The following is a 72,089-nucleotide window of genomic DNA, read 5'->3' on the forward strand; positions in this document are numbered from 1 at the left end:
GGAAGATTAATTTTCAATTTGGAATTCCTAATAACTGAAACATGATCAGGGTTTTACAACTTCCTGAGGTAAATTTTCTGGATGACCAAGCCATCTTCATGTAAACCAAAGGAACAAATTAATATAGGTATCGGAATGATAGACACTGACAAATGTTGACAAGAGAAGCTTTAGAAAGCCAACACATGTAAAATACAATCTATTTGAAAAGTTTTAAGGAGAGGATTTATAATATTAGCAAATCAAGAAATAAACAATTAACTAAAATTTCCTTTAGTTTAAAAACTGGGATCCAAATAAAATCAAGCATGATTTCAAAAACCAGTTTTTATTTTAAAAGACTGATTTGTTAGGTATCTAATTTAATTGTGAATGCTGTTCAACATATGAGGGCTTTCTTGTGTCCTAGAATGCTAAGGCTTCTTTAATGATGATAACAGTTGGGTTTTTCTAAAATCAAGGTTTTTTTTCTTCTGTAGTTCTGATGCCTCCAATCAAAGAAGGGGTAAAGTTTGGTCAAACTTTAAATGAGAATTTGACTTAGCAATTGTCCTACAGACATTTTCACATGCAGTATTTGCATATTCTTCAGCAATAATTACCATAACCAAGTATAAAAAAATCCCCTAAATATCCATTTGTAGGGGACAAATTAGATCAGCCATGCTACAAATGAACAGTATAATACTGTACTCCCACATAATAACACAGATCTATATAAAATGTTGTGGAAAAATCTCCATGATACAGTCATAGTATAAAAAAGAACAAAGATCAGAACGGTATGAAGAGCTTACTAGCATTTATGTAAAAAAGATGTATAATATCCTCATCCTTTAGATATATAATTTTGGAAATAAAACCACTGATTCAAAATTTTAAAGTAAGGTACTGTCTTCGCTATTAATATTCTACATACAAGGAGAAGAGAAAGACTAAACAGTCCCCAGGAGAACCTCTCAACTCCTTCAGCTCCTGAGTGCCTTAAAATTACAAACATCTTTGTACACCCTTGTGTGGAAGTAGTTTAATAACTTGAGTAAGCAATCAGGGGCATTTTTATGAGATTTTATTTATTTGGAGTAAGGGCCTTCCTTTCTGAGTCCTGCTTTCTCTTTTTCCTTTTTAGTGAACAGTTTGGGGGAGTTGGGGGGTTGTGGGGCAGCATTCCCATTTACACTGAGAAGTTTTGGATGGAGGTACCCTAATGGAGCAGGCTTGTGGGCATTTTTGGAAGGAGAGTAGGAGGGACTGGGATTTTCATTATTTCCATCTTTGTGACAGGCACAGTCATATGCTTCCTAGATATTTTGTAGTTCTTAGTTTGATTCTCTAGTGTAGCTGATTCTCTAGTATATGAGTTTAGGAAAATGTTTTAAAATTCTTTTTGGAATGTTGGATGAAGATTGACAATGAATGGCAGAGGATAATAGGCATCTTCTCTAAGTTAAGAGACAGGTCACTTTCTGGGGTGGGAAATGGAGAGGAAGTATCTTCTCAGTAGACAGTTTCAACATAGTAAGAGTTTAAGAAATAATATTAATTAGCTCCATTCTTGGGCCCTAGACTGAGAAACTCCTGGAAGCCCCAGTCTTTTGTAGTGGCCTCAGCTGTTGTAGACCTTCTCTCTGAAAGCTACAAAACAGATTCCAGGTTCTCACCCTGAATATCCCAAATTTCCCCATTACTCTGGTGGGGCAAGGGAAGAGTAGCCACAGTAAAACACACTCAGGGCTTCTCTATTACAAAGACCTTCAGTTCAGGGGAGAGGATGTCACCAGATGTCCATACTGAGACCTTATTCTATCTGAGGAAAGGGAATTTCTTCCCATTCAGCTCCCTTCAGCTTTCCTGTTTCACCGAAGGGTGGTGTCAGAGGTAGAGTCAGAGGGAAAAGGACTTCAAGGAAACAGACTGGGGACACTGAAGCCAAAGAAGGTGTTGGTGGTGCTCTGTGTAGGAGACTCAGAAACACTTAGGAAGGCTACAGCCTGGAGGCATGGGTTTATTAAAAGCTGAAAATTAATTGGAAGATTAAGACTTCTCCCCATTCCCCAAGCCTACCACTATATCAATAAGACTGTAAATATAATAATAGTAATTATAGCTGAAAGACCTGCCAGATACAATCTCAGAGGCAAGCGCATAGGAAACTTGAAGTCAACAAGGGAGACAAAATAAGGACACACCAGGAATCTGAAGCATCTGATAGCTGTAGTTGCAAACATAAAACTCTGCTCCTAACCAGATTACCATAGTCTCTCACTAAAGATTTATTTGCTTGTTTGGTTTTCAAAAACAAACATACAAACAAGCAAACAAAGCAGAAAACTAGAAGGTATGCCAAAAACATGAACAAAACAAAACAAAACAAAACACACTCTGAAGAGACAAACATCCGAACCAGACTTAGGAATGATACAGATATTAAAATTATGAGACAAGAATTTAAAATAACTGTAATTAACATATTAAGAATAATAACTAAAATAGTAAACAACATGCAAGAATGCTTTTGATGGTCTCACCAGTAGACTGGACATAGCTGAGAAAATAATTAGTGAGTTTAAATATAGGCCAATAGATACTACTCAAGTTGAAATGCAAAGGGGAAAAAAACATAGAAGAGAACATTTAAAAACTCTGGGACAATTTCTAAAGATGTAAGTTATGAGCAATTTGAGTACCAGTAGAAGAGAAGCAGAATATTGAAGTAATAAGAACATTAATGAAAAAGAAAATTAATGAAAAAGAAAATTCCACAAATTTATAATGCTACAAACAGTGAAATTATCTGTCAAAAGTGAAAGAGAAATGCTCTTTCACATAAACAAAAATTGAGGAAATTCATTTTCAGAAGTCTGGCCCTACCAGAAATGTTAAAATAATTTTTCAGGTAGAAGAAAAATGACACAGCAGGTATCTACACAAAGAAAGAAGATCATTAGAAAAGGAAATGATGAATTAAAATAAAATATTTTTATTATCATTAGTTGATCTAAAGTGTAACTATTTGTTTAAAGTTTAAAGTGCCAATGTAATGGATGATTATAGCTTATGGTTACCTGAAATGCACTGCAGCAATGTGACAAGGTATGGGAGAGAGGAATTGGAAATACTTGGTTTTAAGGTACCTGCATTATATATGAAGTGTTATAGTGGTATTTGATGGTGGACTTAAGATTACATTTTAAGATTTATTTATTTATATATATTTATTTATTCATTTATCTGAGAGAGAAATCATGAGCAGGGGTGAGGGTCAGAAGGAGAGGTAGTTGTAGACTCTCACTGAATGGGGAGGCCAGGCAGGACTCCATCCTAGGATCCTGAGATCATGACCTGAGCTGAAGGCAGATGCTTAGCTGACTAAGACACCTGGGCTTCCCTGGACTTAGATTATTTTAAGATTAATATAATAAACACTGTGGTTACCAGTTAAAAAATTTTTAAAGAAGTATAAGTAATATGCTAAAAAAGGAAAAAAAGAATCAGATAAAATTTTCAATTAAAATCAGAGAAGGAAGAAAGAAAGGAAAAAAGAAACAAAGAACAACTATAATATATATAGTTGTTATATATTATATTATATTGTTATTGTTATAATGTATTATATTATATTGTTATTATATATTATATATAATATATAATATAATATATAAAACAAAATACAGTTATGAAGAATAGAGGGATTAATCCAGCTAAATCAACATTTACTTTAAACAGTAATAATCAAATATACCAAATAAATGACAAGGTTGTTACAGGGAATAATAAAAAATGACACAACTGTAGAGATCCAACTATAGAAATTCCTTATATTTAAAGAAAACTTTAAATATAAACACCCGAATTGGTTAAAAGTAAGGGATGGGGAAAAATACAACATGCTAATACCAAACCAAAGAAAAATGGGATAACTACATCAATTTCAGAAAAGCAGAGTTCAGAACAAGGAATAATTTTGGTCATAAAGAGGGGCATTACATAGTGATTAAAGTATTACTTTGCAAGAAGATACAACATTCCTAAACTTCTATGACATAATAACAGAACCTATTATATGAGAGGAAAAACTGATAAAAAAAAATAGGCAAAGCCATCACAATAGTTGGAGACTTTAATAGCCCCTTTGCTATAATTGATACATCAAGCAGACAAAAATCAGTAAGAATATACATGATCTTAACAGCACTATCAGTCTACTTGAACTAATTGATAATAAAGAATAATCTATCAAAGAATTATAGAATATGCATTCTTCTTAAGCTCATATGGAATATCCTTAAAGGCAGACTGAATTCTGTACCATAAAACAATAACAAATTAAAATACACACACACACACACACACACACACAGTATGTCTTCAGACCAATGGGAATAACTAGAAACAAAAAAATAGATAATTAGAACATCACCAAATATTTGAAAATTAAACATAATACTAAATACTATATGGATCAAAGATATCAATTCTTCCCAATTAGAGCTATAGATTCAATACAATCCTAACCAAAATTTCCGCCAGCTATTTTATAGATATTGAGAAAGCAATTCTAGAATTTTTATGGAAAGACAAAGGACGTGAAATTTCCAACTAGAGTAAAACAAAGTTAGAATATTTATAGTATACCAATTGAAGAGTTACTGTAAAGTTAAAATCCTCAAGACCAGTTGATAGTGGAGAAAAAAGAAACACATAGATAAATGGAACAAAATAATGATTTAAAGAATAGACAAAAATAGTCAACCGATTTTGACAAAGACATTTGAATGGAGAATGAATTGTCTTTCCAACAAATGGTGCTGGAGAAGTTAGATGTCCATGTGCAAAAAAATGACCTAGACACAGAACTTAACAACCCACACAAATATTAATTCAAAATAGAACGTAGAATGCTATGTAAAATGCAAAACTGTAAAACTCCTAGAAGATATAGGAAAAAATATACATGTTCTTCAGTCTGGTGAAGTTTTTAGATATAACACTAAAAATACAATCCATGAAAGAAAAAGAAAAAGAAATCGGACTATTCTAATTAAAAACTTTTTCTCTGCAAAAGAAAATGTTAAGAGAATGAAATATAAGTTATGAATTTGAAGAAAATATTTGCAAATCACATATCAAATGAAGAACTTGTGTCCACAGTGTAAAAAGAACACTTAAAACATAACGAGAAAAAACACAAATCTGTTAAAAATGTGCAAAAGGAAAAAATATGCAAAAGATCTGGACACTTCACTAAAGAAGATGGCAAATAAGAATATGAGAGTATTCTCAATATCATTTGTCTACTGACAACTTGTCTAATGCAAATGATATTGAGAATATTAGATAGATGAAACAGTTTGATACCACTACATTCCTATTAGATTGGTTAAAATGTTTTGTGATTTTTTAATCTTATTTTATTTAAATTCAATTAATTAAATTCAACTAATTAACATATTTTTAGTTTCAGATGTAGAGTTCAGTTATTCTTCAATTGTGTTTAACACCCAGTGCTTATTACATCACTTGCGCACCTTAATGCACCTACTGCCCTGCCAGCAACCCTTAGTTTGTTTCTTATTGTTGAGTCTGTTGTGGTTTGTCTCCATCTCTGATTTTGTCTTATTTTATTTTTCCCTCCCTTCCCCTATCATCCTCCATTCTGCTTTTTAAATTCCACATATGAATGAAACCATATGATAATTATCTTTCTCTGATTGACTTTTTTTGCTTAGCATAATACCCTCCAGTTCCATCCATGTCATTGCAAACTGTGAAGATTTCACCATTTTTATGGCTGTGTAATATTCCATTGTGTAAATATACCAGCTCTTCTTTATCCATTCATCTGTTGATGGACTCCTGGGCTTTTTCCATAGTTTGACTATTGTGGACATTGCTGCTATAAACATTGGAGTGCAGGTGCCCATTTGGATCCTTATATTTGTATCTTTAGGGTAAATACCCAGTAGTGCCATTGCTGGGTCATAGGTTAGCTCTATTTTCAACTTTTTGAGGAAACTCTGTATCATTTTCCAGAGTGGCTAAACGAGTTAACATTCCCAGCAACAATGTAAGAGGGTTCCTTTCTCTGCATCCTTGCCAACATTTGCTTTTCCCTGACTTGTTGATTCTAGTCATTCTGACTGGTGAGGTGGTATCACATTTTGGTTTTGATTTGTATTTCCTCTGATGCTGAATGATGTTGAGCCTTTTTTCATATGTCTCTTGGCCATTTGTATGTCTTCTTTGGAGAAATGTCTGTTTATGTCTTCTGCCTATTTCTTGACTGGGTTTTTTTTGGGGGGTGTTGAGTTTGATAAGTTCTTTATAGATATTGGATACTAGCCCTTTATCTGATAAGTCATTTGCAAATACCTTCTCCCATTCTATTTGTTGTCTTTTGGTTTTGTTGGTGATTTCCTTTTCTGTGCTAAATATTTTGATCTCTGTGAAGTCCCAGTAGTTCATTTTTACTTTTGTTTCCCTTCCCTTTGAAGATGTGTCTAGCAAGAAGTTACTACAGACAAGGTCAAAGATGTTCCTTCTTGTGTTCCCTCTAGGATTTTGTTGAATTCCTGTCTATCATTTAGGTCTTTCATCCATTTTGAGTCTATTCTTGTGTGTGGTATAAAAAAAAAAGGTCCAGTTTTATTCTTCTTTATGTGGATGCCCAATATTCCCAACACCATTTGTTGAAGAGACTTTTTTCCATTGGACATTCTTTCCTGGTTTGTCATAGATTAGTTGATCATAGCCTTGAAGGTCCATTTCAAGGTTCTCTCTTTTGTTCCATTGATCTATGTGTCTATTTTTGTGCCAGTACCATACAGTATTGATGATGACAGCTTTGTAATATAGCTTGAAGTCTGGCATTGTGATGCCGCCAGTTTTGGCTTTCCTTTTCAACATTCCTCTGGATATTCAGTGTCTTTTCTAGTTCCATACAAATTTTAGGCTTATTTATTGTGAAAAATATTGCTAGATTTTTTAAAAAAGGATTTTATTTATTTATTTGACAGAGATCATAAGTAGGCAGAGAGAGAGAGAGAGAGAGAGAGGAGGAAGCAGGCTTTCTGTTGAGCAGAGAGCCCGATGTGAAGCTCGATCCCAGGATCCTGGGATCATGACCTGAGCCAAAGGCAGAGACTTTAACCCACTGAGCCACCCAGGCACCCCTTGATAGCGTTTTGATAGTGAGTGCATTGAATATGTAGATTGCTCTGGATAGCATAGACATTTTCACAGTATTTGTTCTTCCAATCCATGAGCATGGAACATTTTTTCCACTTCCTTGTGTCTTCCTAAATTTCCTTCATAAATGTTCTATAGTTTTCCAAGTACAGATCCTTTACCTCTTTGTTTAATTTTATTCCTAGGAATCTTATGGTTTTTGATGCAATTGTAAATGGGATGGATTCCTTAATCTCTCTTTTTTCTGTCTCATTGTTAGTGTATAATAACACAACTGATTTCTGTGCATTCATTTTATATCCTGCCACTTGGCTGAATTCCTTTATGAAATCTAGTAATTTTGGGGTGGAGTCTTTTGGGTTTTCTACCCTGAGTATCCTGTCATCTGTGAAGACTGAGAATTTGACTTCTTTTTTTGCCAATTTGGGTGCCTTTTATTTCTTTTTGTTTTCCAATTATTGAGGCTAGGACTTCTAGTAGTATGTTGAACAACTACTAGAGAATTGTTCAACATACTACTGGTGAGAGTGGACATTCCTGTCATGTTCCTGACCTTAGGGTAAAAGTTCTCAGTTTTTCTCCACTGAGAATGATATTTTCCTTGGGCTTTTTGTATATGGCTTTTATGATATTGAAGTATGTTCCTGTATCCCTACACTGTGGAGAGTTTTAATCAAGAAAGGATGCTATGTTTTGTCAAGTGCTTTTTCTGCATCATAATATGATGAATATTATGGTAATAATGAAACATATGATCCCCATTGCAGGGATCATATGTTTCTTGTCCTCTCTTTTATTAATGTGATGTATCACATTGATTGATTTGTGGATATTGAACCACTCTTGCAGCCCAGGAATAAATCCCATTTGGTGGTGGAGAATACTACTTTTAATGTACTGTTGCATCCTATTGGCTAGTATCTTGGTGAAAATTTTGGCATCCATGTTCATAAGGGATATTGATCTGTAATTCTTCTTTTTTGGTGCAGTCTTTGGTTTTGAGATCAAGGTAATTCTAGCCAATAAAATAAGGAAGTTTTCCTTCCATTTCTATTTTTTGAAACAGTTTTGGAAGAATAGGTATTAATTCTACTTAAAATGGTTGAAAGAGTGGTACCTAGGTGGCTGAGTCAGTTAAACAACTGCCTTCAGTTCAGGCCATCAACCCAGGGTCCTGGGATGGAGCCCTTCATTGGGCTCCCTGCTCTGTGGAGTTCCTGTTTCTTTCCCTCCCTCTGCCTACCACTCTTCCTGCTTGTGCTCTCTCTTTCTCCCTCTCTCTCTCTGTGTCAAATAAATCTTAAAAACAAACAAACAAACAAACAAACAAATAAAAACAAACCTAAACCCTTCTCTTTGAAAAAAATAATAAATAAATATTTGATAGAATTTCCTGGGAAGCCATCTAGCCCTGAACTCTTGCTTTTGGGTGATTTTTGATTACTGCTTCATTTTCGTTGCTGGTTATGGGTCTGTTCAGGTTTTCTATTTCTTCTTGTTTCAGTTTTGGTAGTTTATTTTTCTAGGAATGCATCCATTTCTTTCAGATCGCCTAATTTGTTGGCATATAGTTGTTCATAATATGTTCTTATAATTGTTTGTATTTCTTTGGTGTTGGTTATGATCTCTCCTCTTTCACTCAAATTTTACTTATTTGGGTCCTTTATCTTTTCTTTTTGATAAGTCTGGATAGTGGTTTATAGATCTTATTAATTCTTTCAAAGAACCACCTCCTAGTTATGTTGATCTGTTCTACTATTCTTTTAGTTTCTATTTCATTGATTTCTGCTCTAATCTTTACCATTTCTCTTCTGCTGCATTTAGGCTTTATTTGCTGTTCCTTTTCCAACTCCTTTGGATGTAAAATTAACTTGTATATTTGAGACTTTTCTTATTTCTTAAAAAATTCTGGTATTGATATTTATGTCCCTTTTAGGGCCACCTTTGCTTCATCCCAAAGATCCTGAACTGTTGTGTTTTCATTTTCAATTGTATCCATAAATTTTTCAAATTCTTATTTAATTTCCTGGTTGATCTATTCATTCTTTAGTAGGATGCTCCTTAACCTCCATTTTTGTGTTCTTCCTAAATTTTCTCTTGGAATTAAGTTCAAGTTTTAAAGCATTGTTGTCTGAGAATATATGGGGAATGATCCCAATCTCTTGGTATCAGTTGATACCTGATTTGTGATCCAGTATGTGATCTATTCTGGAGAGTGTTCTGTGTACAGTCCCAAAAAATGTGTATTCTGTTGCTTTAGGTTAAAATGCTCTGAATGTATCTGTGAAGTCCATCTGGTCCAGTGTGTCATTCAAAGCTCTTGTTTCCTTGCTGATCTTCTGCTTATATGATCTGTCCATTGCTCTGAATGGTGTATTAAAGTCCCCTACTAATAACAGTTGCTGGTGAGGATATAGAACAATGGCAATTTTTATTCAAATAGTGTGGCTACTTTGTAAGATATATTTATAATTTCTTACAAAGCTAAAAATAATCTTACCATATGATCTAGAAATTGTGCTTTTTAGTTATTTACCCAATTGATCTGAAAATTTATGACCACACCAAATCTTCATGTTAATGTTTACAGCAGTTTTATTCATAATTGCCAAACACTGGAAGCAACCAAGATGTCTTTCAGTAAGAAAATGGATATACAAATTGTAGTAGATTGATACAATAGAATACATTTAGTAATAAAAAGGAATGAACTATCAATCACACAAGCACATGAATGATTCTTAAATACATATTGCTATATGAAATTGCATAGATGGAAGAAGCCAGCTACTTATTATATGATTCCATTAATATGATATTCTGGAAAATATGAAACTATAGAAATGGTGTCAGGTCAGTGATTGTGAGGGTTTGGGTTCTTGAATAGGTAAAGCAAAGGGGATTTTAAGGATGGTGAAATTTATTCTGTACAACATTATAATGGATAAATGTTGCCATGAGTTTGTTAAAACTTATAGAAATCTACAGTACGGTGAACCCCAATGTATGCAAATTCAACAAGTGTATTTAGACAATCAGATACTAGGATTGAATGGAGGCTGTGACAAAAGTATCTAACTATATGACCAGTGAATGAAATACCCTCACTGGAGATTGTAGGGAGAAAAATGTGTTGGCCTACGTAATTTTGAGAATGAGTGGAGACTAAGACTAAAGATGAAAGGAACTGTACATTAAAAATAAATAAATAAATAAATAAGACATTGAGTAAAAAACAAAGGAAATCTGAATAAAGTGTAAACTTTAGGGGTGCCTGGGTGATTCAGTCAGTTAAGAGTGAGTTAACTCTTGATTTTGGTTCAGTGTATGATCTCAGGGTCCTGGGATATAGGCCCTCTTCAGGCTTTAGGCTCAGCAGGGAGTTGCTTGAAGATTTGCTCTCTCTCTCTTTCTCTCTCTTTCTCTGCCCCTCCCACTCCCTTTCTTCTTTCTAAAATAAATAAATATTAAAGAAAATAAATAAATCCTTAAAAATAAGTGTAAATTTTAGTTAACAATAATGTATTAAAATAGTTTACTAGTTGTGACAAATATATCATACTAGTATAAGACGTCAACAATGGGGAAACTGGCTGTGGCATACATGGGAATTCTCTATAGTATCTTCACAGTGTTTCTGTAAATCTAAAGCTATACTAGAGGAAGTAATTTATGTAAAAAAAGCTTTTGATGTAGACTTAAAGAACTGTAAAGTTTATAATGCAATGAACAGAAATAAGGAACAAAGGGTGGTATGAAGGTCCGAAGAGAGAAGGATATCATGCATATTTGATATATTCATTTTCTCTCTAGTTTAAAATAATATATATATATATATATATATATATATATATATATATTTTTTTTTGAAAGAGAGAGAGTGAAAGAGGGGAGAGACAGAGGAAGAAAGAGAGAAAATCTCAAGCAGGCTTCACATTTAGGGGATAATCAAAGTTCGTGACCTAAGCTGAAATCAGCAGTCCAACACTTAACCAACTGATTCACCCAAACACCTCTCTTACTAGTCTTTAAAAAAAAATGGTACATGTAGATAAGACCCTGATTCTGAACCATGATTCACAATAATCTTAAAGAATGCTAAAAAAAATTAGTAAATAGAAATGATATATAGGGACGCCTGGGTGGCTTAGTTGGTTAAGCAGCTGCCTTCGGCTCAGGTCATGATCCCAGGGTCCTGGGATTGAGTCCCACATCGGGCTCCTTGCTCGGCAGGGAGCCTGCTTCTCCCTCTGCCTCTGCCTGCCTCTCTGTCTGCCTGTGCTCGCTCACTTTCTCTCCCTCTGTCTCTGACAAATAAATAAAAATCTTTAAAAAAAAAAAAGAAATGATATATAAAAATACTAATACATCACAATCACTTAGGCTTTAGTATAATGAGATAAAGATGTTTTAACATTAGAAAATCAACTGATTTAATTCACTACCTTAATAGAATAAAGGAGAAAATTATACAATCACCTAAATAGATCGAAGAAAAGAATTTGATAAAATTAAAACTTTTTAATAATAATAATATATAATATGATAACTTTTAACATACTAGAAACAGAGAACTGCTTTAAACTGAGTATATATATATACGTATATATAATGTATGTATATATAATATATGTATAATAATATATTCCAGGACCCTGTATATATACATATATTATATATACATATATTATATATATTATACGTATATATAATATATAATATATGTCTGTTGTACAGAAATTTATTCTGTACAACATTGTAATGGATAAATGTTGCCATGAGTGGCTCAGTTCAGTTAAATACTGCTTTCAACTCAGGTCATGATCCCGGGGTCCTGGAATCAAGTCCTTAATCAGATTCCTTGCTTTGCAGGGCATCTACTTCTCCCTATGCCCTCCCTCCACTCATTTTCTCTCTCTCTTCCCTCTCTCAAATAAATAAATAAATCTTAAATTATAAATAAGTATTCAGTAAAATAGATAAGATCAATAGGCGGTACTATATTAAAATTAAAAGAATTTCAGTTTATTAAATAGTACCAGTAAGTGAAAAGGTAAGCCCATGAGAAAAAATATTTATACAATGTAGTCCAAGAAAAGAGCTCCTAAAGAAATCCTACAAATCAGGGTGAAAAAACCCAAACAAACCATAATGCCAAATAAACCATATAAACCAAATAAAACCATATAAACCATATAAACCATAAAAGAGAGAAGAAGGCATCATCAAAGTGAATATCCAGTCAGTAAAACCACTATGTGATACCACTACTTGTATGCAATACCACTACTTGTATGCACTCAAGTTGCTAAAATGAAAACTATAGATAATACCAAATTTTGATGGGGATATGGAATAAAAGGAACACCTGTCTACTTCTAGAAGGGCATAAATTTTCTCAACTACCTTAGAAAACTGATACCATCTATAAAGTTGATCTCTGCATACCCTGTGATCCAGCAATTCCATTCACGTTGGCCAAGACACATACAAGAATGTATAGCACTGACCATTGAAAGGAAACTGCTTTCCTCCTATTAAATGTCTATGAGTAGAGTTGCACATTCATACATTAGAATATTATACCTAAATAAGAAGGAATCATACACTGCTACATGCAGTCACACAGATGAATCACACAAATATAATGTTGAATGAAAGAAGCAGACACAAAATAATACATATCATGTAATTCCATTTGTAAGAGTTCAAAAACATTTAAAAGTAACATACTGGTTGGATGTTGGATTTGCGGTTACATTTTAGGGAGTACTGGCTTGGAAGGGATGCAGGGAGACTTGTGATGTCACTTATATTCTACTTTTTCACCTCATCGTCTATTAATCTATTAATGAATGTCTTCTTGTGAATAATCATGAATGTGTACACTTAATATTTGCACACTTTTTTGTATGTAAGCTACATTTCAATAAAAGATTTATCCAAAAAGAATCTGTACTCAGAAAACTATAAAGTACTCATGAAAGAAATTGAAGAATACACAAAGAAATGGAAAAATGTTCCATGCTCCTGGATTGGAAGAACAAATATTGTGAAAATGTCTATGCTACCTAAAGCAATCTACATGTTTAATGCAATCCCTATCAAAATACCATCAATTTTTTTCAAAGAAATGGAACAAATAATCCTAAAATTTATATGGAACCAGAAAAGACCTCGAATAGCCAGAGGAATGTTGAAAAAGAAAGTCAAATTTGGTGGCATCACAATTCCAGATTTCAAGCTCTATTACAAAGCTGTCATCATCAAGACAGTATGGTACTGCCACAAAAACAGACACATAGATCATTGGAACAGAATAGAGATCCCAGAAATAGACTCTCAACTCTATGGTCAACTAATCTTCGACAAAGCAGGAAAGAATATCCAATGGAGAAAAGACAGCCTCTTCAACAAATTGTGTTGGGAAAACTGGACAGCCACATGCACAAAAATGAAATTGGACCATTTCCTCACACCACATATGAAAATAGACTCAAAATGGATAAAGGACCTCAATGTGAGAAAGGAATCTATCAAAATCCTTGAGAAGAACATAGGCAGCAATCTCTTCGACCTCAGCCACAGCAACTTTCTCCTAGGAACATCACCAAAGGCAAGGGAAGCAAGGGCAAAAATGAACTATTGGGACTTCATCAAGATCAAAAGCTTTTGCACAGCAAAGGAAACAGTCAACAAAACCAAAATATAACCGAAAGAATGGGAGAAGATATTTGTAAATGACATATTGGATAAAGGTCTAGTATCCAAAATCTATAAAGAGGTTAGCAAACTCAACCCCCAAAGAGCAAATAATCCAATCAAGAAATGGGCAGATAACATGAACAGACATTTCTGCAAAGAAGACATCCAGATGGCCAAGAGACACATGAAAAAGTGCTCCACATCACTGGGCACCAGAGAAATACAAATCAAAACCAAAATGGGATACCACCTCACACCAGTCAGAATGGCTAAAATTAACAAGTCAGGAAATGACAGATGCTGACAAGGATTCAGAAAAAGGGGAACCCTCCTACACTGTTGGTGGGAATGCAAGCTAGTGCAACTACTCTAGAAAACAGTATGGAGGCTCCTCAAAAAGTTGAAAATAGAGCCACCCTACAACCCCGCATTCGCACTACTGGTATTTACCTTAAAGATATGAATGTAGTGATCTGAAGGGGTATGTGTACCTGAATGTTTATAGCAGCAATGTCCAAACTATGGAAAGAACCTAGATGCCCATCAACAGATGAATGGATAAAGAAGAGGTGGTATATATACACAATGGAATAGTATGCAGCCATCAAAAGAAATGAAATCTTGCCTTTTGCAATGACATGGATGAAACTAGAGGGTATTATGCTGAGTGAAATAAGTCAGAGAAAGACAATTTTCATATGCTCTCCTTTATATGAAGAATTTGAGAGGCAACATGGGAGGTTTGGAGGGTAGGGAAGGAAAAAATGAAACAAGATGGGAGCAGGAGAGAGACAATCCATAAGAGACTCTTTATCTCACAAAACAAACTGAGGATTGTAGGGGGTTACAGAGAGGGTGGTTGGGTTATGAACACTGGGGAGGGTATGTGCTATGGTGAGTGCTGTGAAGTGTGGAAACCTGGCGATTCACAGACCTGTACCCCTGGGGCTAATAATACATTATATGTTAATAAAAAATAAAAAATAAATGAAAAAATTAGCCAATGTATTCAAAGGCATTAATTGAATATTAGGCAAGGTAGAAGTACTTTGCTAACATGTGGCTCCAATTTATTAAATGTATCCTTATTTACATGTTTGTAGGCTGTCCCCTGAACACATGCCTTGCAATTGCTGTTTTGGTTTCACCACCATTATTCATTTTGAATTTTTTTACCTTTACCAAGATATTTTTAGCTCTTTTTGACACTTGACTCAAATCTCCAAAATTAATTATTCTTATTTTAATTCTCAAGTCTATCACCATTATTAGGTCCTTATCTCTCCAAAACTAAACAGGATTTTCTGATCACCCTCTTTTCCGAATTATTCTAATTGGACACAGGATACAGATTGATTTTTCTAAATTACTCTCCTAATGATGTGGGAAACAAAGGATGAAGGATATGTAGATAAATTTAAATGTCCATATAGCCTCCATCCATTGACAAATATTTGAGGCACGTAGAATATCAGGTTTCTCCAGGAAGCTCCTGTCTTAATATTAATGCCTTGGTAGAGGTAAAAACAACCTTGGTTTGAAAATAGCAAAACCTCTGGTATCTTCTGTCTTCTTTAGCATATGAAGATCCTTTTGAAACTTTCTTTATCTTTACTTCCCCCAACCCCAAAGTATATAATCAGTTGCCCCTCATAATACCTGGGCATCAGCAGGCAGCAGCAGCTCTTTCTGCCTATGGCTCCTGTTCCCATGCTTTAATAAAACCACCATTTTGCACTGGAGATGTCTCAAGAATTCTTTCTTGGCCATCAGCTCTGGACCCCACCAAACCTCACCTTTACATTCCAAAAACTACAACATTTGGCACCCAATGTGGGGCCTTCGAGTCTTCATCTGTACTCTGAGCTCTGGTGCAAACTTGGTAAATACTCCCTTTACTCATTCCAGGAGCTCTTCAAGGAGTCTTCCAATAAGACCAATATGGTCTTATTGGGACACTTTCAAGCCAGTTGCTCAGGCTGCAATCCTCTGCCCATGGCTACACTATGACTAAAAGAAAGCCTGCCTTTTGACTGGAAACTGGTACCTGGCTGGATAAATAATAAGACTCAGAAACTTGATGAAACTCTTTATTCCTGTCCTAATGCAAAGTTGACTGTCCTTGGCACGGGACAGCCACATAAGTCACCAGGATGGCTGCCAATCTTGAGATTCCTGTGTGAGGTTTCCTCCTGACTGATCTAATGTGATCCCTTCCACATCCCTGGTCTAGCTGCTTCTGGCTGTGGGAACTCCACGGGGAACCAGATGAAACCAGTATCCAGTTGAATTAAAACCCAACTGGGGACCATTTCCTAGGGAAGGTCATCTGTAAAGACTACACATGCTGAAACATCACTTACATCATGGTGGATTTCTATCTCTACTGTTTCTTGTCAATGTCCTCTACTAACTACTTAAGTTACAACATTGGGTACTTTCCTCTTGTCAAACTTCTCTAGTATAGTTAAAAACAGTGGGTTTGATGTAGCTTTTGAGTCAAGCCAAGGTGTGTATGGCCTTCGTGGTGGGACCTTGAGAGCAGGGCAAGCCAAAGCTCATTGTGGCCTTCTCAACAGGGCCTTCAGCAGGGCAGGCCAAGACACAGTGTGACCTTCATGGCATGGCCTTCCAGACAATCCAAGGCATATGTGGCCTTCATGGCAAGGCATACTTGGTCCATATGATGGCATCCATCGTAGTATAGAATGTGATGGGGAAGTGGGAGAGTGCAGGCCCCATTCCTACAGGGCCATTATGACAGGGACTGATCATAACTATTTCTTTCAAGGGACGTCTCACGTCACTTTAACATCAGGAATCTCTAACATATCCTGAGAATGGGTCACTACCTGGGAGTCCAGGAGGATTTTCTTAATAATGGACCTTCTCTCTTCAGTCCCCAAGAACTCTCCCTTGGGATGCCTCCTTAACCCACTGGAAACAATTAGGATTGCAAAATTTAAGAAAGGTACTGCATGACTTCAGTCAGATGTCTTCTGCAAGAAACAGCAAATAGATGGAGGTATCCTAAGTCCATCCGAGGCTTTCAGGGCTCTAAATCAGGACCCACACCTAAGGTCCTCTTGCAGAGTTTGTTTTGGTTATAACCAGAACAGTGAACTCCCTCCTGTATTGGAATGTAATTATCTACATAAGTGTTCTCTGAATAAACCCAAGTTACTGGAGAAAACAGGATATTCGTAGCAAAGGGGACTCTGAGTCTCTCTCTCTCTTTCTCAATTGGTCCACCCATTAGACCCAGGTTACTCTAGTGGTACCTGAGGGCTTCTCCCTCATTCATTTCCTGGATTAATAGTTATAATTGGAACCAACTGTCCCTGGTTAGTATCCCTCAGGATGGGGACTTTAAGAAATATTCCCAAGCAGCTGCCAAAACTCCATTTGTTTGGGGGAAATTCTCAGTCTTCTCTGGCCTATCATGGACTGCCTATTCCTCCTTGTTGGCAGGAAAACACGGCATTTGCTCCTCTGTTGAAGCTGATGAGCTCTAGAACTGGGAACCCGTTCTCTGCCTTCTGGTAGCATTTCACCTCTTCTGCCTTCTTGTCCCCTTCCTCCTGTTTCTGCACCGCCTTGGATGCAGCCTGCTTAACTGGCTTTTGTACCATCCTCAGTGTCTCCATTAACAGTGGCTCCTCCTCCTACCCTCGCTATTAAGGAGTGAAGAAAACCCCACCCTGGACTTAACATCAGATTTCCCCACCAGTGTCCCAGGTAAAAATAACAATGGGGAACAAACTGACTTTTAAAAGTGGATCCACGTGAAACATACTTTGGTATTTAAACTAATTTAAGTTTGTTGGTTTAATTAATATTGACCTGTCTTTAGAGTTATCAGCATTATATATGGAACTTTTATTCTACCAAGATTTACTGAAGGTCAAATAAGTTTATATTATGTCTGTTGCAATTTGTTAGCAAAAAGATGACTTAAATGATGGTTAATTTTCCGTCTCAAAGTTTTCATGGATAAATGATATTGGTCATTTGGAAAGAAATGGCTGGGGACAAAAATCTGAATGCAAAGGAAACTTGTAGGTTTGTTGTAGGGAAACCTTTGGAAGCAATTTTAGTTATGGTCGGGATGGGCTAAGATTGAAATGATTGGATTTTAAAAGTATCAGTCACAGGGTTGAAAGTCTGCTTTCTCTTGGTTAAAAAGACATTGTTTTCTTGAATTATTGGTCTGCTCTTGATAAAATGCAAACCAAGATTTTTTTCTCTTTTGCCTATCCAGAAAAAAGAAATTTTTTTTGTCTTTATCAAGTCTTTGATTACTTGGTTAAAATTTCTCAATATTAAAGGAGCTAGGGGCACCTGGGTGGCTTAGAGGGTTAAGCCTCTGCCTTCGGCTCAGGTCATGATCTCAGAGTCCTGGGATCAGCTGGATCAGGCTCTCTCTCTCTCTCAGTGGGGAGCCTGTTTCCACCCTCTCTCTCTGCCTGCCTCTCTGCCTACTTGTGATCTCTCTCTCTGTGCCAAATAAATAAATAAAATCTTAAAAAAATAATAAAATAAAGGAGCTAAATTTTGCTAACAACTATATAACCCTACATATTTGCCTTTTGAATCTCTTGTCACCTTGATTAAATAAAAATAATTTTTGTAATGTACTTAAAAACGTTCTAAGGGGGGTGCCTGAGTGGCTCAGTGGGTTGGGCCTCTGCTTTCGGCTCGGGTCATGATCTCAGAGTCCTGGGATCGAGCCCCGCATCGGGCTCTCTGCTCCGTGGGGAGCCTGCTTCCCTCCCCCTGCCTGCCTCTCTGCCTACTTGTGATCTCTGTCTGTCAAATAAATAAATAAAAATTTTAAAAAACAAAACAACAACAAAAAAAGTTGTAAGGTTTTCACAAACTTCCCAAGATTTAAATTGTAAATAAAGTTTCTTTGATTCATTGGGCCTTTTTATTTGGTATGTTAAGCTACTCTGGAAGAATTGTTAAATAATAAGGCTAGGTTGTATTGTTTGGGTAAATGCTATAACAATTCTAGAATGATATGCAGTTCCTAAAACTTTAATATGTTCTGATATAAGACCATTACTTAAAATTCTGATTATTGAAGTGTTATGTGTCACAGAAATAACCAGGTTTCCTTGCAACTATGTTGTAACCTCTCAAAAGATCTTTAACTATGTCAATTTTTGAGTTATTCATTTATAGTTATTGTTCTTTTTTTCTTGAAGAACAGGTTTCATCTTCAAGAGGATTCATTAACAGGACTTTTGGGACAAATACAGTTATTTAGTACCTTTAAGATCAAAACTGAAATTAGTAAGAATTTCCAGAACTAACTAACCTGAGGATAATTATAGTTTATGACTCTTGTTTGAAATATTTTTTTTCTCTAATATTTGCTCTTCCTGACTAAGGAAATATTCTCTTAAGACATCAGTGATACACAGAAATAATAAAGTATTCCTCTATGAACAGATTAAAGCATTTAACTCTTCTATCTACTTGAACCCTCTGAAATTCAAAAGATCTCAGTAAGTATTCTTTCTTCCATGACAATTATAGTGTCATGACAAGTCACTTGTATAAGTTCAATTAGCATGTGTTTTCCTTGTAACAGGACACCATTGAAAACACTGGTTATTTTACCTAGACTTTGACTGGAATGTCTATTTGAGAGACTTGCATAGACTCATATATGACCATACAGCCTTAAGGAATGAAGGTTGACTTTATGAAACATGAAGATAATAAAGCCCCTTGGAAATGTTGACCTGGTACCTTGTTTAGAGTTCCCAGCAGCCTCACAAGGTGAGTAAAGAATATCACTTCCTGAGGTTGCAGGAACCTCGGGATACTTTGGGGATCTCAACAAGAGGGATCCATCCAAATCTATAGGTATTGCAAGCATGTCTGATGGTAAGCATGTCTGATGGTAAGCCCTTGGCTTGGCTTCTGGTTTGGAGAGGCTACTAAAAGTTCAACCTTATAAAATTTCCAGCAGAACAAATTCTAAAAGATCTATAATAAATCACTATTCTTGCTGAGATTATGTAAATCGTAAGTCCAAGTTTTTTAAAATTGGACTTGCTTTATAAATGAGTTAGTCCTGATTTGGCTATCTCTGATTAAAAATGAGGGTTATTATAGAGAGAAAATGTTTCAATAACACATTTTTGTAGATATTAGATTCTAAGCACTGAGACTTAAGAAAACTGGATTGTTGGATTACTCTTACTGGTATTACTCATTCTTTGAATGAGGATTGCCCAAAAACAATCAACAGTTATTGGTTATTATCTCTTTTGAGATACTATCTGGAAATTCTGTTCTTACTGGAGACCTACCAACTGATGGAGACTATAATGCTCTGTTAAATTATTCACTTGAGGCTGGTTAATTCATAAATCTTTAAAGGAATACGCAAACCATATCTTCCCTAAACCTAATCTGACAATCACTAACAATCCACCCCATAAAAACCCTGGGCATCGGGATTATTTAAAGGATTGGAAGTCTAATACAGCAGGGGAATTAACTCCAAAATGGAAGGGCTCCTACCGGGTCATAGTATGTACTCCCACAATAGTAAGAAGGGCACTCTTCATTTGCTCATATATCTAGCATAAAACCTTTAATGCCCTCACAGGAAACCAGTGAGCAAACTAACATGCCTTCTTATTCCTGCAAACCAGTGGAAGATCTCAAATTTCTCTTCAAACAACAATAAAAGCTTGGAGAAAATTTTAGTTAACTACCAAAGGTCTTTTTATTCAGGCTTCTCTTTCTTATTATAATAACCGTTTCTTGTCTTTTTCTGGTGTCTCCCTGCCTGGTGCCAAGACTCCTCCACTGCCATAACTTCCAGTTGAGAGATGATCCGTTCTACTCAAGGAGGTTTGTATATGTTGTCTACCTTGGATTGGCTGCCTCTGCCTTTGGTAACTCTTATATATAAATTCCCCAAATAACCAATGTTGACTCATAGGTAAGGACATCTCTACATCTCTATTCAGCAGGAAGAAGTTATAAAAGGTGAGACTTCTACCCTCAGCAATCTTAAAGGTTTAAGGGTCAAAATAATTCAGGGAGGTATGATATGGTAAACAAAGGCAAGAAGGAAATGTAGATAAAATTAAATGTCCATATAACCTGCATCCCATTGACAAATACTTGATGCAGGCAGAATATTGTGTTCCTCCAAGAATCTCCCAACTGTCTTAATGTTAATGCTTTGCTAGAGGGAAAAATAACCTTGTTTTCAAAATAGCAAGGCTTCTGGTATCCTGTGTCTTCTTCAGCACATGAAGATCCTTTTAAAAGTTCCCTTTTCTTTACTTCCCCCACCCCCAAAGTATATAATTAGTTGCCCCTCACAATCCCTGGCAGCAGCAGGCAGCAACCATTCTTTCTGCCCATGGGTTCTGTCCCTGTGCTTTAACAAAACCACCATTTTGCACTGAAGACATCTCAAGAATTCTTTTTTGGCCATCTGGGACACCTGAGTGGCTCAGTTGGTTAAGCAACACCTCTTCAGTTCAAGTCATGATTCTGGAATCCTGGGATCAAGTCCTGCATCAGAATACCTGCCCAGTGGGGAGTCTGCTTCTCCCTCTGACTTCTCCCCTGTCATGCTCTCTCTCTCTCCTATTCTCTTTCTCTCTCTTGAATTAAAAAAAAAAAAAAAATCAACAAATAATAAATAAGATCTTAAAAAAAAAAAAAAGAATTCTTTCTTGGCCATCAACTCTGGATTCCACCAAAACCTCACTTATATATTCCAAAAACTATATCACTAATTTCCTAACACTCTCTCCCAAATAAAAAACTGTATTTTTCAACTGCACTTTAAGTTTGAACTTTTTAGTCTTGCATTCAAGGATTTCTGTGATCCCACAGCATCCTATCTTTCCTGTTTTTAAGTGAACACACAGTGCAGGTAATCTAGATTACTATCCGTTTTCTAATAATAAATTGTGTCTTCTTTCTGTGGCATTGCAAATATCATCCTCCCTGCATGATATTCTGAACCACCAACTCCATTGGTAACTAAAGGTCACTCACATAAATATTTTGAGGACCTACAATGTTTGGACAAAACCAAGGGATGAAGAAAATTTAAAACCTCCCTTCAAAAAGTTATCATTTAAATGGGAAGCCCAGAGATAACTGGATTCGGAAAATCCTTAGTTTTTGAATCCTGCACAGGCAAGTTGTATTCTTCAGTGTCACTTCAGTGGGCTTTTGCTGTGCACTCCTGTCTTATTGGCTCCTCTTCATAGATATCCTTTAACAAGGCCTAATATAATGTTATTTTAGTCACTTTGATCATTAGTAGTTTTTGAAAGGAGAAATATTACAAGTGTTTTATAATTTGTATGTTAATTGTTTTCTTTCAATCCAAGTAGAAGACAACATCAGTTCAGAATTCTTATGTAGCATTTCTCCATCTAAATTATGGTTGAAAAATATATGTTTATTTATTTTTCATTTTGGGGTGGTACAGTATATTTTATTGATTGTACAAGACAAGGTAGGTCTTGCCAATCTTCTTCTCTTCTTCAGAGGGCTTGAAATAGGAACTGTGTAGAGGCCAAGAGATTCTCAGTGTATTGGGGGATGAGCTGGGGCAGGGACTCCTCAGCAGCTAATGGCCTCTCTCTTCTTGCTCTCTCTGAATCTTATGGTTCAAGGGGCTCTTACTCCTTGGAGGCCATCTGGGCTATAAGGTCCACCACTCAGTTGCTGTAGCCAAACTCATTGTCATGCTGGGTAATGAGCTTGACAAAGTAGTCATTGAGAGCAATGCAAACCCCAATATCAATTGTGGAAAAGTGGGTATTACTGTTAAAGTTGTAGATAACCCGATCCTCAGTATGGCCCAACATTCCCTGGAAGGAGCCTTTTGATGCCTGCTTCACCACCTTCTTGATGTCATTGTATTTTACAGCTTTCTTCAGGTGAGTAAAGAACAGGCAGGGCTACGTCAGGAGAGATAGATCATGGGCCATGGGATCAAGCTCAGAAAACTAAAAAAATGTGGAAGATGACAGGAAACCAGAGATAAGGGAAAAGCCCGACCATCCCTTCCCAGATGTCAAAGGAGTGGGTTCTTGTTAAATAACTACTTGTGACCAAGAAAATTACTGGACCCTGAAAAGGAAGTAAGACAGAGAAAGGTGTTATCACTAGTCCTTGCTATATGGTGATATCAATAGATATGTTAAAAGGATTTAAGTTCCCTGGTTATCTTTCTAGAAAAGACCATACCTGAAAGCCCTCAGTGGCAACGCTGTCAGGACCCCTCTTCTGAGAGCTTTTTCTGTATCCTCACTTAATAAACTTCACATTACTCACTCACCTTTGTGAGATTCATTCTTCAAATCTGTGAGATAAGAACCTCACTGTCCCACATCACACGTGGCAGATTAGAGCCACAACTGACACTTTGGGAATGGGGACATGGAAGGCCATGCTATTGAGCTTCCTTCCCATTCAGCTCAGAGATGACTTTGTCTTTAGCCTTGGCAGGGCCAGTAGAAGCAGGGATGGGCAGCCTTTGACCATCACACCACAGCTTCTCAGAGGGACCATCCAGGATCTTCTGGTGCCAGTGATGGCATGGACTATAATTCTGAGTCTCTCCAGGATGCCAAAGTTGTCATGGGTGACCTTGGCCAGAGGGGCCAAGCAGTTGGTGGTGCAAGGGACATTGCTGATAATCTTCAGGGAGTTGTCATACTTCTTGTGGTTTGTGCTCATCACAAACATGGGAACATCAGCAGAAGAAACAGAGATGATGTCCCTCTTGGCCCCACCCTTCAAGTGAGAGCCCTAGCCCTCTCTATGGTGGTAAAGACCTCAGTGGACTCCACAGCATATTCAGCACCAGCATCACCTCATTTGATGTTGACAGGATCTCACTCCTGGAAGATAAAGATGGGCTTTCCATTGATGACAAATTTCCTATTCTCAGCCTTGACTGTGCTGTTGAATTTGCCATAGGGGAATCATACTAGAACAGGTAGACCGTGTAGCTGACATTAATAAAAGGGTCACTGATGGTGACAGTATCCATTTTGCCAGAGTTGAAAATAACCCTGGTGACCAGAAGAACAATACAGCCAAATATGTTTACTCTGACCTTCATGTCATGTCTTGGGATGCAGCTGGCATTGTATCAGAAGATACAGCTGTCTGTCAAATGGGAAGGAGCAGAGAGCCAATATATGTTTTTTAAAATATATGGAAACCACTTGGGGCAAGGACCAGCAGTCAAATTAACATAGAAACTCAGTGTCTCCTGTGTTCCTGTTAGGCTTAGGAATGTTTATCTCATATGAGAATGTGTTTAGAATTAAGCATAATGAATGCATATTCTATATACAATGTCAGAATCCCCTAAAAATATCCTGGGCTTTGGGGCGCCTGGGTGGCTCAGTGGGTTAAGCTGCTGCCTTCGGCTCAGGTCATGATCTCAGGGTCCTGGGATCGAGTCCCGCATCAGGCTCTCTGCTCAGCAGGGAGCCTGCTTCCTCCTTTCTCTCTCTCTCTGCCTGCCTCTCTGCCTTCTTGTGATCTCTCTGTCAAATAAATAAATAAAATCTTTAAAAAAAATATCCTGGGCTTTGACAATAATGCAATTTATTTTATGTAAGAACCATTTTTAGTGGAGACAGCCATTATACCTAATCTTAAAGAACAGTGCTATAGTAGAAAATACAAGTGAATTTTTAAGTAAATGTGGAGATGAAAACAACTATGACTACCAGAAACAGATCTGACTTCACAGAGAAGATGGCATTTGATCAAAAGTTAACAGAATTCAAGTGGGAAGAAGAGAAGTAACAATTATAAGGTGAGGGGACACCATAAGAAGCAAAGATGTCTGAAAGTGATGAAGATAAGGAAGAGACAGGTAGATCTGAGAGTGTTGAGTCCAGAAGATGATTCAACACTGAGGAGGAGATTATGAGGATGAGTTCCCCCCAAATTTCTACAGTTAAGGGGTAAGCATAGAAGAGGAGGCAGGAAAGGGAACAAAGAAAGATTATTATCAGAGAAGCTGGAGCAAAATAGGTTATTTGGTATCACCTACATTGAAAGAAGAAAGCCTATGAGGACGGGCTAGTCAATAGAGTCAAGTGCTATAGAATGTAATAGCAGACTGAACAAAGAATTATCAGTTTGATTTGGCAGTTAGTACTATTATGAGATGTTTGCTGGAATGTTAGTCTGGTGGGGGAATGGTGACCGAATAAGAGAATGCAAGGAAGTAAAAATCCAGTTCAAAAATTTTTGTCTCTTTCATAAACTGAGAATGATTATTCTTCCTCATTGGACTTCCTTAATACTTAGTTTGTATCATTTATTGGTACATTTAAAAAAGATTTTATTTACTTATTTAAGAGAGAGAGAGAGAGAGCACAAGCAGGGGGAGTGGCAAGCAGAAGGAGAAAGAAAAGCAGGCTCCCTTCTGAGCAAGGAGCCCCATGCAGTGTTCGATCCCAGGACCCTACATCATGACTTGCGCTGAAGGTAGATGCTTAACCAACTGAGCCACCCAGGTGCCCCCTACTGATACTTTTAATGACATCATATGACTTGTGGATATTTGTTTACACATTTTATCTCCCTACTGTAATTTGGTACCTATTTTTATATACCTCATATCATAAAAAGAGTACCTACCTAATATACTCAATGTTTAACTTTTTAAAAAATTTTAGAAAGATTTTATTTATTTATTTGACAGAGAGAGAGATCACAAGTAGGCAGAGAGGCAGGCAGAGAAAAAGGGGGAAGCAGGCTCCCTGTTGAGCAGACACCCTGATGCGGGGCTCGATCCCAGGGCCCTGGGATCATGACCTGAGCTGAAGGCAGAGGCTTTAACCCACTGAGCCACCCAGGTGCCCCTCAATGTTTAACTTTTAAACAACACATCATTAGATAAGAGTCCATCCATTTCATAGTTAAGTAAGAAATTTATACTGACCTCTCTAATTTTCTCTTGCTATACTGAACTACAGTGTTGACTGTCTATAGTCACACCTCAGATGTATTTACACTGTCCTATAGTTTATTAAATGTACAATATCATCATGTCAAAAAAAATCTACATCCCTTAATTAAAATACTTTATTGATAAAAAGTGCTAACCATCACCTGAGCTTTCAGTGAATCCGAATCTTTTTTCTGGTGGAGGGTCTTGGCTAGATGTTGATGGCTGATGATTGAACAGGGTGGTGTTTGCTGAGGGTTAGGGCAGCTGTGGCAATTTCTTAAAATAAGCTGACAATAAAGTTTGCCACATTGATGGACTCTTCCTTTCATGAGTGATTTCTCTGTAGCATGTGAAGGTATTTGATAGCATTTTACCCACAGCAGAACCTTTTTCGTAATTGAAGTCAATCCTTTCAAACTTTGCCACTGCTTTATCAACTAAGTTTACATAATATTCTAAGTCCTTTGTTGTCATTTCAACCAATCTCATAGCATTTCCACCAGGGGTAGTTTCCATCTCAAGAAACCACTTTCTTTGTTCATCCATAAGAATCAACTCCTCATCCATTCAAGCTTGATCCTGAGACTGCCTCATTTCAGTCCCACCTTCAAGCTTCACATTTAGTTCGAGTTCTCTTACATTGCATGTGCAGTTACTTCATCCATTTCCTCCTCCTCTTAAACTCCTCACAGTCATCCATGAGAGTTGGAATCAACTTCTTCCAAACTCCTATTTCTGTTGATATTTTCGTCTTTCCCCCTGAATCACAAATGTTCTTACTAGCATCTAGAATGGCAAATTCTTTCTAGAGAGTTTTCAATTTATTTGTCCAGATCCATCAGAGGATTCACTATTTATGGCAGCTATAGCCTTATGAAATGTATTTTTTAAATCATAAGACTCAAAAGTCTTGATCCGTGAGTTGCAGAATGGTTGTTGCATTAGCAGGCATGAAAACAACATTAACCTCATGGTCCATCTCCATCAGAGCTCTTGGTTGACCAGGATCATCATCAATGAGCATAACACTTTGAGAGGAACATTTCTTTCTGAGCAGTGGTTCTCAACAATGAGCTTAAAACATTCAGTAAACCATGTTGGTAAACAGATGTGCTGTCATACAGGCTTCATTTTCCCATTTATAGAGCGCCAGCAGAATAGATTTAGCATAATTCCTAAGGATCTTAGGATTTTTGGAATGGAAAATCAGCAATGGCTTCAACTTAAAGTCACCTAGATGCATCAACTTCTAATGAAAGAATCGGCCTGTTCTCTGAAGTTTTGGAAGCCAGGAATTGATTTCTCCTCTCTAGCTATGGAAGTCTTAAATGGCATCTTTTTCCAAAAAGAGAGAAGGCTGTTTTATCTATATTGAAAATCTGTTGTTCAGTGTAACCAACTCCATTAATGATCTTAGCCAGATCCTCCAGATAACTTACTGCAGCTTCTACACCAGCATTTGCTGCTTCACCTTGCACTTGTATGTTATAGAAATGACTTCTTGTCTTCAAACTTATGAACCAACTTCTACTAGCTTCAAACCTTTCATCTGTAGTTTCCTCACCTCTCTCAGCCTTCATAGAATTGAAGAGAGCTGGGGCCTTGCTCCAGATTAGGCTTTGGCTTAAGAAAATATTGTAACTGGTATGATCTTCTCTCCAGACTACTGAAGCTTTGTCTACATCAATGATAAGGTTTTTTTTTTTTTTGCTTTCTTATCATGTGTATTTACTAGAGTAGTATCTTTAATTTCCTTCAAGAACTTTGCCTTTGCATTCACAGCTTGGCTAGTGATTTGCTGTGAAAGACCTAGCTTTCTGCCTAGCTCAGCTTTTGACATGCCTTCCTCATTGAACTTCATCATTTCTAGCTTTTGATTTGAGGTGAGAGATGTGTGACTTTTCCTTTCACTTGAACACTTAAAGTTACTAACTGACCTAACTTCAATATTACTGTGTCTCAGGGAATAGAGAGACCTGAGGAGTAGGAGAGAGACAGGGGGACAGCAGATTGGTGGAGCAGTCACAATACATGCCACATTTATCTATTAAGCTTGCCATCTTATATGGAGGTGGTTCCCTCAAACAATTATAATAGTAATATTAAAAATTACAGATCATAGATCACCATAACAAATAGAGTAATAATGAAAAAGTTTGAAATATTGCTGGAATTATCAAAATATGACACCAAAACATGAAGTGAGAAACGTTGTCAGGAAAATGGTGCCAATAGATTTGCTTAACACAGGGTTACTTAAACCTTCAGTTTGTAAAGAAAAACGAAAACAAAAACAGAAACAAAACAGTATCTGCAAAGTACAATAAGACAAGAAAAGCCTATATGTATCCATCATCCTTTTTAACGACTTCCATTTTTTTACTTTGAAGAGTCTTGAAGAAGGGTATGAATATTACTCCCCCATCTCCCCGATTCTGGTAGATCCTCAAGACATTGACTGTTCTACTCAGGTCAAGGCCCTCTTCCCAGCACCCTCAGCTTACCTCTCCAAAACGAATGATACCAACAAAACCAAACCAATCTAAGCCAAATCCAACCAAACCAAGTCGTATTATATGCAAATGAAATTGAACTAAACTCAAACATAACAAGTCTCAACATAACAAGTTCCTCTGCTTACATTGGTGAACTGTTTGTGGACATTATTCCTATTCCCCTATCTCTGGATGTATGAACTTTTGAATACCAATTTTAAAAGTTTCTTTGGGAATGGTTTTCTGTATTTTTGGAAACAGCCCTGGGTGTTTACCCAGAGCAACTCAAGGGAGGCTACTTAGAGTGGTTACCTAAAAAACTGGTGAATATATTAGTAGAGGTTTCTAGAGACTAACTGTAAACATCTATGTTAAACAGTCTTAGCAATTTAATGGTAGAGAAAATTCTGAAGGACCTTTTTTTTTTTTCCCTAGCAAAACTTCTGAGACATTTTTAGAATACTAGACAAATACCCCAATCCCTTATGAGGTTTTTTTATTTTTATTTTTTAATTTTTAAAAATTTTTTAAAAAGTGAAAATAAAAAAGGTGGAATAGATGGATTAGGTAAAAGTTGAAACTGAACATTTAGGGCATCTCAACTAGCACCAAATCAATTATATCACTTTTTTTTTATCCTTCACCTAAAAACCATCTGGGGTTGTCATGTAGACTCAGCCTTTAAGCACTGTCAAGAAGGAATTGTCCAGATTGTCAAGAACACATGCCTTATACCACTTATACAACACTTGTATAAAGAAGGCAACTTCTACAACAATGGGTAAAATTATATAGTGTTCAGGAAGTCCGTAAGTATGAACAGCTCTAGGATAATGTAAATGTTTATAAAGTACAGTCAGCAGTTAGAGATTTCACACCTTCTTCCACCAAACACCTAATTTATTTTTTTCTTAATTTTTTTTTATATTACATTTTCAATGTCAGAACATTTTCAGGGAAAATAATATATATTTTGTTCTTTTTCAGATTTCAATAATCTTACTTATGTATCTAGTTGCTTCTCTTTCATCCATCACAGATCTTTAGAAATGCAAAAATCATTAGAGATCTTTTCTTCCGTTATTACATAAGGAAGATGGAGGGATATGAAGGATTCATGATGATTTCAGACTATAGAAATTATATTTAAATTATTAGTAATTAGAGTCTTATAGCTCAATTTAATTCATGTATTTTGAGTGCCTCAGAGTTTCATTCATTTGATTAATCACTATACATGAGCTAACTAAGCATGAAGACTATCACTTCAGGCTTCATAAAATTTACCAGCTAATCTGACATGATAGATGATTGGGCCTCCATGCATTCTAATCTAAAGGAAAGTTCTCAAAAATGGAGAAGATTCTAGGGGAAAAATAGGACTTTAATTTCCAGGGTTTTTTTTCCCCCTGTCTTATGTGATTTAAATATGGACTCAAATGCTTGTACTCATTCATAAGGTCTGTAATCATCTAAAGACGTTCATAAATCTTTATGGTGTTAATTCTATGTCATCTTTTGTTCTCCAGCATATTATACCTCTACCTAAAAATTTTTCAAAATTCTCAGTCACTCTTGTCCACACTGCATTTCTGAGGCCTAATTATTTTCCTGACTCATTCTAGATTCTTTGAGGCAATGAGCAGAGGGATATCCTATATGTTAGGGCAATGTCTTTAAACAATTAATTATAAAATAGCCTGTTTTTAAGATGCCCTGAGTTATGTGTTAAGACAATTTTATTTTGTTCTCATCTTAACGCAATCTTACAAACCAAAATACTTCACTTGAGAGGAAGGCAATTGCAAAGGTGGATCTCTGACTTAGCTACTCATACATATGTGGTATTATTACTCGGGATTATATAGATGGTCATTTTAATGTGCATTTTCCAGTCATCAACACACTTTACAGAGGATAAGGCTTGGAAAGTTAGAGCAGATGATTTCCAAATGCCATTGCAGTTTTGCCACGTGATGACATATAATTGTCACTATGTAGGAAAGCACGTTTACAGACACACTGAACAGATAACTAAAGCCATCACAAGCACAAATCTGAGAACGAACCACCAACAATTTTGAGTTCCTTCACATTTAGAATTAGATGAATTATTCACCTCTTTTTATATATTATTTTAAACGTTATTTATTCACTCACAGAAAATGCCATAAACATCTGGTCCATGTTTTCCTTTTCGGTGATTTCCTTCAGTAATTCTGGAGAAGAGTTGGTATGAAATTAGAGTCCTTTGTTCTGTGGAAAATTATGTACTCAATGATTATGATGCTCCAAACTTGGATCGACAAACATGTAATCGTGGACTTTGGAGAGATGCTGCTATAAAAGCCAGCTCACTTCTTTTCTTCTTCTCATTGCAAAAGCTTGTTTGGAATTTGTTTGTTTGGAATGTCTTTTTGTTTTTCTTCAGTGTTCCATTAAAATAGTCAGCAACTTACTTTCTTTCTTTCTTTCTCTTTCTTTTTCTTTTTTCTGAAGCTGATTAATGTTGTGATCATTAAACCATTACAATGAAGGCAAGAATACTTAAAAATTTCTCCATTTAAAATGTTTGGTTATACATGAGTGGCAGAAGAGTATAAACATATCTTAAAAAGCAAGAATAAAATATTCAGCAATATTAACTTTCATCTTAAACTAGTGATAAACGGAACACTTGGCACCCTTCAGAAGTCCTGCAGGCTTTTTTGACCACAAGCAGTTTGGGCTTCTCAGCCTGGCTAAGAAACAGAGTCAGCCCGATGAAGATTGGAAAAAGAGCTTGAGGTCAGAGGTCGACACAGTGAGGGAGTTTGCTCTTTAAGAGGTTATCTGTGGATCTGCAAAGCCGAAGTATAATTGGGTTTTGTGATGTGATTTAGTGTGTAATTGTATATGATCTTAGATAGTTTCAAAGACAAGCTTGGAAGATTTTTCCAGCCTGTTTCTGATAGCAATTTTAGGGATCGTGCAATCTTGGATGGACAATTCAGAATGATCAAAAATAACCATCAGAAGTGATACAGCAAGTACTTGATTCATTTTAATTATAATCAGGACATTGATTGTGATGTAACGTTTTCTTTCTTTTTAGGACATTGGGTTGGCTATGAAAATGAAGATATTTAGTTTTTATGATGGGTAGCAGCATAGCCAATTTTATATCATTATCATAGTTCTCAGTGTTTCAGAGTTTGAACTTTACTGAGGATTACTGAATTATTACAAGGAAAGAAAAAAGTTAGAGTGCTGCACTTGAATATCTAGGATTTTTTTGCAACTAAAGTTGTCAAGTTTCTGATTCCTCAATATTCTAAACATGGGAAATAAACATTTCCTTATTGTTTTAGTTGTTTAGGGCTGCCTTGATTAAGCTGTCACTGCTGTCAGTTATGTTCTTATAAGCCTGGTTGGATCTATTTCATGTTAGGAAAAAGCTCAGATAAATCCGGGAAAGCTTAATGTTTATCCAATGTGAAAATAATTACTCAAAAGTGTTATTCTTAATCCAGATAATTAGAGTGAGGAAGGCAAGATCAGTGTCATTGTGAATTATGCCCCGGCAATTGACTCTTGGTCCTTGTAAGTTTCAGGTGAAGATGTGAATGGATAAAGGTTAGATTAAACATAATCCAAAGTAGCTGCAACCTTAATCTGTTATGATACAAGGATGATCACTTAAAAAGAGCTGGATTGTGGGATTGTTTCTGGTTGGATAAGATGCCGCTCGACTGGGACTAGTCTGAAAACATGCTTAGCACCATGTCACTGCAGCTGGGAGCACTTGTGCACGACTGCAGCCTGCCCCAACGGACAGGCGTTCCTGGGCTCAAACTGCACGTTGGCGAATCCTCCCTGCACAGTATCTGGGCTTCACATTAACATGCCTTCCAGTGATCAGCGTGGAACAAGTATTTCCTGTGACCTCTGTGGCATCTCTTCTTGGTTGTCATAAGCATGGACTGGAAAGCTCCTAACACGTCGCTATAAAGTATGCAGTCTTTTACTACCTTCTACAATTAGAGGGCGTATTTGTAATTGACCTTATTTTTGTTCTGTTTCAACTTAAAAAGTCTATTGGGAGTATGACTCTTTGAAGGTAATTCACAGTGTTTGTAGAACCAGTTATCTACGAAGTATTTTGAAAATAAAGTTAAGCCTTTCTAAATATTTCTAGGGAGTTAATATTTTTGTTTTTTTGTAAGTATTAGCAATGAGATCCAAAAGCCTTTCAAAGGCATGATGCAAAATTCAGCCATTTTTTAATTGAAAGGAAAAAAAGTATTTGGAGTTTCATCTGTTTTTCTCAATAAATCTCAGAAATTTAATATATTTAATTTATGAGTGGCTAAATTGGTTTGCTTTCATACAGAAAATGGAATAAAAAATATTATTATATGAAATCTTATTGCCTAAATTGAAATGCATTCTGTTTTATGACAAATGAATTTTAAATAGTGTTTGAACATTTAATGATTTATAATAGTTGTTTATTCCTCGCCCCAATGAAACTGTGGTGTGCCACATTTACTGTTGCGAAGTAGTTAAGAAAATAACTAATGCAATGTAAAAGGTAATAATGTGAATTTTGGGGGTGCCTGGGTGGCTCAATCAGTTAAACATCTGCCTTTGGCTCAAGTCATAATCTCAGGGTCCTCGTCTGGAGCCTCACATTGGGCTCCCTGCTCAGCAGAGAGTCTGCTTCTCCCTCTCTCTCCAGCCTTCCTCCCTGCTCCTGCTCGCTCTCTTTATGAAATAAATAAATAACATCTTAAAAAAAATAATGTGAATTTAAAAAATAATGTTTAGCTTGACCCAGAATAAAGTTCTAAATGATTAGTTTGAATATTTTAATAAAATATTAAGGTATTTTAATAAATATCACTCTGATCTATGAATATATTTTAACCTTCATTAAAATCCAAGTTTTTGGGAAGCCTGGGTGGCTCAGTGGGTTAAAGCCTCTGCCTTCGGCTCAGGTCATGATCCCAGGGTCCTGGGATCGAGTCCTGCATCGGGCTCTCTGCTCGTCGGGGAGCCTGCTTCCTCCTCTCTCTGCCTGCCTCTCTGCCTACTTGTGATCTCTCTCTGTCAAATAAATAAATAAAAATCTTTAAAAAAAAAAAAAAGAAAAAAATCCAAGTTTTCTTCATTGGCTACATGTTATCTTTTGATAAATATATAACATAATGTACTATAAATGTACCAGACATGTTTTCTAGCTATATTAATGACTTTCATATGTGTAAAATTTGCTTTTCAAGATTTTTTTCAAAGGCAATAAATATATATGTCGTGCATTTACCACCCACATTAAAGCACTTGTTGCATATTTTTACAAATTATATAATAGTTTCTGAAATTATTTCACAAAATATTAAATTTACGCAACTGATGTTTTACCAAGGGCCTCTTACGTGCCAAACACCGGTCAGGCATTGTGATTATAGCACTGGACAAAAAACAAAGTCCTGTTACAGACTTGTGAGCAAAGAAAGAAAGATGAAAAAGAAATACACAATATCAAAAAGAGTGGCAAATGCAACCAATCAAATGTACTTAGGGCAGAAACAGCCCTGACGCTTGTATTGGCATCATAGTCCATTTCCTTGTCCCTTGGGATGGGGTGAAAGAGTTTTCAGTCCATGGGAGTAAATTAAAATGCAATCTAGTGTTTTTTAATAATTCATTTAGCAATAGATTATTTGTTCTTGTGAAAGAGTTAAATCCTCCCTCACTTGTAGAACGAGAGAAGATTGTCATTGAACCTCATAAGTACAGGCATTTAGATAAAACAACCCCTAGGGTTGAACTTAAACACAGGAAGTTTGGCTTTAGTAGAAGTCATGTAACCTAGTAGGACCTTACCCAAAGACAAAGGGAAGATACCACATGATCACCTCAACTGATTCAATATGTGAACAAATAAAAATTATTAATACATTAGAAATAGAGAGCAAATCAACAGAATGAATATAAAAATATCATCAATTGTATTTTGTCAATTCTAAAGTGCATCTTACAATTGTTTGTATCTCAGGTATGATTAAGTAACTCATTTCACTTGAAGTTGATCTACTTTGCTCAGTCCTTTAAACTAAGAAACAAAGGATGAAAGTAGTCATTATTACTCTTAATCATTTAACTTCTGAAGTTTCTTGACAAGAAAATAACACAAGCACAGATATAAAACCTGTGACTATCAGGAAGAATAAAAATCCATCATTATTAACAGAGTGTATGTTTGTATTTCTAGAAAAATCCAAGAAGATCAGTTGATAAGCCATTAGAAGTAGTAAGGACATTCAGTAAGAGACAGGATATAGGGGAGGTGAACCATGAGAGAGTATGGACTCTGAAAAACAATCTGAGGGTTTTGAAGGGGCGGGGGATGGGAGGTTGGGGTACCAGGTGGCGGGTATTATAGAGGGCACGGATTGCATGGAGCACTGGGTGTGGTGCAAAAATAATGAATACTGTTATGCTGAAAATAAATAAAAAATAAATTAAAAACAAACAAAAAAACAATGAATACTGTTACACTGAAAATAAAATAAATAAATAAATAAATAAACAAAGCAAAAAACAAACAAACAAACAAACAAAAAGATAGTTTTGGCTATAGTTTTAAACCTTATTTATGTTAAAACACCCAAAACATAATAAAGGGACAAAAGATACCTTGAAAAATATTAGCAAACTACATGACAGACAGAAACAGAATTCTTAAATACAAAGAACTCTTACAAATCGAAGGTAATAGCGTCCATTGGAAAACGGCAAAAATATGAAGAGACAGATCACAAAAACATAGCGAACACTAATTTATGAAAAAGAGAAAGCCCTCTCTCACTGATATTAAAATTAAAATAGCTACAAAGTACAACTTCTCTTCTGTGTTATTTATCTATTCCAGTGCAATAAATTACCCACAAATTTAGTGACTGGAAAAACAAACATTTATTTTATTTTTTAAGATTTTATTTATTTATTTGTCAGAGAAGAAGGCAGGTAGTGGGAGAAGCAGGGTCCCCACTGAGCAAGGATCCCCATGCAGGACTCTACCAGGACCTTGAGATCATGACCCCAGCCAAAGGCAGACGTTTAACTGACTGATCCATTCAGGCACCCCAAAAACATCTATTACCTTACGTTTTCTGTGGGTGAAGAATCCAGATGTAGCAGTTCCTCTAGCTCAGAATCTCTTACAAGGTTGCAATGGAGGTGTCGGTCAGAGGAACAGGAGTCATCTCATGATTCAATTAGGAGAATATCTGATCTTGATATCACTCACACCGTTGTTGGCAGACCTCTCATTCTCGCTGGCTTTTGGCCAGAGATATTAGTTCCTTTGCCTTATACGTCTTTTCTTAGGACTACTCACAACTGGAAGCTTTTAGCAGAACAAGGAATCTGAGAGAAGGAGAGGAAGGGGGGTCAGAATGGGGAGGAGAAGGGAGTATGTGAGAGCCCAAAACAATGCTATCTTCCTTTTATAACCTAATTTGGAAGTGATATCCCATTGCTTCTTCAAGATTCTTTTGAATAGAACTAAATCAGGAATCCAGCCCAACTCAAGGGGAGAGAATCACACAAAGGTGTGAATACCCAAGGGCAGGGAACATTGAGGGCTCCTTTAGAGTCAGCATTCACACCTCCCATTAAACAGCAACAATGAAAAATACACACTTGAAAAAAAATCAACTGGTAAAAATCTGGTGCTGAAAAGGGTGAGGAGAAATATAGTCTGGTAGGAATAATACATTGACAAACATTTGGGATGATTTTTATCTAAAAAGCAATAAAATGTTCATACTCTTGGACCTATAATAACATTTGTAGAAATTTATCATAAAGACAAAAGAACAGACACACACAAAGACTTGTATGAAGGAAGGTGTATCAGAACCTCATTTATCACAACAAAAAGTAGTAAACTAACTTTTATAAATAAGAGAAAGATGAAATGATTTATAGTGAAATCTGGATGGTAGAATATTTTAGTCACTTGATTATGTTTCCAAAGTATATTTCACATTAGAAAAGCCTTAAAATGATTTTAAACAAAAACTGCAAGCTACTGTGTAGTATGATTTTGATGACTTTGAAATATTGATTTTAAATATATATATATGTACATGTATAGATACATATATATATATATATATATTTAGAGAGAGAGAGAGAAAGGGACAGAGAAAGAGATTCAGAAATATAAATAAAATTATTGCCATTATACATCTTTGGTAAGAAGATTAGAAGACTTAGGAGTGAAACTTATAAAGACAGTTTTGGTTTATAAAAATGTCTATGTGTACAAAAAGGAACTTTCCCAACATTTTCTTTTGCTCCTTACTTTTCTCCTGCCACTGCAAAGTAGAGGGTTATGATTTAATGTAAAGACATGATTAGCTGTGTTGGCAACAGTATGTCCAGTCATTTTAATTGGTGGTATGCCACATGATGGACAGAACCAAAACTATGGTGTACCACAGAACTGGGAGCAGTTTCCATACTTCAAGGCCCAGTATTAGTCTTGGCAAAAATACTATGTGATGATAACAAATGCTATACTTTAAAAGTAATTTCGTGTTGGCTTACATTTAACACCATTGGATGCTTTTTAGCTAAAGTTACTGTTTTAGTTATGCTTCTAATATCGAATCTAGTATAAATCTGCTTTCAAAAAATTAAATCTCACCACCATCCACAGTTAGTATTTTTCAAACCACCATAATGTGTTTGAAATTAGAGTAGGTAAGCATTGGAAACAAAGAGATCAATCAGGAGCATACTTATTTTTTACTTTCATGGTTTTAAATACCAACCTAGAGATTTCACCAAAATTGAATCCAGCCTATTACATCATCCTGTGGAAATAATTTCTTTAACATCAGCCTTTCCTGCTAGACTGTGAGAAACATGAGGGCAGGGATGTTATTTGTCGGACTCATCTATTCCAATATCTCCTATTGGAAGGCTGGAGCTTGGCAGGGACATAATATTCTTTATTAATTGATGAATGAATGAATGAATGAATGAATGAATGAATGAATAATAAAGCTCTGGGTACATGAGTTTGTTTGTGATAACATGTCCAGGACATTTTACCCTGTTTCTGTCTTGTTTCTGTCGTCTCCACGACAGGAAATGTCAGAATCCCTAATGATTGTCTTTGTTTCGATTAACATTCCTTTTCCCAAAGTCTCCATTTTTCTACCCCCCCGCCCCCCCGACAAAACCATAAAAGGAAGATAATTATCTAAATAGCAAACTAAAAAACACAAATTAGCTGGCATATCTTCCTTTTTCAGTAATTCTGTTAAATGGGTTGGTTTTTTGGTCATTATGTTCCTATGTACAGCAATCTCCCATGGAGTTCAATTTGAATATGTGTGTGTATCTGTGTGCATTTGAGTGTGGTAAGCAAAATAGTGACTCCTAAGCATGTACATACCCTAATTCCTTGAACTTGTGAATAGGTTACCTCATATAGCAAAGAAGACTTGCAGACATGATAAAAGATACAGACTTTGAGACAGGAAAATGTTCCTGGATATCTCGTAGGCCAATCTGATCACACAAATCCTTTAAAAGTGGAGAAGCTGTGGGTATAGAGAGGTGTGACAATGCAAGATAGGGCCAGGGAGATGTGTCTTTGCTGTCTTTGGAGATGAAAGAAGGAAGCTTTGAGCCAATGAATGCAAGAGGCCTCTGGAAATTAGAAAGAAAAACCAAGAAATCAGTTTTTCCCTAAAGCTTCTATAAAAATAAATAAATTAAATAAATAAATAAGTAAATAAATAAATTCTGTAATTTGTTTTACAAAGTATTTATTACAAAATAAAATTTTAGTAATTTGTTACAATAGACAACAAATGTGATGTTATTTTGGGTGAATTCATGTGAATCTATTTGCCTAGTTCTAAAACAGTTGCTTTAGTAAAGGTATTTACACAAATATTATATTATATCTTTATTATATCTTTAGCTTATTCTTTGGCCAAGTAAATTTAAGTACATAAGGATTTTTCAAATTGCCCTTTTGGTTAAAAGAAAACACAATCAGGTGGGCCAGTTGGAATTTAGTAAGTAGTGCTCTTTCCTGCTACTTTTTGGGGGATTTTATGGGAATGATTATGTATAGTTAAATTAGGCGTGTGTGTGGCTGTGGACATGTTTTCCTTTCCTATAGAGGTGGAGAATGGCAGAAGGGATGTGGGGGTTGGAAGGTGACTTGGTGATTGTGGTTAGGTTGGTGAAATATTTTGTGGGCTTGTTGATTTTATATATAACTCTTTCAGTCATAATCTCTTGGCAATGTGACAACAGTGCCCTTTATCTGGAGTTTTCCAATATTTGACTTGTTAATATTGACACGGGAATAAAGAGAAGAAAATAAGAAATTCAGCTGAACAGATTATACAAGATCATGGTTAAAATTGAATTAGAGGTTAAACTTTAGTTACTTTCATTTTAAATTTCTATTATTTAACTAAAAGGTAAAAAAGTTAAATAGTAATTTTTAGCAATTTCTTTATTTTTATAAAGTATTTCTATTTAAGAAGTTTTATAAGATTTAGACTTTGATGCAATGCAAGTATCTTTATGTCTTCTTTCATTTGGCATGTATGCTAGCTTCCTGTTACTGTTACAATAAATTACCACAAACTCTGAGGCTTAATGCAACACAGATTTATTTTCTTACGGTTCTGGAGGTCAAAAGTCCAAATTGAGTCTTAGGTGCTAAAGTCAAGGTATTTGCAGGGCTGGAGGCTCTGGGCGAGGACCTGTTGCATTGCCTCTTCTGGCTTGTAGACGGGGCTCAAACTCCTTCTCAGGCACAGCAGGCACATCACTCCAATCTCTTGCTTGTCATCACACGTCCTCTAATTTGGACTCTTCCGGCATCCCCATTATAAGGACCTTTGTGATTACATCCGACCCAGCCAGATACTCAGCATGATCTACTCTGTCAAAATCTTTAACTTCATTATATCTACAAAGTCCCTTTTCTGCACTGTAAATTGATATTCAAAGGTTCCCGGGATTAGGATATGATGTGTGTGTGTGCACGCGCACGTGTGTGTGGTGTAGGTGGATTATTCAGTCTGCAACAATATAAACTACAAATCACAAATGCACTGATATCTCTCAATATTGTCCTTATCTTGGAAGACTGGATTCATCCCTTACAAAGGAGGTTCCTTGCAAAAGCCCCTGGTGGTCATTCCAACTAAGACACTACATGTTATCCATAGAATAATAGCACTGAAGAGTTGTCAGAGGCTGGGAAATTACGTAGTCCATAACTTTTTGAAACAATGAAGAAATAGAGTGAAGTTTGCATAGTATATATCTGGAATTAAAATTCAGTGTCTTTATATCTTCAGAAAGACCAAAAGCATAGTGTTAAATGAAGCAAGAGAATGTCTTGACTTATGGGATAGACAGTAAAAATCATCAATAATTTATGTAAATAATTTACTGTCATTCATTGATATATGTAATAGAGACCATTTTTAAAAATTCAAAATAGAGACTATGGTTCCAAAATATTAAGAAAAAGAGTTCTAAATAAAGCCTTTTATTTAACCTATACTTCTTTGAAAAATTTTCCCAAATAATTTTTAAGTTAAAACATTTAAAACTTGCTTCTGTATTGGTAAATCTAACTCAATTCAATTGACAGAACAATAAAAGAAAGTATTAGAAGTATTTAGGCATTATACAGGATTGTGACCTAAGTACCAATGGTATACTGAGTACCACTATGCAATGATGCACACAGATACATATAGACAGACACCCCCCACATATATAGAAACACATATGGATATGTATAGATATATATTTGTAAATACATATATTTAGCTTTATACTTCTATTTTGATTATCTTATAACTTCACATTTAGCTTTTGTGTTTAACTACTTAACATAATAACCATGTAATGCTTTGTTATTTCTTTGACGATAAGGTATTCTCACAGTGTTAAAAAAACTTACCAAGTCTACCATGTTATATGTTATTCAAATCATGGCCCTAGAAAATGTCCACTTATTAATACATCTGAAACTTATCTTCTCAGGAATAACAAATGATACTGCCATATTTTGTAATATTTCTAGACAGGACATAACATTTTCTTTCAACATATTTCTGGCACTAAAAACTACCATCAGCTTTTAAAATACGTAATTTCAGGAAACTTCCATTTGTTATCTATTGGAACCCACAGAATGAGTTCCAACAACTTAATAAACTTAATAGGATCTTTACTAATAATCATATTTATAAAAAATGTATATTCTAATATTCTCATATAGTTCTTTAAGAAGAAATTATGTTCTTTTAGTTGTAATCTTTTAAAAGATTTTAAAAGATTTTAAGATACATTATCTGATATTTGTTTCAGCTTACAAATGAAATGTTCTGATCTCACTAAACACCTACAATACTACAAGAGGTTACATATCCTATGTGAAAGAATAATGTAATGCAATTTCTCTTAATAGTATTTAGAAGAAAACTGCATACCTTAACTTTGCATTTTTGAAAGATTTGTTTTGTTTTGTAATTCACGTGTTCTTTTAAAACAGATTATATTAAAAACTAATTTTCAAAAAAAAAAAAAAAAAGCCTGACCAAGATCTTTTAGTGTTCTACCCATTCCATTCATCCATTATATGTTGGGAAAACCATATTATTTATGTTTGTTTGTGCATGTTTGTGAGTGTATATGTGTATGGACACACAAATGTCTATGTATATCCACACACAGCCATTCAGTCCCATATATGTGATGCTAAATTTCATGTGTCAACTTGCCTGAGACCTGGAATGCCCAGATTAAACTTGATATCTTGGTGTATTTTTCAGGCTGTTTCTAGATGAGATTTGGATTTGAATTGGTAGTGAGAAAAGCAAATTTCTCTTCCTAATGCGGGTGAACATCATCTGATCCGTTGAGAGTCTGAATAGAATAAAAAGGCAGATAAAGGGGAAATTTGCTTTCTGTGCCTGACTGTTGAGTGGAGACATCAGTCTTTCCCTGACTTTTCAGGCTGAGACTCATACCATTGACCCTACTCTTCTTAGGACTACACCACCATCTTTCCTTCTTGCAGACAATACATCATGGGACTTCTCAGCCTCCATAATAACACAATCATATGATTTGTAATAAATCTCTTTATATATAGAAATAAAAATATATATGTAGTCTGTTCCTCTGGAACAATCTTTATGGAATTAAAGAATTCTTTTATGAAATATGGTGAGATATAAATCATCTGAATCAGGATTTATGTTCTGTATAGATACCATCCTTTTTTTCCTGTGGAATATATAATTTTTCTTTTTGTTTTTTGATTGTTTGTTTGTTTTTTAATTGTTTTTATTAACATATAATGTATTATTTGCCCCAGGAGTACAGGTCTGTGAATCATCAGGCTTACACACCTATAGCACTCACCATAGCACATACCCTCCCCAATGTCCATAACCCAACCACCTTCTTTATATCCCCCCACCCCCCAGCAATCCTCAGTTTGTTTTGTGAGATTGAGAGTCTCTTATGGTTTGTCTCCCTCTCAATCCCATCTTGTTTCATTTTTTCCTTCCCTACCCGCCGCAACCCCCCACATTGCCTCTCAAATTCCTCATATCAAAGAGAACATATGATAATTGTCTTTCTCTGATTGACTTATTTCACTCAGCATAATACCCTCTAGTTCCATCCACGTCATTGCAAATGGCAAGATTTCATTTCTTTTGATGGCTGCATAGTATTCCATTGTGTGTGTGTGTGTGTGTGTGTGTATCACATCATCTTTATCCATTCATTTGTTGATGGCCATCTAGGTTCTTTCCATAGTTTGGCTATTTTAGACATTGCTGCTATAAACATTTGGGTGCATGTGTCCTTTGGATAACTACATTTGTATCTTTAGGTTAAATACCCAGTAGTGCAATTGCTGGGTCATAGTGTAGCTCTATTTTCAACTTTTTGAGGAGCCTCCATGCTGTTTTCCAGAGTGGTTGCACCAGTTTGCATTTCCTCCAACAGTGTAGGAAGGTTCCCTTTTCTCCTCATCTTATTTTTTAGTGAGGTCTACTACCATATTTTTGATGATGCATTGCAGTATGAAGGAAAGGAGAACAATATGTTAGTTATAAGACAGAGAAAAGGGAAAGTTCAGGTGAAAATAGCAAGTGGAGCAAGTAGAGAATACAAAGGAAAAGACTATCTTTCTGTATAATAGAGAGGGAGCAAAATGATGAATTTGGTCTGGTCCTAAACTGGCTTCAGGGTTTGAAATTGTCTCAGTAAGCACTTATGGCTATGACTTGACATCCTGTGAACTAGGTCACATGTACTGAGATTATTTCTTAAATAATCATGGAAGAAGGAAACTAATGGTTTGGTTGTTAATCATTAGTAAATTTCAATAGTCCCTGTTATACATTGTTATCAAGTAATTGTATACTGGTTAGAAGTGCTTCGCCTTCCTACCCAGGAGCATTGAATTATTACAATAGTTGGGACTGCAAATAAGTATCCAATGTCTTTTAGTATTATCTTACAAAATGGAGTCAAAACTTCTTTTTGTCCTTGGGGTCTTACAAACATCTCTTCAAATATGGTGTCACTGGAGCTTTTTTCTTTTTTTTTTCCAAAGACTTTATTTTTATTTATTAGAGAGAGAGAACACAAGCCAGGGAGGAGGGGCAGAGAGAGAGGGAGACAGAGTCTCTGCTGAGCAGGGAATATGACACAAGACAACCCCCCGACCCCCAAGATCATGCCCTGAGTCAAAGTCAGAGGCTTAAATGTCTGAGCCATCCAGGTGCCTCTCTGGAGCGTTTTAAGTATATGTAAAATCTGTTTAAACTACCTATTTGGGATTAACCAGGACTCTCCCTCCCTTTTATAAGGAACAATGGCTGTACCCCTATGGTGTGAACTATAAATCCCCAAATGTGCTTTTGTTCACCAAATATCTTTTTTTTTAAAGATTTTATTTATTTATATGACACAGAGAGAGAGGTCACAAGTAGGCAGAGAGGCAGACAGAGAGGAAGCAGGCTCTCTGCTGAGCAGAGAGCCCGATGTGGGGTTCCATCCCAGGACCCTGAGACCATGACCTGAGCTGAAGGCAGATGCTTAACCCACTGAGCCATCCAGGCACCCCTGTTCACCAAATAACTTTATATTGTTATTCCAATACCATTATTTAATTAAGCATGAAATAAACCAAGAAAATTCGAATAAATACATTTGCTTCTATAAGTTAAGTTGAATGTTACCTGATAAATAAGAATAGTTGAACACATGTTTATCTATGCTATTACCTACAATCCCATGACAAGAAAGAACTAAAAGTTACAAGCCCATAATGAAAAAAGAGAACATGAAAGGAGATAATAAGAAATAAGAAATTACATAGATGGACATGTGGTGACTAGCTTACAAGGTCAAAGAAAGGTAAATTTCAAGCCATCATAAAAGGAAGCCAATAGGAAAGCAATTTGTAGCACAAAATTGTACAAAAGTTCAAAATTTTAGATACCAGAGGATTTTGGGAGCAAGGGTGAGGAGGTGGAGTTAAAAACGGAGGGACTGGTTGAACCTCTGTGCAAGGAAGTTTACAACTGTGGATCCTTATCTTCATCCATCGTACATCCTTCTTCCTGAGCAGAAGACTGGAGGTTTGCTATACAGAGATATCAAACCAGACCTGTTCTCACTCAGGAATGACAGACACTGCTGTGGGCCAGCTGAAGGGAGAATTACTCACATGATGGTGATACCCCAGTCCCCTTCCCACCACTGGGCTTACAGCATTTTTATACCCTTTAGAAAGGAGACTGAATGTATTTTCTATAGAAACTCTGTGTGTGTGTATGTGTGTGTGTACTTTATTCTTAACAAACTTAGGCAAAAATTAGTCACATATGAGATCTTTTGGATTAACTCTAATTTTCTACACCATTTTTTACAACTTTCTAACTCCCCCTTGGTCTTTCTGTTGCTGTTGTATTTTTCTGTAAGATTTCCTCAAATTTATTTATCTACCAGTAGTTCCTTTTACTTTTGAAATTCAAAAATTTGTATGGTACCCTGAAAGTTATTTTTTGTATTCTATTCAAGTTTTACAGATTTTATATCTTTTCATATCTCTCTGAATGTACAGATTACAAGGTAGTGTTGATTTTTATTGTCTTTATATCAGTAAAATAAACAAACAAGAAACAGAAATTGTGTCCCTGGAAACACACATAGCCACGTGCATACACACATATGTACCCCAAACAAGTCAGAAGTTGTGGATAGACAATATTAATATGAATCACATTTAAAAATTACTACAGAATTAGTACCTAGTCAAAGGTGTTTGCGGGGGTGGGGGGGGTGTGGGGGGGTGGTGGCTGGCGATTAAAAAGACCTAATTAGGTTTTACATTTGGGTTGCTTTGTAAGTGCATTTAAGTTTTACAAAACTTCAAAGAATCAAAACTAGAAACTGCAATGTACGCACCATGGGTATGATCGATGTTGGAAAAAGTATATAAAACTCTAATCAAGGGACTTAAAAAATGAAATACAGACTGAATATGTAACATAAAGCCTTATGTTAGAAGAACATGTTTAACATCTGTATATTTCTTTTTTATTTTGTGATTATTTTCTTCTGTTACAGCATTTTTGTGATTAATTGGCCAGCACCTGGCCTACAGGGAGCTGGATAAGAGGGTGTCTGCAGTAGTCATAAAGAGCTAGGAGGCTCTTTAGAGAGGAGCAAGATAACAGCCGTTCCCTTCTAAGTTTCGGAGGGCAATTTTCCTGTCTTCCACCCCACTTTTCACTGTAGATTAGAAAACCCCTACTTCCAACTGTAAGCCCCTTTGTATTTTAGTCTGGATAGGATAAAGCTGCTTTTCCTTCTCTTGGAGGAAGGGTCTTCCTCCGAACGAATCAGTCTGGCAAAGGCGTCTAGCAGTTTTCTAGCTCAGCTGCACTTGACGACAAGGATGCCGAATCCTTCCCGATGCCACTCCGTTCTATGTACAAAGGATGAGGACAGCTAAACACTCAGCCACTTTGTTCCCTACAGCAGCCTTTCCCACTTCTTGACGGAGATTTCTTACAGGGCATATTTGTTTCCCTGTCTAAATCCTAAATTCTTTAAAAGCAAGTACCATATGCTATACCTTATTCCTTATGCCCTGCTCCTACGCCCCCTCCCCCATTCCACCCCTCCCTTCCTCCTCCCCCTCCCTGCCCTCCTCCTCCTCCCCTTGCTCCTCCTCCCCCTGCCCCTCCTCCCCCTCCTCCTCCCCCTCCATCTCCCCCTTCTCTACCTTCTTCTTATCCTTCTCCTTCTTTGCTCTTTCTCTTTTTTGCTTCTCTCTTTTGGCAAAAGCAGTGCTACGAACTTACTAGCTCCTTAATACATTTGGGCAGAAGAAGAAGTTGCTAATAACTTTGCCTAGAAATCGGAAATAGGATTTTGTTCTTCCAATTACTTGGAACTCACTTTCTCTTTCTAAAATTTTGCTCTTGTTAGACTCAGTAAAATCTGTCCTCAAATTAAGGTTTTGGGTCATTCAGAGATATTTCAAGAACTGAAATGACATTTGAATAAAGAACAAAAAAGTAAAGCCCAGGACTGTTGCCCTTCATTGAGGTGCCGGGAATAATTGTTTTTTTCTTTTTCTTAAATTGTGGTGTCCTGCTCTTTATAGCCATCTATAGTGCATGGCTTTATAACAGAATGCTTCCAGTACTTCTCTCCTGCCCTGTTATGATGTTACTATAATTCATTTAACTTAAACATCTGCTGTACTCATCAAAGACATTGGTTTTGTTTTACTGCAAATTGTTCTTTTAAATCAATTAGTATAAAAAATTAAAGCGTTTCATTTTACCATCGTTTATTCCTTCCCTAATGCTTATGATCTACCTTATTGTTTTTATACCTGAGGAACTTCTTTAACATTTCTTGCAGGGCTGATCTAATGGCAGTGAAATCCCTAAATTTTTGTTTGTCTTAGAAATTATTTCTTTCTCACTTGTGAAGAGTAATTTCACTGGATACAGAATTATAGGTGGGTGGATTTTATCTTTCAATTTTTTAAACATTTTAATTCATTCTCCTCTTACTTGCATGGTTTCTTTTTTAAAATGTTTTAAATTTTAAATTTAATTTTAATTTAATTAAAATTAAAATTTAATTAAAATTTAAAATTTAAAATTAAATTTAAATTTTTAGCATATAATGTATTATTTGTTTCAGGGGTACAGGTCTGTGAATCATCAATCTTACACAATTCACAGCACACACCATAGCACATACCCTCCCCAATATCCATTACCTGGCCACCCTATCCATCCCCACCGACCCCAGCAAACCTCAGTTTGTTACCTGAGATTAAGAGTCTCTTACAGTTTGTCTCCCTCTCTGGTCCCATCTTGTTTCCTTTATCCCTCCATTCCCTCCACGACCGCCTGCCCTGTGTCTCAAATTCCCCACATCAGTGAGATCCTATAATTGTCTTTCTCTGCTTGACTTATTTCACTTAGCATAATACCCTCTAGTTCCATCCACATCGTTGCAAATGGGAAGATTTTGGGGGTTTTGATGGCTGCATAGTATTCTATTGTAGAAGTCCTTTGTGAACCCTATCTTTGTTCTTTCCTGTGTAGGGTAATTATTCCTTCCTCATAGCTTCTTTCAGAATGCACTTTTTGTCTTTAGTTTTCTGCACTTTCTTCTGACCTTTGATAGACTATGCCTCAGTGTAGATTTAAAAATTTTTTTTTGGTTTGGTTTTATTGGGCTTTCTAGGTCTATGATTTGGTGTCTACTATTCATTTTGGAAAAATTTTAGTAATTATTATTTGAAATATTTTTCCTTCTCTAGTCTTTCTTTATTCTCGTTCTAATATTTTAATTACATATATGCTGTATCTTTGAAATTGTCCCAAATGGATGTTCTGTTCTGTTTTTTTCCCCTATTTTCTTTTTTCTTTTCTTTCTTCCTTCTTTCTTTCTTTTTTCTTTTTTTTTTCCATCCTCGTTTTCAGTTTGCGAAGTAACTATTGGCCTATCTTGAAGCTCACCTAAGTTTTGTCCAGTCTCCAGATAAATGCATCACAGACATTCTTCGTTTCTGTTTAGTGCTTTTGATTTCTATCATTTCCTTCGCATGCAGGTAAGACTAAGAGATGATGACAAATGATTCTGTGCCAACACACTGGACAACCTGGAAGAGATGAATACATTTCTAGAAATACAATCTTCCAAGACTGAATCAGGAGGAAATAGAAAGTCTGAAATTCATATGGCATACAATGTATTTTCAAGTGGACAACCCAGTGGCATTTAGAATATTTACAATGCTGTGCAACCACCAGCTCTCTTTAGTTTCAACTGTTCTCATCACCCAGAAAAACACCCCATATCAATTAAACAATCACTCCCTTCTCCCCCTTGCCCCATTACCCTGATAGTCACTAATCTGCTTTCCTTCTATATGGATTTGCCTATTCTGGGTATATCAGATCAAAGGTACAATAGAATATATGGCTTTTGTGCCTGGCTTCTTTCACTTACCTTATTATTTTGGGCGTTCATCCAAGTTGTCACATGTATCAGTTCTTCTTCCTTTTTATGGCTGAATGAGACTACATTTTATTTGTATATCACAATTTGTCTATCCATTCATCTGTTGATGGGTATTTGGGGATTTCCACTTTTTGGTTATTATACATACTGCTGTTATAAACACTCATGTAGAAGTTTCTGTGTGGATATGTGTTTTCATATCTTTTTTTTTTTCCAGATTTTATTTATTTATTAGAGAGGGAAAGAGAGCACATGAGCAAGCACATGAGCGAGCATGAAGAGAGTCAGAGGGAGAAGCAGACACCCTGCGGAGCAGGAAGTCCGACACAGGGCTGCATCCCAGGACCCTGAGATCATGAAATGAGCCGAAGGCAGAGGCTCAAGTGACTGAGCCAACCAGGTGTCCTGTGTTTTCATTGCATGGTTTCTTTTTTATCTAGTAGTGAAAATTGCTAGGCCATATAATAATTCTATGCTTAACATTTGAAGGAACTGCTCAACTGTTTCTACAGTATCTATAACATTTTATATTCTTAACAGCAATGTGTGAAGGTTCCTATTCACATTCTTGCCAACATTTATTTTCCTCTTTTTGTTTGTTTGTCTTAGATTAAAGCCATCTTAATGGATAGGAATCTCGTGTTTTTCATTACGTACCTCATGGTGGTTTTAATTTGCATTTCCTTAATGACCAATGATGTTGAGCATCACTTTATGTGTTTGTTGGCCATTTGTATATCTTCTTTGGAAAAATGTCTGTTTGAGTCCTTTGACAATTTTTAAGTTAGATTGTTGCTTTTTTGGTTGTTGAGTTTATATATTCTGGATATTGAGTTCCTAATAGACATATGATTTGAAAATTTTTTTTTCCATTCTGTAGGCTATCTTTAGACATTGTTAATTAAATCCTTTGATGAACAAAATTCTCAATTTTAAGGAAGTTCAGTTTATCTATTTTTTTTTCTTTTATTGCTTGAGTTTTTGGTGTCAAATCCATGAAGCCATGCCAAATCCTGAGTCACAAAAGTTCTTTCTTATGGTTTCCATGTTTTCTACTTACATTACTCATCTGTCCTTGCATGTTGCCGAGTTTTAAAATCAGAGCCCTTAACATATTCGTTACAGTTATTTAAAATTCCCTGTCTGTTAAATCCATATTAATTTTATACCTAGGTCTGGCTCTGATGCTTGCTTGATCTCTTTTTTTAATTGCTTTTTGGCATGGTTTGTAGCTTTCAACTGAAAGCCAGATTTGTCTTATTGAGTAATAAGAACTAAGATCATAAGACATTAGTGTGAGGATTTATGTTGACTTGACTAGGAGTTTGGCTGTGTTCAATGTTTGCTATGTCTAGTATTCATGTGCTAGAAGTTTCAAATCCCTCTAATGTCCTTGTTGTTGTCTCCCCTCTTGTCTTTGAGTTTCCCTGAGAACTCCTCCTTAGTCAGAGTCTGAGCCTTGCACCTTTTTCAGTTATAATTCACTGATGTTACACTGGATTCCTATTGGTGGGAGTAAAGTGTGGTGGAAGGGAAGCATTCTATAATCTTATGATCTCATCTCAGTCTTTCAGTGAGCCTAAGTCTCTAAGTTATACTGTTCACAAGTATTTCTTTATTTCCCAGTCTGCACCTCTAGGTGGGAGCTGGAGCAAGGGGAAATGTCCTTCCCCAGATGGGATGAGATTCTTGGAAAGTCTTTAACCCCAGAGAGTAGCCTTCTTTGATAGAGAACAGATGAATTGATATGATCCTGAGATTTTTTTCTTTACTTTGTGGATGTGATAGATTATATTAATTTTCCAATGTTGAACTAGCCTTGCATACTGGCATAAATGCATTACTAGCATAGCAGAAAATTGATCAAAGCGTATAGTTCTTTGTATGCCCCATTAGAGTGGATTTGCTAATGTTTTGTTGAGGATTTTTGCATCCATGTTCAGGAGTTATATTGGTCTGTAGTTTTCTTTGTTTGTAATAGCTTTTTCCTGGGTTTCATATTTGGATAATACTTGCCAATGATTTAAGAAACATCCCCTCTGCTTTTGTCATCTGAAAGAGATTGTAGAGAATTGGCTTAAATTTTTCCTTGAATGTTTAGTAGAATCCACCAGGGAACTCAGCTGGTCTTGTGCTTTCTGCTTTGAAATGGTCTTTAGTTGTTATTCGAGTATTTTCCTTCTCTCAGGTCATTTAGGCTTTGATAACACTCCAGCAGGTTAGTCTCTATTTATCTAGTTTTTGCCTAAAGGTTAAGAAGAGAGTGCTCTGGCATATTTCGAGATGGTTCTTTATCCCCTTCCCTTGCCAAAAGCATGAGGGGATTTTTCTCCTGTATTTACTCTGAGAACCTGATTGGACTACCCTAGGTAAATCGCACAATATTGTGAAAGCCCCTCCAAAACTGGATGTCCCTCTACTTTTTAACTCTCATACTGGTTTATACTAAGCTTTCAACAATTTCTCAATTACAGTCAGGTTTTTCCTATCCTGGCGCTGGTACCTATGCCTGTTTCCACTCGCCAATCTCTGCTTCAGTAAGCCAAGACCCCTTGTGTTCACTGGTTGTTTCTCCAGTTTGGGAGGCCACATATTTCTGTGCTCTTTCCTTTCTTACAGATCTAAGAAGATGTTGGTGTTTTTTAGTCTGTTTAATATTTTTGCTTGTTAGAATGGAGTGGCAACTTCAAGTTCCTTACATGTGGATCTGGAAAAACAAGACCCAGCTGCCTTTTTTTTTTAATCTTCCTTTTTAATATAATAAATATAATAAGTTAATATAATAAGTTATAACATTTGGGGATTGTAATGCGTTTGATCTAATCAAGGTCACAGGTTGGACTTTTAGATATTTAGAGCAGAATTCTTGTAGCAACATAGTAACGCGAACTACAAGATAATACTTTAGACATTTTTTTAAACACTTTTTTAAAAAAGATTTTATTTATTTATTTGTCAGAGAGAGAGAGCAAGCACAGGCAGACAGAGTGGCAGGCAGAGACAGAGAGAGAAGCAGCCTCCCTGCTGAGCAAGGAGCCCCATGTGGGACTTGATCCCAGGACGCTGGGATCATGACCTGAGCCGAAGGCAGCCACTTGACCAACTGAGTCACCCAGGAGTCCCAATACGTTAGACATTTTGAGATAAAATAAGTCAATATAGCTAAATCATCACTTAAGAAAGAAAAAATAGGGCGCCTGGGTGGCTCAGTGGGTTAAGCCGCTGCCTTCGGCTCAGGTCATGATCTCAGGGTCCTGGGATCGAGTCCCGCATTGGGCTCTCTGCTCGGCAGGGAGCCTGCTTCCCTCTCTCTCTCTCTGCCTGCCTCTCCGTCTACTTGTGATTTCTCTCTGTCAAATAGATAAATAAAATCTTAAAAAAAAAAAAAGAAAGAAAAAATATAATTATCGACATATGGAAAATGGAAAGTTTGTCACCCATCCAACCATTCTAAAAAAATGTTTGAAGTATATTCTTCAATACACTTCAAAATATATTGGATATATATATCCAATATACTTTTTATATATATCCAATATACATATATTATATATATATATATATATATATATATATATATCTCCAACATACTTCAAAGTATAAAGGAAAAAGATTTCTAAAAGAAGTACTGAGATGCAAAAAGAAACAGCAAAGAAAGAAAGTAGCATACAGTGGACAACTTTGAAAAACATGGACTGCATAACAAAATAATAATGAGTAATATGGAGGAGGATAATGGATGACTGCATTCAAATAATGTAAAATAATATGTAAGAATAAAGAGTATAATTGGTTTTCTAATGTTTTAAGATCCTTATATTAGAAGTATGCATAATAAAAACTAAGGTAACCACTAGAGAACTAAAACAGTATATAATTTCTAAATGAATTTCAAATGGAATTTGAAAATTAATCCAAATGAATAAAAAAAGCAGGATATTTAGAAAGCACACACTAAAATAGTATAATTCCATAAATACAAATAGACTTAATTTAATTAATTGTCAGAGATTAAATTAAAAATCAAGTAGTAGGAGAATACTTATGAGACTATTTATATGAATGTCATAGATAGTTAAAGAAGGTACTGCTCCTTAAGGATTATATAGATCAAGTCAAAAAATAAAGACATTTCTGATAAATGTTTAGTTTAGGACAGTGATTATATTAGGGGTACACTCAATGGTTAATGCATGCTAAACATTAGTCAAATCATCATGCTTTTTTCATAGACCTAATATTTGCTAACATTTTTGGTGAAAACCCAGATAGGATTTTAAACCCACTTTTGGCGAAAACCTAGATTGATTTTAATAAAGACATTACTGCACTCAGTGCATGTAGTCATTTTAAGTCTCAGAAAACCATCTATGCATTTCAGTATTTCCAATTATATGTGTTTTGGATTCTTGGCCACCTGCTACTTTGATGCTTGATGTAGTATCTTCAGATTATGGCACTGAAAGATGACAGGAGCCAAGAAACCAGTTTTTACAAACAGCATTTTAGAAATTGAACCACATCTTAGATCCTGAAAGCTGAGGAATGGCCTCAGCTGTGGGAAAACTGGAATGTAGAGAAACAGTTAAGCCAGTATCCGGTTACAAGAATTTTCTGTCTTACTACTGCTCATTTTTAAAGAGTGGCCATTTTAGGGAGTGTGAAGAGCAGAAAGAATTCCCTTATTCTCTCCATTTCCAATACTACAATCTGCACCATCTGTACTGAATGACTCTATTTACCCAACGGAGCAATAGAGTTTGTTAGATTAGCCTTTGTGAGATAAATGACTTGTTAGAATTCTCCAGCTTAACTAACATGAAATTCCCACTATTCTGCCAATTCTTTGACTTCGTTTGAGTGTTGACAGAGCGTTCACTACAGTCACTGTAGAGTGACACGTGACACCTAATCAATGGTTCTCTTCTTCTCTCAGTTTTTCTTTCTTCTGTAACATAGTCTTTCATTTTTGGTCATTGTTGAATAAATGCCTTTTCTCTTTAGTTTTCGCAGTTATATTAAAAAAGTGATGGAATTATTTACAGAAGACTTTTTCATTGTGATTTCAGCCATGACATTTACTTCATTACTCACGCTGCAGTGAGAAGGGGATATGATTGCAAATATTAAGAAATTATTTGCTGCTGCAATATCATAATAAGACAAATTTTTAAAATTATGTTTTCCTATGAAAAATGAGTGTATGTGGCTTACAGTAAAATTAGAATATGTAGACTAAAACACAGACCTAACCTCACCATCCAAATAGAACCAATGTTAATTCCAATGATATTTCCTTCTGAAATTCTTTAATCTGCAAACATATCTAAAGACAAATAGATAAATGCCAAAAATAGACATATTTACAAATTTTATTTCTACCTATCTATGTATCTAATTCTATACATATTCACACTTGTTTTGTAATTGTCATTTTTTTAAAAATTATTTTTTTATTTGACAGAGAGAGAAAGCACAAGTAAGCAGAGCAGCAGGCCGGAGGGTGGGAGGGAGGGTGGGAAGCAGGCTCCCTGATGAGCAGGGAGCCTGATCTGGGGCTTGATCCCCAGATTCTGAGATCATGACCTGAGCCCACGGCAGACACTTAACCAACTGAGCCACCCAGGCGCCCTATAATTGTTGTTTTCTACTGAATATTTTGGACTCTGATAAAAATCTGTGGCTGATTTATTGCTTAAACAGTGTAAACTGGTTCTGCTGTTGGGTTTAAAATATGTAGGCATAAGCTGCTTCGAGATTGCACATAGAGTAAAATTTAAATTATGTGTAGAAAATAAGTGAAATGATACTCTGAACCTATTTCCCTGAATAGGTGCTTCTACAATGGATTGTCAAATTGAATCTAACCTCATTTTGAGAGTTATAGTTAATGCTCAAGTAAAAGCTTAGTGGGATTTGAAGAATTTTATGTTCAAGTTTCCAGCATTTCCTTTAACAAAATAAGGATCTTGATAAATCAACCATGGAACAAAGTAACCAAAGATGGACATAGAGTATGAATTCTTTTGGAGATGATTGAAAATAATTTTGATATTTTTCACCCTTAATTTCTTAAAAATCTTGGAGTAACAAAATTTTCTCTTTTTTAACTTTATAACTTTGAAGGTTATAATTCAAAAATATGCTATTTTCAAGTATATCAGGTAACATATTCTTTTTTTTTTTTTTTAAGATTTTATTTACTTGACAGAGCTAGATCACGTAGGCAGAGAGGCAGGCAGAGAGAGAGAGAGAGAGGGAAGCAGGCTCCCTGCTGAGCAGAGAGCCCAATGCGGGGCTCGATCCCAGGACCCTGAGATCATGACCTGAGCCGAAGGCAGCGGCTTAACCCCCTGATCCACCCAGGTGCCCCAGGTAACATATTCTTGCATAGTATTATCATTCGTGTAAAGTTAGGAATTAAGAAATTACAACTTTTGAAGAAGACAAAGTTTAAAGATGTTATTTGAGCAAGACACTTAAAAATTAGCTACTCCAGGGATGCCTGGGTGGCTCAGTTGGTTGGACGACTGCCTTCGGCTCAGGTCATGATCCCGGAGTCCTGGGATTGAGTCCGCATCGGGCTCCCAGCTCCGTGGGGAGTCTGCTTCTCTCTCTGAGCTTCTCCTTGCTCATGCTCTCTCTCACTGTCTGTCTCTCAAATAAATAAATAAAATCTTAAAAAAAAAATTAGCTACTCGGGCTACTCAAATTCCTATGGCTTTGTGAAAAATCTTTCTTTAAATTTGGAAGGGAGAAAGTACATAAGAAATAAATACTTTTTGGTGAAACACACTCAGTAATAGAATTGTGAAACACAATAACATGATACTATACTAAATGAAAACCACTAACCTAAACATATTCAATAGAGTTTATATATTTAGAAGTACAGCAACTTAACCATTTGGGCCACTAAATGACCCTGATATGATTATATTTCAAATATTCATTATACTATATGCCATTGGAAAGATGCTAATAAACTGAATAAAGTGCAGGGTTTTCTTGCCCATTTTCAGTAGTAACTTAAACTTTGCCTCGTGAGCCTGTCAGAGAATGCACAGGAAACATTTTCCACCGTGAAGCAGTGTCGCTAAAAGAGCGACATCGTGCACAGAACTGGTATGAGGGTACCTGATACCAGGAATATGAGGGGAGGCAGCAAAAGGGACGTGGTTACTGTTCTTCATGCTGTACAGAACAGAAAGCTCCACCCTGGGTGAATGTCCCTTTATCTTGCCAGGTGAGCTACTTTCAAAGAGGGAAGGAAATTCTTCTAACAAGTTTTGTTCTTTCTGAAACCACAAATATAATTACTCTGATTATTCTATCTTCCTATCTCATATAGGATTATTCTCTCATCCAGTCTTCCTTTGATGAGACTGTCCTAGTGGAGAATAGATGTGATTTAGAAGCAAGCACTCTTGAATTCGAATCACTGTTCTGATTAATTAGTCTATGATCTTGGGCAAAAAACTTGCGTCATCTTCAGCTTTCTCAACAACAATTTCATGCCTTTCTGTTGTAAAGATTAAAGTAGAATTTTTGAAAATACAATGGATAACCTTAACAGATATCTACTCAATAGATAAGCTTCCATAGGTATTTTATATCAAGACGGTATTACTCACATTACTCCTGAGTTTCTACTCATGCAGCTGAGGCAAAGTAAGAATTACTTGTTCTCATGGTTTTTTTGGATCAAATCAGACAAATGTTTTTGCCGAGTCTGGTGGGATTTTCCTTCAGTGATCTAGAATTCAATGTCCTATCTATGTTAAACATTTCTAAATAGATTGCATTGTTCTGAAACCAGTGTCTGGCTGACTGGTAGAGTTAATGGGTTACTCATCAAGATTCTAAACAAAACAAGCCGAGACTTTTTATCAGCAAGCTATTCACTTAATGTATGTTCCTATATAATATAGTTTTTATGCTTAAAGTATTTCTAGTAGAAATGTTTGCTTAATAGTCAAAATAAGTTTCCATGTTTATGCTGTTTTGAGTTACACAATTTGATTTGTAAGCTACTTATTTGGCATAATTACGGTACTGAATTATTATTATTATTATTATTATTATTATTATTATTTTAAGATTTTATTTATTTATTTGACAGACCGCGATCATAAGTAGGCAGAGAGGCAGGCAGAGAGAGAGGAAGGGAAACATGCTCTCCACTGAGCAGAGAGCCAGATGCTGGGCTCCATCCCAGGACCCTGAGATCATGACCTGAGCCGAAGGCAGAGGCTTTAACCCACTGAGCCACCCAGGTGCCCCTAGAGTACTGAATATTATTATCCCCATTTAATAAATAATACAACTAAGTCATAGGTTAACTAAAATGTTAGCACAAACTGTAATTGGTGGATTAGAATTCAAATGTAAACTTTTCTACTCCAAACTGTGCTTTTTCCATCATGCTTGACTTATTCATTATGTTGTCACTTCTTGAGTAATCAAACAACTGTTCATTGAGAACTGGCTATGTAATCAGTATTGTACCATGCTTGGAAACACAGAGGTGAACAAAGCAGATCAATCCCCACAGTCACAGAACTTAAGAGCCTTGTAACTTTAGGTAATAGAGGTATATCAGCTGCCTGAGAGACAAAGGTTCTTATATCAGGCCTCAAATCCTTAGCAATTCTTTAGGAAAAACAGAATTTCTAGAACCTCTAACTTTATATTTACAGTGATTTATGTTTAAGCATCCATATCTAATGCATTCTTGAGGCATGTTATGTTTTCCTTTCTAATGACATTGAGAAGGTCCACTTTCCCACTGTAATAGTTGTAGTATGATCCATATTTTCCACAAGAACTTCTGTAATAAGAGCTTTGAATCTTGTCTTTCTATCATGTCTATCTGCGGGCAATACATACTTTCCAACCATTTCTAAGAGTTTATGCTTTAGTCAAGAGCTGATGAATGTGATTTCACTTTTCACTGTGGTCATGCCCGATAGGTCCAAATGTCTTTACTGGTAACAACCTAGACACTCTGAACAAAATACAAAAAACAAATATATGACAAGGAGACATCGGAAAGTAAATAAAACCAGGCAGCTTCTGTAGCAGAGTTGAAGCTTGGTAGAAGGGATCAGTATGGGCTGAGTTTCCCATTTTTATGGTTTTTTTCCTTGAGGATAGGCTAAGATTGGTACCAGTTAGGGCAACTAACACGCCTAAAGAAATCTAATAGCTCTAGTGATGTAAAGAAGAAGAAGGATAGTGTTTGGGGTAAAAAGAAGTCACTGTAAAGTGAGAATGGAATGCCTCATGTTTCTGTGTATAAACTCTCCCTAAGCCTCTGGCTGACTCCAGAACTCGACCTGCACAAGCAGAATCCAAGGAGCCGAACTAAGATTTGAACTGAAATGGGGCTGGAGCTGCTGCCCTGAGGTGGAGTTTGCAGTTGGGGAATCCAACCAAATTAATTGCTTGATAAGACAAAAACATCAGTATTTTTTTGAGGACTATCATAAAATATGCAGATTCACAATATAACATTCACAATGTCTGAAAAACAACCTCAAATTACTCAATCTCTGGAGAAACAGAAAAATACCAAGGTAACCCAGTAGCAAAACAAGTAAAACCTCAGCAATGACTGATGTTTAATAATAGAGTCGAGGTAGGGAGCAGATGAGTGTTTCCCTTCATTCACCTTTGCTATATATTTATAAATTTTCAGATAAAAATATAGAAGAAACAAGTCAGTGATGATTAGACCTTCCATTCCTCCACCATTCTTTAATCTCCATTTCTTCACAATGAAAAGCTTCAATTTAAAAAGATTCTACTTTAAATCTCTTACTGGTGGTCACACTTTTTAATCTTAATGTTTCATATAGTGCTTAGCATATGGTAGGCATTCAGAAAATATACTACAGTTAAGAAAGAGTAATAAATTTAAGATCCTTTGTGTTTTCCTACAGAACACCAATTAGTTATTTTGGTTAGTATCTTGTGAGTAAATGTGATTCAGTGATTTTTTTTTTTTTTTTTTAACCTTCATGAGGATTTGCAAACATGACCAGTGGCATCAGCACCCCAGTTTTGACCAGAACCTATTTGTAGATGACTCATTCCTCTCTGGATAAAACACCACCTCAATGGACTTTGCTTAGAAGCAAAGACCTAACTGACATACTTGAGTTCATTTTACTCTCTCTATATACCATTACACAAACTGAAAGGGTAAATGTGGTATACTTTTAATTATGTGTCATTAGATGCATATTTCCTTGTAAGCATAAGCTCTATGATGGTTGATTTTTTTTTTTTTTTAGTATTTTATTTATTTGACAGAGAGAAATCACAACTAGGCAGAGAGAGAGGAGGAAGCAGGCTCCCTGAGCAGAGAGCCCGATGAGGGGCTCGATCCCAAGACCCTGGGATCATGACCTGACCTGAAGGCAGAGGCCTTAACCCACTGAGCCACCCAGGCGCATCTGTGATGGTTGATTTTATGTAGCAATTTGACTGGGCAAAAGTGAATGCCCTGGTATTTACTCAACACTATCCTGTGTGTGACTGTAAAGGTGTTTCCGGTTGAAATTAGCATTTGAATTAGCAGATCCAGTAACCTGGGTTGTCCTTCCCCCTGAGGGTGGGCCTCATGTAATCTGTTAAAGTCCTGAACAAAAAGGATAAGTAAAAGAGAATTCACCTCTCAGGCCAATCTTTGAGCTAGGACTTCAGTCCTCTGTCTTCAAACTTGGTCTTGGGTTGGCTCTTCTGGTTCTCAAGCTTTTAGACTTGGGCAGGAACTTTACTATTTTCTCTATTGGGTCTCCAACTTGGAGACCCAAGGATCTGGGTATTTCTCAGATGGTGATTTCTCAGGTGTCTTTATCATAAATGCTTAATTATGTGTGTGTACTTATATATGGATATCTATCTACATCTGTATCTATATAACTATATCATTACCTAATCTCTTTCTGTCCTCTCTCTCTCCCCCTCTTTCCTATTGGTTCTGTTTCTCTGGTGAATCCAGACCACTGCAGGTTTGATCTTGTGTCAAGAGAAATGTAACATGAATTAATATAGTTGATAAGGGGTCACTTCAGAAATTTGTTTTCCATAATATAATTAGTTTCATCTTACTGGAGATTTGAAAGTATTTATCTAAATATTACAAATGATTATTCTCTCATGCTTGTAAACCTAGTTTGTTCATATGCCATCAAGATTGCATGGAGCCTAGTTTTCCAATTCCATCATAATTTTCTTTGCAAAGGAGATACGTGGTAAATAAATTTTTGGCAAACAACATGTCTGATGAGTCTGAAAGAGAGGTGGCAATATTCCTTATGTTTATATCCTTGTGACAAAATAAGAGAAAAATAAGATAAAATATTTTACCCAAGATAAAAACTATTCTCTCAACTTTTTAACTCTCATATTAATAATTTACTGTGACTTCTTAAAATTTATAATATGAATTTTCTAAAGTCATCTCGGCATTTTCAGGCTCCTTAATAGTCAACCTCAGAACAATTTTCCCAGATAGTGATTAATTTCTTATTTAGGCAGCTATATATGCCCTCTTTCTCTTTGTCTGTACAGAAGTTTGTTTTTTTTGTATGCAAAAGGGGGAAAAAAAGATAGCATTCAATAACAAAAGCATCTTACCATGTGTTCAAGAATCCTTACTAAAACACCACTTCTCTGATAAAAATTCAACTCACTCTTAAGATGAAAAACAGAAAACATTTGAGGTTGCCCAGGAGCTACCATCTCTTCTTCTCTGTGAAGTAACAATGTGAAACATTTTGTATTTCAGTTTGTTAGAGAAGTGAAGATAATTCTAGAATGGTGGTAATACATCAAAAGTATATTTTCTTCGTATCCTTAAAACTTAGTGCTAGAAATCTTTGTATCTAAAATTTTTTTTAAATGTATTTTTATATTAAGAATATATAAGAATATATATATTCTTTATATATTCATGTCTTTGTGTCTTAAACCATGCCATGAAATTAATTTTTAAATACCCTATGCCCTTCCTAGAAGAGCTACATCACCAGTAGTAATTTTTGCTTTTGTAAGTTTTGAAATGGTATCAGTAGGGATTTCAATAAAATCCTTTTGTGTCTCATAAATGCACTTTATATATTCTCAGGTATGTAAGAAAAAACCTGCACCTTTTCTCCAAAATAATAACAGTATTTATTAGGCACAGTACTTAGTTTTAAAAAAGACTTTCTTGTGTTATCTGAATTGATCCTCACAACAATTCAATTAGATAGATAACACAGATATAGTTATGAGGATTTTGATCCTCAGAGAAATGATAAATAATAATAAATGACTTTTATAAAGTTGAGTCTGGAATCAGAACATAAAAATATTCTTGTTCCAAAATTTGGTTTGTCCTTATCCAAAAACATTTTTGAAGAGGGGGGAAGAGCTTTTGAAAATTAGGGGAAAACACACACACACACACACACACACACACACACACACACACACACAATGTATTTGCACACTGAGACTAACAATAAAAATTGAATCAATTTTGTAATATTCTTAATTAACTAATTAAATGACTAATACTCCCAATGATATTAGATAGGTGTGATTTTTGTCATCAAACTTTCAAAAGAGCAAATTCATTAGTAATTAAACCATGCCATGAAATTAATTTTTAAATACCCTATGCCCTTCCTAGAAGAGCTACATCACCAGTAGTAATTTTTGCTTTTGTAAGTTTTGAAATGGTATCAGTAGGGATTTCAATAAAATCCTTTTGTGTCTCATAAATGCACTTTTGCAATGGACAGTTTTCTTTATTGGTAATTAAATGACCCACTAGAACACCATTTCCATCCAATAGGAGATTTGTTGTTATGTGTCCCAAATATTGTTTGGGTCTAGTTTATGAATTAGTCTTTGCAGCCTCCATTTGGAGAACACGTTAGTCAATGATCTACCCAGAAAAGATGTCCTTAAATTTTACAGAATCATATTTAAGTTTCACTTATTCATGTTATTCAGATCACTGATCTGAAGGACAAGATAGAGTGTTATTTGAGAGTTTGTACCATAGTTCCATCAGAACTATAGCTGACATAGACCTTCAGGGAATCACTTAACCTCTCTGCCTCTATCTTCTTTGTAAAATGACAATAACTACCCCATTAGCTTATCATAAGGATTAAATTGTTCTCTTCTAAGGAAAACACTTAGACCAAAACCTGCTCACAGTCCATGCTAAGTAAGTATTACTGTACATTGTTTTTGTTACATTCATAGCCTGGAATTTAGCTTCTGATTCTTCTGTTTACCCACCACCTGCAAAACAGCAACACCTTAGTTAACTTACAGAGTAGTAAAGGCCCATACAAATAAACTAAAACTTTCAGTAAATAATGCATGAACTTCTTTTTCTCCTCCATTGCAATTATAGTGGAATGTAGCCTTTTCTATAAAGACTTAAACACCTAAAAATAACTTAGGAGGTATCCAGCAAATTTTTCTAAGTTAACTTTTCCCCCCAACCCTTCATGTATGTTTAAAGTAATTTATTTATAAATATTTTTTAAAAATATTTCAAATATTTATCCTAATTAACATATAAAATGAGAGACATAAGATAGAGAAATATTTCTGAAAAGCAGTGGAAAATAGGAAAGGGTTTGAATGGTCATTTTCAGAGAAGAATTGCTAAAACTATACATGCAAGTTTCTGTATCTCCTAAAAGACAGAATAAACCTAGCGGGAGGTTCAGTGTTGTTTTCTTAGATGATATCTACAATTTCTATACAGAATGAAATGTAGAAAACCAATGTTTTTGGAAATGAAAAACGTTTTAGTTGAAAGACTAGAAACTTATTTTTTTAATTTTTTATTTAAATTTAATTAATTAATATATAATGTATTATTAGTTTCAGAGGTAGAGGTCAGTGATTTATCAATCTTATATAATACCCATTGCTCTTTACATCACATGCCCTCCTTAATGTCCATTACCCAGTTGCCCAATCCCCCAAACCCCCTGCCCTCCAGCAACCCTGTTTGTTTCCTATGAGTCTCTTATGGTTTGTATCCTCTGAATTCATCTTGTTTTATTTTTTCCCTTTCTTCCCCTATGATCCTCTGTTATATTTCTTAAATTCTACATACAAATGAGATCATATAATAATTGTCTTTCTCTGATTGCCTTATTTCCTTTAGCATAATACCCTGTAGTTCTATCCACAGTGTTGCAAATGGCAAGATTTCATTTTTTTTGGTGATGGCTGCATAATATTCCAATGTGTATATATATATATGACATCTTTTTTATCCATTCTTCTGTCAATGGACATCTGGGCTTTTTCCACAGTTTGGCTATTGTGAACATTGCTGCTATAAACACTGGACAGCAGAGGTCCCTTTGAATCACTACATTTGTCTCTTTGGGGTAAATACCCCATGCAATAGCTGGGTCATAGGGTAGCTATTTGAAAGTTTTTGAGGAACCTCCATGCTGTTTTCCAGAGTGGCCGCACCAGCTTGCATTCCCACCAACAGTATAGGAGGGTTCCCCTTTCTCTGCATCCTCACCAGCATCTGTCATTTCCTGACTTGTTAATTTTAGTCATTCTGACTGGTGTGAGGTGGTATCTCATCATTGTTTTGATTTGTATTTCCCTGATGCTGAATGATGTTAAGAATTTTTTCATGCATCTGTTGGCCATTTGTATGTCTTCTTTGGAGAAATGTCTTCACCTCTTCTTGACTTGACACTTTAATTCAACAAACTCTTTTAGGACCTTTCAGACAGTATTTGTTTTCCATAGTGTAGTTATAGCACCTGTGTTCACTGTGGTGTTGAATCCTGAGAGATATGAGGGCCAGCTTCCCTAAGCTATATTTTCTTTGCTCCTTGTTTTCCACATCACCCTAAGACTAAGTGTTATTTTACATACAGGTTAACCTAATTTACAGGATGACTTAAGTTCTAGTCTAATTCAGGTAACTTTCTAGTTTCAGTAAGCCTGTCATCATTTTCCAGTCACAATTTTTTTATTGGTGAAACGGGAATAAATGACTCATCACTCTCAGGATTGTGGTACGAATAAAATTATGTGATATGTGTGAATGTACTTGGTAAGCGGTGCTGTTATTTCAACTGTCTTGACAACTATAGGATATAACCAAAACATACAGAATCACTAATATGGATAAATTGGTATTTCTAAGCACTAAGGTAACATGGATTATTGAATAAATGATTTTAGATTCCTTAGCTAACTACATAGTTAGAAAACTAATGGTGCCTCATACCATATCCTAAAATAAATTGCAGGTAGATAGAGGACTAAAATATAAAGGAATAAATAAGAGAACTAGAAGAAAAATAGAGATGACTTTTTTTAAATTAATTTATTTATTTTCAGAAAAACAGTATTCATTATTTTTTCATCACACTCAGTGCTCCATGCAATCCGTGCCCTCTATAATACTCACCACCTGGTACCCCAACCTCCCACCCCCCTGCCACTTCAAACCCCTTAGATTGTTTTTCAGATCGAGATGACTTTTATCTGATCATGGTGTTAGAAGGACTTTCTCAGCATAAATGTGAAAAAAGAAACCCCAATTCTTAAAATTAATGGTTTGAAACATGAAAATTAAAAACACCTTTCATGATAATGTGCCCAGTGGTGAAGGCCACTGACTTTGAGATAGCCACAACCAGATTTAAAAAACAGCTTTGCCACTTATTAGCTATGACCTTGGGCAAAATATTTAACTTCTATAGGCCTCAATTTTCTGATCAGTAAAATAGTCACAATAGTAATAATATTAATAAGAACAACAACATTTACTTACACAATAACTAGCACATATAATGGTTTTTACAAGCAATAAATAAAATAATATCCATAAAGCACATAGCCTAAGCAATGAAAGCAAAAAAAGGGGAGATATTTAGAATATATATGGCAAATGAAGATTAACATCATTAATTTTAAAAGATTTCTTATACATTTACGTGAAAATGATGAATCAAGAAAAGACCACGAACATGTAATTTACACAATATACAATAGATAACAGTATCAGAGCTAGAGATGGACTTTACCTCTGATTGTTAGGAATAGGAGTGATTCTTTTTAGTCTGTTTATTTTTCATTTTCCAAATCATCTACAATTTAAAAAAGTACTTTTTTGTGTTTCAGGAAAAAAAAAAAAAAGAACTAGGAAATTATTTTATTTATTTAATTTACAGAAAGATAAATGTCTCAAATGAGTATGTTGACAAGTTTTCCAGGGTCTACTCTTCCTTTACTATCTAAATTAAAAGGTTGATCCCCTGTCTCGCATGCCTTCAGGAAATCAAATACTTCACAGTATTTCTGAAGATTCCTAGAATGTTCGTTCCTACATGTCTTGGTTTTTGTTTATTGTCTTTCATCCTGAGACACTTTTCTGAAATATCTCTCTCCACCTTGTAAGTGCTTGTCCTTGTCCTGCTTCAATCAATCCTAGAAGACTAAGAGATACAGAGGGGAGAGGGGAAGAAGATTGAAATAACTAATTGCTGAGTCTTTGACAACGATATCGGCATACTATTCTCATTAGCATACTAAAAACAGTCCCTCATGAAGTACACATATATATAATGATTGAAAAATGTCATTTCTTAAATTCCATATTAAGGTGTTGTCATCTATGCAGTTTACCTTTCTAAATCTGAGGTGGAGTTTAGGGACATATTTTAAAGGAAAACATGATGATAGTAGTCTGCAGTTATCCAGACTACTATTTCAAATAGATTGCTATCTCTTATTTGTCCGTGCTTCTGCCTTTTCTTCTTCTTCTTCTTCTGCTTTTTTTTTTTTTTTATTGCTGTCATCCCATGACCTTTAGCTGGGAGACATATATAAAGATTGCATGCTAATGTTTCAACTGATCCCTTTCATTGTTGTTGGTAAGTTTTATACATACGGTTCTTATTGTCCTTGTAGAAGGGAGAGGTAAAATCAATTTCCTCTTCAACATATTGATAAACAACTCCAGATATAAGAGGTAGGGAGGAGAAACTAGATTTACCTCTGTGTGACCTACATAGGAATGCTGGAAAAAATTAATTCCAGAATATTATGTCAACATTCCTTGAAGTTGTGGATATGATTTACATAGTAGGTCTTCTCCATCTACCCAGCTACTTTCATCTTGATACTGTAAATTGCTTTCATTTTCCCCCTCCGATCTGTGTGCTTGAGGTATTGTTGTGATAAATTATGGAGGTACAGAACTGAAAATGGTGTGTAGATTGTCTAAGAAATTGAGTGCAGTCAGCCTTAAAAGTGGTGGATGATGTGCGAAAGCAGCTACCTCACCCTGGCCATGTCCCATATGTCGTCAATGAACAGCTGCTTTTAACTTTGCCTTTTGCCCAGAGCATGAGAGCTGCTGGATTTATTGAATTAATAACCACTCCATTATGTGTGTTTTGTTTTCCTGTGACCATGAAATCTGGCTATAATGTTAGGAAAGTGTAAGACAGGTCTCCTTAACAAACAAGGCGGTATCTTTTTTTTGGTCATTATTTAATACTTAATCTTTTCGGTAGAAAATAATAGGGAAATCCTTTCAAATCTGGAATAGAATGTTCCTAGCAATATTGAGTTAAAAAGGCATTTTATGGGTTACACAGATAGATAGAAACTGGCTTTCACTATGATTTGTAGTCTGGAGCATAGCTACTGACTGCAATGTGTTTGTGATTGAGTAGGGTTTTTTTTCTTTTTTTAACCTGTATTCTCTTTCTTTCTTTCTTTCTTTCTTTCTTTCTTTCTTTCTTTCTTTCTTTCAAGACAGAATATTACACATATACTTTTTTCCTAGATGAACATCTGAATAGTTTCTGCAGGAAATGAGGGCAAAATAGAACACTATCTTCCTTTTACAACCTAGGTCATTTCCTGAGGAGTTTTGAATTCAGCACGAAGGGCAGGATTTTAGCAGGGGAGGAATGCAGCACATGTGGAAAAGGTTGTCCTGGCGACCTTTGATTCTTTTGACCAAGAAGGTGCGAGATAAGTCTTCTATCAAGAAGTTTCAGTCCGGGCCATTTTGATTAATGGCATTTTTTTTTTTTTTCTTTCCTCCTTTCTTCTTCTTTTTCTTTTTGCGTGTGTGGGTGATTTTTTTTTTTTTTTTTTTTTTTTTAAGATCAGGCCAACCCACTATTGTTCATGTTCTCTCTCTTCCACCACAATTTTATAGAAAAATACAGAATGTAAATGGACATTCTTTTTATCAGCTGTGTTTCAGCTCCTGGTTACTTCCGTGTTCTCACTAGCAAGTGTCAGAAATAGTAGCCTTTTGAAGGCCTACAGAATAATAGCTTTGGAATTTTTTTTTCTTAAAGGGAAAAGTAATAAAGGTAGTCAAGTTTATTGTGAAAGACAGCCTAAAAGATGACTTATTTGAAGCACTTCATTTGAATATGGGGAAACTGAGGCTCAGAAAAGAATTTTTAATTTGCTTAAAACTATATAAATGATTATAACACCTTTGCACTGATTCCCAATCAGTGTTTTATCTACTGCAAGACTAAGGAGAAGGGCCAGTGATCTTCTTAAGAAATTAAATCTTCTTTTTATTTGTTTATAATACAATTATCTCAAACTACTAAACAATAAAGTCAGATTTCTCTTATATACTCTTCAAATTATATATATATTTTAAAGCTGGGACACAAAACTCTGGTGTATTAAAGTGGTTATAGCAATGCTTCGCAAAAAACTATGACTCTGAAATGCCTTCTGAATCAGTGGAGTAAAGTTAAATTTTGTTCACCATACTATATTTTACTCTATTATCTTTGTAACCTGGGTAATGTGAAATAATTTCCTATGCCTACTGTGAGCAGGCACTGTGCTGAGTGCTGCCAGCCTTCTGAACAACTCTCAGTAACAGGTACTACAGTATCCATTTTACAAACTAGAAAAATGAGAATTATATTTTAGCAATTCCAAGTCCTAAAAGTCAGTGATTGCACTGGGATTCGTATTCTGTTCTATAGTGATTGAAGTTCAAGCTGTTTCCATTATATCAGCTTACCGCCTTTTATGTAAAACATGTATTAAATAAATTAGTACTCATATTCAGAATGAACAATAAAACAGTGAATCTGTTGCATTTGCCTTTAAAATATTATTCATAGAAAAACTAAATCTCCTTTTCTGGGACCCACCCTCCACCAAACACAAACTCATAGACATTCAGATACACAGAGTCACTCAGTCACTCAAGTTACTCTGTAAAATCAACTGCTAAGGGACTGAAAATTGTCTGTATTATTGGTTAAAATTCAGGAATGGGTAGTGCTTTTTTTTCATAATCTTATTGTAATTTCTGGGGCTACTTAAACGATGAAAATATTGCTGAGAGAGATTTTTAAATCTACTTATGTATATGATAAATTACAAAAAGTAGATTTAACTTCACCAGAATTCCTGGCTTCCAGAATCAAAATATTTATTGGTAATTACCCATACAAAATATGAGAAAACACAGATTTGGAAATTTGTTCTGTTAATATGAAGAATGGCATTTTGGGTCATTGTTTCTAAGTTTAAAGATTTTTTTTTTTTAATTTATTTGACAGACAGAGATCACAAGTAGGCAGAGAGGCAGGCAGAGAGAGAGGAAGGGAAGCAGGCTCCCCACTTAGCAGAAAGCCCGTTGCGGGGCTCAATCCCAGGACCCTGGGATCATGACCTGAGCTGAAAGCAGAGGCTTTAACCTACTGAGCCACCCAGACACCCCATTGTTTCTAAGTTTAACATGAAAATGAAATAAACTATTTACAGTAGGAGGGAGGTTTATATGGGGGAGTCTAGAAGTTATTTGTAATAGGCTGATGGTGTGTTTGCCTATGGCAGTGTTAGTTAAACTTGTTCAGGAACTCAACAGTTCTCTTCTCACTCTCAGTGGTCCTGGTCTGGCTGCTGTCTTGTGGTCACCTGGGAAGAAAGTCCCATGGCTCCGCACGCTTGAGGAAAGGTGAACAGAATAAGTTATAAGATGTTTTCACATCTTTCCGAGGAAATGTTGAAAAGCACATTTTGTTTCCCACATATATTAATATTTGCAATTATTAATATAAAGTCCTTCATATAATAATCTCCTTATATTCCAAAGAACCCTGCTGTTCATTCAAATGATTTTACTCTTGTTTACAAGTCGCCTGATGAAAACAGCAATAATGGGAACATTGCCATCAATGCAACTAAATGTGGTCTTGTTTTCAACTCTAATTCCAGAGAACAAACAGAAAGGCTCTAACTCTTTGGCCATGTATCAGAGGCTTAGTTTCTCCCCAAATTCTTACATAGCATAGGACAAATCCTTCTCCTGACTGTTTCCAGCAAAAACCAACATCTCCTCAAACAAAACTGCCTCTAAATCATTATTCACATTTTATAACAAAAATATCTTGGACTGTGCTGTATTTTAAAAATGAAGTTGATTCATTTTAGAAAATATATATACTTTTTTACCGTGTGGTTAAGAGGAAGCCTCAACTTTCTGATTCATCGTCATCTAAACTTCTCTCGATATAAATGAGAAATGCTGATCGCAAATGACATTGTTGTTGGGGGTGACGCTACAGTTTCATGCCTATTTTGATATCCAACATCTAAGGACAGTTTCTGAGGATCCATTCCTTGTAGCTGCAACCCTGAGATTTTTTTATTTATTTATTTATTTTTACTAAGACTGTGGTGGTGGTTAGTAAGAAAATCTTGGATTGATATGATAACAAATTAAAAGAGACCAGCTCCCTGCTTCCTAGTACAGAGCCTAAACCCTGCTATTCCTGGGTACAGGAGGTTATGCGTTTGTTAGAACAGAGAGCAAAGATTAATTAGTGTGCCAAAAACTTACAGACCAGAGGATCCATCTATTAGAGAAATGCAAGAAAAAGTTTACTTTCTATGCAAACCCTTTGACCTTTGACCCTTGCTAAACTACACATAAAACAGCTACCTATCATACCTCTATCATACCTTTTAATAAGCTTTAAGTATTTTATTTAATTAAATTTGTAAATGAATCAAATGTGCTCACTTAGGCAAGGGGGCTTCTCTATAACTCTGGGATTTTATTTTGATTTATGTATGGCATCAAATTAAGCGTGATCCTTGTTAAAGCCCTTGAACTGCTTTTGTAGATGTCCACAAAACCAGATGAAGACCTGCTTTACAAGGAACACAGTGATCAAAAGAGAAGGAAGTGTCCCTCCAAAAAAGCTCCATTCTAGAGAAGCAAATATTCAAATTTCCTCTGGTTAGCTTTTTAATTGTGCCCTAAATAAACAGGTCGCTGCTGTAGTGTAGACACAATTGAAAGGTTCTCAAGTCCTAAATCAACAGACTTGCTGCAACATTCTGCAGTGGCTGAGTTTCCTGGGTGGTCTTTAAAAATTGCCCCAGGGGGTAGGCACTGTCCTAGTCTAATCCGGATGTTACAGAGGTATGTAAAATGGCATGTCTTGCGAGTTTAGTTTATGTGTTGTCTAGTCCTTCCCGTGGACAGAGACATTCCTTTAAGCTTTTTTGGAACCTCTGTGGAATGAACGGGCTGGAAAAGCTTTCCTAACGTTGATTTTCTTAATAAAAGCTTTGAAATGAGATCAGGCATTTTCGTTGAAATATGAAAATACGTACAAGACAACAGACAAACTTTTAGAATTAGAGTGCGGGTTTGAAATTTGGATGTTGAATCTGTGCCTGACTCTTAATCTACCATCAAGTTCTGTTTGCTTTTACATCCCACAATCATGGTTGTCAGTTTAAAATTAATTGCGATGTTTAATTTTTTTGTTTTGAAGTGAGGGAGACGATAACAGGGCATCTGGCGCACAACGTGATATCAACGATCACCACCTGCTATCAGTTCATCGATGTACTGGATATATAAAATAATGGGATTAATATTAATCTTTCCATGGAATTGGGAAGAAAGGCTGTGAGGAGATACCCTCTGAGACAGAGAGTGTTGGAGCCAAGGGAGAGCCCCTCCCAGCTGGATCCCCAATAAGGGAACTGACAGCACCCAGAAATACGTACACTGACGTGCCACTCCAGCATCTGTCTTTCTAACAGCCCCGAAGGAACCTGTTTCGGTGAGCCCAGTAAATCAAAGTGGCATCTCCCTTAAGAGGTAACTGGAAGGGAAGCTGTCCAAAGCATGCATTCCATTCCTTACTGGGCCACCTGGAATTTAAAGTGAAAATGCTGGCTTTTACTTCAAATGCATAAGGAGCCTACCTCCCCGGCATGACCTTTCGCTCATTTTAGAGAATTAAATAGAGCTTACCAAAGGGTAACCTTCTCTCTTTTTCATGCACCTGCACACATCCCAAATCGAGACTGCCGAAACTAAATGATCCTTCAAAGCTTGGAAACAGTGATGACCTTTTGTGAGTAAGTCTTCCTGGAAAACATCTGGGAGGAAAGGTCTTGATAATATTAGAATCAATGTCAAAAGAGCTGATAATTTGAGAAAACGTTTAATAATTCAGAATTTATTTTCAAATGGAATCTCAAACTCCTGGGAAAGGTAGAACTTGCTTGAAATTAAATGAAAAAGGAAATGTATTCTTGCCTTGAGCTCTATGGCTGGAGTGAAAAACCCATGTAAAGTAATTATGTGAGGGTTACAAAGATGAATATTTTAATAATTTCTTTCCAACCAGTTATTTTTGGTAAGAAATCCTGTCAAAGTGTGCCACTTCCAATTATTCAAATAAGAAAGTCAGCGTAAATGGTTTTAATCCTCTCTAGTCCAATGAATGTGGTGTGGATCCTGTGGATACAGACACTCAGTTATCTTCCTTGTTGACACGCGTAAGAAAATTCTGGCTGGGCACCCATGATTTATTCTTTATATCTGGAACTGCGCTGTAATCATTCACCTCTTTTCAAGTAGAGTTTGGCAACTTTATCTCCCTTGCAGTTTGCATTTTTTGAAAGTGAAAATATATTCTGCAGCTTTTGATGTGTTGATTGGTGGGAAGGTAGAGACCCCCGCTCTCAGTCTCCGGAGACATGGGCTCAGTGGCTAAATGAAGACCTCTAGTGCTTTCTTGTTAGCCAAGATAGATCTACATCCCGATGAACCACAACTAGTCAATAGCAGAGGCTCTCAGCACATGTTCTCAGAAGCCACAAATCAGTTTTCCCTGGGACTTCGTTATCGGCATATTGTGCCCTAGGCCGTGCCCTGCTGCTGCTTGCCCGACTGTAATTTTTACCCCAGTGAAGTTTTTAAAGTCATAGGCTGAGACTGTAACCGTGCTCTCCTGGCAACAAGGCTGTCACAAGCCTGCCAGATATCAATTGCCCATCAAATAAATTGCTGCTTTAATGTACTCAGCCTCTCACTATTAAAAGGAGGTTCAATGCCAGCAGGATTTCCCACTGTTATGTTTTCTTCCTCCAGAATTTATTTCCAAATGTCTCCTTACCTAGGGCTAGCATTTATATGATACTGATGTATGTTCAGCGGTTGGCCCACTACGTTTTTAAGTCTCCATTATTTTTGCCTGAAGTACTGCAAATGCCCCCTGATTGGTTTCAACATAACCAGTGCCTTGCCTGCCTAATCCGCTCATTCCTTGCTTCCAGAGGCATCTTCCTTAAATCTAGTCACATTTCTCGTCTTTTTAGAATTTCCCATCGGCTCTCCACAATCTCTGGAAGATCCCCTTGTGTCAGAGCCTAAGAGACCCTATAAAAATAGCATGTTTTTAGGCAGAATTGCTTTCTGGGGATACCAGACTGTCCCCTGAAAGTAGTCCAGCGCCCCTCCTTGGTAAAATTATAGTTTGAATTTAGGCCCCAAAGCTGTGTTTGAAATACCTGTGTTATTGGCTTATGGTACTGCTTTTAAAAGGATTAGTGGGTTATTTTTGTGAGGGGGAGCCCCATCTCTGGCCATCCTTGATGTGCTCTGGACAGATCAACTCCTAAACACAAATTGTCCCTCTCAGCGAATAAACCACTCTCCCCCTGAGAGCCGGGCCTCCTCTTCTCGAAGATTTCCATTACACACAGTGCCC

General features: G+C 36.0%; 2 pseudogenes; both read right to left on the reverse strand.

The window, feature by feature from the left end:
• Positions 1 to 22,571: 22,571 nt before the first annotated feature.
• Positions 22,572 to 24,022, reverse strand: LOC116583328 (annotated as a pseudogene).
• Positions 24,023 to 26,026: 2,004 nt separating this feature from the next.
• Positions 26,027 to 37,583, reverse strand: LOC116582203 (annotated as a pseudogene).
• Between the last annotated feature and the right edge of the window lie 34,506 nt (positions 37,584 to 72,089).

Source organism: Mustela erminea, chromosome 2 (assembly GCF_009829155.1).
Source record: "Mustela erminea isolate mMusErm1 chromosome 2, mMusErm1.Pri, whole genome shotgun sequence".
NCBI lineage: Eukaryota > Metazoa > Chordata > Mammalia > Carnivora > Mustelidae > Mustela > Mustela erminea.